Source organism: Acipenser ruthenus, chromosome 16, assembly GCF_902713425.1.
Source record: "Acipenser ruthenus chromosome 16, fAciRut3.2 maternal haplotype, whole genome shotgun sequence".
Lineage (NCBI taxonomy): Eukaryota > Metazoa > Chordata > Actinopteri > Acipenseriformes > Acipenseridae > Acipenser > Acipenser ruthenus.
Window position 1 is genome coordinate 17,086,413 of NC_081204.1, and position 72,089 is coordinate 17,158,501.

The 72,089-nt window shown below is 41.7% G+C and overlaps 1 protein-coding gene and 1 pseudogene across 2 annotated transcripts; one reads left to right on the forward strand and one right to left on the reverse strand.

The window, feature by feature from the left end:
• The first annotated feature begins 4,788 nt into the window (after positions 1 to 4,788).
• On the forward strand, positions 4,789 to 12,073 carry LOC117971579 (ectonucleoside triphosphate diphosphohydrolase 8-like). 2 transcript variants are annotated; one of them, XM_058988957.1, is made up of 6 exons: positions 4,789 to 5,553; positions 7,669 to 7,828; positions 7,976 to 8,101; positions 10,300 to 10,410; positions 10,669 to 10,806; positions 10,968 to 11,098. In XM_058988957.1, exons 2-6 carry the CDS (start codon positions 7,718 to 7,720, stop codon positions 11,031 to 11,033), a joined length of 552 nt encoding a protein of 183 aa, XP_058844940.1. In that variant the 5' UTR covers positions 4,789 to 5,553; positions 7,669 to 7,717; the 3' UTR covers positions 11,034 to 11,098. The 2 variants fall into 2 exon arrangements, with proteins under 2 accessions (XP_058844940.1, XP_058844939.1); XM_058988956.1 differs by having other exon boundaries at positions 4,805 to 5,553; positions 11,029 to 12,073.
• Positions 12,074 to 13,675: 1,602 nt separating this feature from the next.
• LOC131697753 (galactoside alpha-(1,2)-fucosyltransferase 2-like) lies at positions 13,676 to 15,641 on the reverse strand (annotated as a pseudogene).
• Positions 15,642 to 72,089: the final 56,448 nt, after the last annotated feature.

A 72,089-nucleotide genomic window follows, 5' to 3' on the forward strand; every position in this document is an offset into this window, starting at 1 on the left:
TTATTTATTTATTTATTTATTTATGTATTTATTTATTTGGTTGGGACAACGTACAATTAAAAACATTGTTGATTAAACAAGCGATGCATTGCACACCCGATTTAACCGAAGCTCATTTACATCGGTATTCCCAAAACTAAATAAAACAAACAAAACAACAACAATAAAATACAACAAAGAAATCAAACAGGGAGGGGAGCTAACAAAACGACAATAAAACACAACTAAGAATCCTAAAATAACAATAAAAAACAATTACAAACAATAAAAACAAATGGATTGGGACTAGACATGGTCACAAGCTGGTCCTGTTTTAACCATGTTTTCAGTTATGTTAAAAAGCTCTTGTATTCTGATATACTTTTCATGAAGTCCGGTAGCGTATTCCAGAACATGGCACCCTTAATTGAGAAAGCTGTTTGTGCAAATTTACAGCGACATCGAGACACTATACAGTCTCCTCTTATGGTTGAACGAGTGACTCTAACAGCTTTTACAGAGCAGGGCTGAACAAATTCCCTTAGGGGCTGAGGGGCCAGTTCATGTAGAGACTTAAAAATCAGACATGCATTGGAAAAATGTATAAAATTATCAAAACTTAACATGTTATATTTTTTAAGAATGTGACAGTGATGATATTTTACTGGCTTTTTATCTAGAACTTTCAAACTCTGTTTGTATAAAGAGTGAAGTGGTTTTAACATAGTTGACCCAGCCTGTGACCATACAGTTATGCAGTAGGACATATGGGATAAAATCATAGAGTGCAAACACATCTTAGCAGCAGTAGTAGATAAATAGTTTTGAACATAACCTTATTCTGAAGACTAACCCAGAGTCTTACTTGCAGTGGCAACACTAGGGTGCTGTAGTTTCTGCAATGGATCGCCTCAGGTGCATTGTCAAAATATTCTCCCACAATTGGCTCATTCCATCTCGTTACTTGATATCACAAGCCAAGGCATGCCTAGTCATTAACCGCTTACGTCGCCCTGTCCCGCGGGCAGAACATGGTACTGCAATTACACATCATATATCATAAATCATCTGTAATATAATTACAAAAGCAAAAGAGCAAGAAAAGCTAACTCAATATCAAAAACGTTGTTTTTCTACCGTCAAACAGCAAAGGAATTTTCTGAATTCACCATTTCAGCGCTGAGATATCCCCATCGCAATGTGTCGAGTACTTCACAGTTCAAAACAGCTCGGATCGAGTAGCTGTGCGTTTCGCTGCTCTGGCCTTACACCAATCTGTTTGATGGTGAAGTCTTCCTGATCACATTGTAGGGGAGGTCACAATCTTTCCATTCATACCTTCACTTTGCAGCCTGAGAATGAAGTTGTGCTGGCGGACCAACAGGGGCTGTGGCCCACAGATTGGGAACCTCTGGATTAGATGACAAACGTTACATTTTTAAACAACAAAAAAATACCGTCTGCAATATACTTCTAATTTTTGTAATTTGTTTATACAGGAGGAGCAGATTAAAAGCTACACGTATATAATATACACATAACAAAGTCCGCTGGCCTGACAAATAAGATGACATATGTCACATTTATAAACAAAAAATACTTTCTTAGTTTCTTAAAATCAAAATATTAACGCAATTCTAAAATCTTTTTCTAACGGAAATGAGAAAATAAAGCAATACATCCTGGGTTATTATTTGACACAAGTGTACATGGCTTGCACACTTACAGAAGAGGGTTTTTTTAGGGTGCATCGCAGTGCACTTCAGGTGCTCCCTAAGCATTGCGACACTAAACAAAATGGTTGACGGACAAAATAGTGCAGTACACTTTGTGATTTGGGACACAGCCTTAGTTTTGCGTATGATCAGCTGATGCTGCGCACTCAAGGCTGTCCACATACAAGGATAATAATGGGAGTTTGTTGTGTTCCTGCTGTATCATATTTCTGTTTTGTGTTCCCTGATTAGTTCTTTTGTAGAAATAACATTTGCTGTATTTAAGGGTTATAAAAGTGTAGTTTTTTTACAAAACGGTATAACTGTAGCTGCATGTTCTTATGTAGTTATGTATTTATCTTCAGAATTTCCTCTTAATAATTGCTATTCTATAATCTGAATAATTCCACGATCCGAACACCACCTGGTCCCAGTTAGTTTGGAAAATAGAGGTTTTACTGTAACTTGATACAGTACTTCTCCATAATTATTGCCGTCCTAAGTTAAGCTTACATTTTCAAAGTGGTAGTTTGTTTGAATCTAGGTGCAATATATTGATTTGATTATTTATACGGTACATCAAAAAACACAAATTCCCTTGTGAAAAAACATTTTTAAAAAGTGGTGTGCAAAACTAAAAAAGTAGTGTGCAACATTTACGAGAATAGTGGTGAAACTTAAAAACGAGTGTGCGAACACAATAAAATGTGTGCCGGAAATAGAAATGTGTGCCGGAAGTCATTATCGTTTTTATTTTCCGGCCCACATTTTTTTGCTCACCGTGTTTTTTTAAATGTTCACCCTGCCCTTCCGGGCCACCATAGATAAGTGTCTACTGCAGTGTTTACAATTAAGAATTTAAAGTTATATGGTGTTTTAGGGTTAGGCTGTTTTTTTTTCTATGAAACCTTTGTCACAACTATTTTGAAGTGTTGCATTTAGAGTTGCATGGTGCTGTATTGATGTTTGTATTGTTTCTGTGAAGATCGCTGCTTCCGGCTAATTTTGAAGTGTGTTATTTAGAAGTATATGAGGTTGTATTCATCTTTAAATGTTTCTTGTGGAAATCTCAATTTTCTTGAGCACTTAGAAGTGTTTGTATGAAAAGCGCCGTAATACTTTGAGCCTTAATGAATGTCTCTTGTGGATCATTGATACCTGCTGCTATATTTTAATGTTTAACTCTGTACCAATAAAATGTCTTGTTACTTTTTACCTTGGTGCCGCCCTCACTTTATACACTTGCCTTCCTTGATTTTTAGAATAACCTGTTATTTATTTGGAGTTATACTAGCTTTAAATTGGCGTAGTCGTTAAACCCACTGAATTGGTCATTTAAAATAATCAATTAAATTAATGTTGATAACCAGGGTCTGTCTCCTGGTCCCCTGGGGCCGCTACATGAACCCCCCTCCCCCCCATGCCAGAATTCCAGTCCCAGGGGAGACTGGGTCAGCTGGAGCTGCTATTCGTGCTGCTAACCCATTCCTCTCTGTCCCCGGCAGTACGGCATGGTGTTTGACGCGGGTTCGACTCACACCTCCCTCTTGGTGTACAAGGAGAACGACACGGGTCTGGTCACTCAGATCTTGCTCTGCGATGTTGAGGGTCACTATCTCAATGCTGTGGGCCTGTGTCGGCCCTGTGTTGCAGTTTCTATTCATTTCATTTGGAAGTTTTGTTTTAGCAGCGCAGTCTCCGTCCCTTAGTGCAGGGGTTCTCAAACTTTGTTTGTTGACGGACCCTTTTTTAAATGCAACATTAATCATGGATCCCTGTGACAGGCTGGCCCGCAGTGGTGACGTCACGGACCAGGAAGTAACTGAAACCAAAACAATGGATGGGCGGGTGAAGCTGAATGCTATGGCACTCAGCTGAATTTATTAATAAACAAAACAAAACAAAAGATTTAAACAAACAAAACAGAAACCAAAGGGCACGAGGGCCAAACGAATAGACAAAGACTGTTTAGCAGTCGTTTTTTTAAATGTTATTTTTCCTCGCTCTCGCTCTAACTCTCTCCCCGTACTCTCCTCTGTACACTCCACCCTGCAACATGGGCAGCTGAAGGTTCTTATACTCTGGCCGAGGGGTTAACTAGCTGTTAATTATCTTATTACCCCTCGGCCACAGTCTGCACGCGTTTGGTAAGGATGCATGACTGTCAGCTAGTTAAATAATCAGTAGCTGATCAGTCATGCATCCTTACGGGGTTTTTAAATATAAGTAATAAAAGACGCAGCGCTTTTATCCGCGCCGCAAACAAAAATACAAATAATAATACATAGGGGTGGGACACTCCACCACAATCCCCAACGGAGAAAAGTATATCAATGTACTTCTAAACACATACTGTGAATAATGCTGTAAGTAAAAGAGTACTTACAGATGTCAGTAAGGTGGGCCTGCTTATTTTTTTGTCAAACTTTCTGTTCTTCATTGCTTGGCATTGTCCCTGACGTCTGCAGAACTAACAGTAGTGTGAGGACGTTTTAATTATATTTTATTGATTCAAATTAATATTATTTACTTTGATTAAGTTTGCTCATGCATTAAAAATTCCACTTACACCTGCCAAGTAGCCTACACATAGGTGAAAGTGTCATTTTGACTGAAACCAACAGGGGTTTGGGAGCCGCCTAGGCTCCCCCCAAAAACTATGGGGTTCCACATGATCTCAGATGCATTCTGAGCATTCACTGGACCACCTTCAGAATCAAATTTGAACTTAACTTTGACTCCTGCACCCACAAGCCACAACTCCTTATGTGATGTAAATCATGTGATTTTTGAAAATGTTAACATGCTGCCCTGAAACCATGCATTTTAAATATATAGTGCGTCAAAAAGTTAAGATGTAATATATCTGTAAGGCTGTTTTTTTTCTAATTAAGGGTTTGTGTGCTTATGCCCGTGTGTTATCTGGAAAAGTAAAAAAGGTAAGGTGACCATATTTTGTAAACAAAATCCGGGGGCACTCAGTTTTGGGAGCACAGCAAAGTAGCCAAGACTGACATGTATGTTGCAGAGTGTATCATGAGCAGGTTCTATTTTAACAGTTGCACATATTCGTTACAAACAGAAAACAAATATGCAGACAATCTACTGAAACAGACACACACTGCGCAATAATTAAGCAGAATTTTTTTTAATTATCCCAAACTAAACAAAACAGGCAATATGCAAAAGTCTACTTCTTCTGTTGCTTTCAAGCCAAAACTAAGTAGACAGGGTTACACATGGACATACTGGGAACTTGATATAGCTAACCAGGACTAAAATCTAATTTTACTGACATACTACTGTACAGTATGCTGTTATGGGTTTTCATGTTATGTCAATTTAGATTATAGAAAAAAAAATCATTTTTTTTTTCTAAAGACAAATCATTGTATTTTGACACACTTACATACGCACCAAGCACACAAGAGCACGTATTAAAGCCCATAACCCAGGCGTTTATAAAAAAAAAATGAGACGAGCCAAAAATAGGATATTAAACCTAAATATTGTACTAATTACAATAAAGGTTATAATGTACTGTGACAAACAGCGAATGAATCTGAATCAACAATCTCCCTCTCTACCTGTGACAGCACTGTACAGCAAAAACTGCGTGCCCCGTACTGAATGTTTCGGCAGTTTATTCCGGGGGCAGTCGGAAGCCGGCCATTCAGGAATGGGATGGCGTCACGGTACCAGTTTCATTCAACAAAGTTTCATTCATGAATTGGAGGAGACGTGATTGAACTAGCTATCGGAGGGGGCGATGCTGAGGGTACTTTAGGGGGACGTGACGCCATAACCGGTTCCTTTGTTGTGGTTGATGGGAGGAAACGAGAACTGTTTGGAGCGAGAGGTAAGTGTTTTGTGTTTGTTTTGCAACCGTGTGTCTTTTGTCATTGCCAGAATAATTAAACACGGATCTGGGAGCTGCAGCCCGGGGCCAGCGATTCACCCGGACTTCACCGCACCTGCACTTAACCAAGTATCACTGTTTCTAGCACCGCACCTGCACTAAGAGCACGCACTGTCTGGAGAGGTGTTTGTGGGTTTTGTGATTATTATTTCGGGACTGCAACCCCTTGTTTTGACGCTGGCAATACCCATTGCTGGGTAGAGCCAGCTTTATTATTTAATATTTGGTCAAGAAATAAAAAGGAACTTGAACCGTGAACTTTGTGTTTGTCCTTGTCTGGAGCACCTGCATCACCCTTTCACTACACACTGCAGCCCACACGTTCACATGTACTTACTCCCTCTCCATTCTCGTATAATCCTCATGCAGCTGTTTTTTTTCTTGTCATGCGATGCAGTTATCTAAACAAGCACTTTTTTAAGGTGTTTAGTTTTTTTTCAGTCCAAAAATGTCCAATTCAGAACGCACAAACGATTGGACACAAGAACAACCTCTTAGGGGGGCGTTTGTAAACTCAGTCTGAGATTGTCAGAGTGCACTCTGGCCGTTCGTAAACTCTCGGAGTGCTCTTTGGTGTCGTTCGGAAAACTCCGAGGAGAATCCTGTCGGAGCGCTCCGAGCACACTAGCAGCTCCAGCTTTGGAGCTGGATTGTCAGAGCGTTCAATTTCAAATGCGTGAAGGGCTTGCTGTGATGGATGCGGGTATGAAGATGCCATGGATACGATTTTACAACACGCACCAACATGCACTGTAGTGCACATACAGGTTAAGAAACACATGTAAAATGCATACAGTGCGATAAATCAATACATTATTTTATAATAGTGATCAATTACTCCACTTTGATACATTATAACTGCAGATTGCAGGTCTTGTTAAATAAATTGATATAAAATAGACGCCGACTTCTCTGGGGCTGCTGGTATGAAACATCGTAAATAAATGCTATTGTTCTAGCCAGTGACCAATGGCCATACTAGTTTTATTTTTTTTTAAAGACAATCCCCAATTAATCCATCTATTTGTAACGTTATAGAACACAGTATTGAATAAAACAATGTATTAGCTAACGAATTAGGGTTTCTAACATGAAAAATAATAAATCAAAGTAGAAGCAATATATATAAATATATATAAAATATTTTAAAACTAGTCCTGCACAAGGCCCTTTCACGCAATGATTTGAACTATCGCATTTCATGTTTTACCACATCAAAAAACTGAAAAAAGGCATAGCAATTTTATGTATTTTAAAAATTTTAAAATAACCCTAAAGTTGCACAATATCACAGTAAGAATTATTCTATTAAGATCTATAATTTGCTCAAAACAACGTGGTGCAGCAGTTTGCTTGGTTTAGACTACAATATGCATGAGCAGCAGGCAATTTCAGGAAGGACTTGGGTGATATAAAGTAGCTGACAGGTCAGACAAATGCATTAATCTAATTAATAGTGATATGTACAGTAAGTGTCAAATAGGGGTGTCTCTAAGTTGAATCGTGTAAAAATATGAAGTCATTTTTTCGTAAGACTGCTCAGACTGAGGCCAGCAGCAAGCTTCTACGTTCTGTAGATAGGAAAAAACTGCTCCCCGGGACTCCTTATTTCCCATATCTTTTTGCGTGAGCGAGGATGGAAGAAGCTGCTGAGTTTACCATCTCACTCTTATAGTATCTCTGCTCTCTCTCACCCTGCGCTCTCCATCGCTGTTTGCATTGTCCCCCTTACAAGACAGTTCCAACCTGGCAGTTCTGGTAACTATCGACTAAATTCCATTTATTAAATTCTTTGTTTTTTATTTATATAGCTGTCCGATGGGCTCAGGAAAAAAAAAAAAAAAACTGCCGCTATCACACTCAGTTTCTATGGCCAGTAAAAATAAAGTGTTGACTGAACTCTTAGCCTTTGCAAAAAGTACAGGCAATTCCCCAAGCCTGGCTTGACAGGGGGGTTACACAGCTAAGAGAAGTCACTCCCCCTCGCTGACTTTGGGCAATACATTTCTCAACCCTGACTGACCTGTATCTGACTTCTGAAATGTTTCCCTGCAGGATTCAGAGCCCTGCGCAGAGGGAGCAGGTGCTGGTGGAGGTGGGGAAGATGATTGGCTCGTACCCTTTCAAATTCCAGGGCGCCCGCATCCTGTCTGGGGTGGAGGAAGGGGCATACGGCTGGATCACCATCAACTACCTGCTCAGCTCCTTCATCAAGGTAAGGCAGTGATCTGATTGCCTGGGTGGCACTGGGAGGGAGGCAGTGAGGTTCAGTGATTAAAGCTAAGGTTCGGGAGGGAGGCAGTAGCAGGAAGGCAGAGGTGCCTGTCCCCCAGCCCTGCAGTTTGTTTTCTCTGTGTTGCAGTACTCCTACGAAGGGAAGAGGCTGCACCCCAAGAATGGAAAGATCCTGGGTGCCCTGGACATGGGAGGTGCCTCCACACAGATCACCTTCACCCCTGAAGGACGGATTGCAGACAAACAGACCGAGGCCAGCTTCCGTCTCTATGGATACATAAGAACATAAGAAAGTTTACAAACGAGAGGAGGCCATTCGGCCCATCTTGCTCGTTTGGTTGTTAGTAGCTTATTGATCCCAGAATCTCATCAAGCAGCTTCTTGAAGGATCCCAGGGTGTCAGCTTCAACAACATTACTGGGGAGTTGGTTCCAGACCCTCACAATTCTCTGTGTAAAAAAAGTGCCTCCTATTTTCTGTTCTGAATGCACCTTTATCTAATCTCCATTTGTGACCCCTGGTCCTTGTTTATTTTTTCAAGTCAAAAAAGTACCTTGGGCCGACATTGTCTATAACTTTTTTAGGATTTTGAATGCTTGAATCAAATCACCACGTAGTCTTCTTTGTTCAAGACTGAACAGATTCAATTCTTTTAGCCTGTCTGCATACGACATGCCTTTTAAACCCGGGATAATTCTGGTTGCTCTTCTTTGCACTCTTTCCAGAGCAGCAATATCCTTTTTGTAACGAGGTGACCAGAACGGAACACAATATTCTAGGTGAGGTCTTACTAATGCATTGTTTTAACATTACTTTCCTTGATTCAACACTTCTCACAATATATCCGAGCATCTTGTTGGCCTTTTTTTATAGCTTCCCCACATTGTTTAGATGAAGACATTTCTGAGTCAACATAAACTCCTAGGTATTTCATAGATTCCTTCAATTTCAGTACCTCCCATATAATATTCATAATGCACATTTTTATTGCCTGCGTGCAATACTTTATACTTTTCTCTATTAAATGTCATTTGCCATGTGTCTGCCCAGTTCTGAATGCTGTCTAGATCATTTTGAATGACCTTTGCTGCTGCAACAGTGTTTGCCACTCCTCCTATTTGTGTCGTCTGCAAATTTAACAAGTTTGCTTACTATACCAGAATCTAAATCATTAATGTAGATTAGGAAAAGCAGAGGACCAAATACTGATCCCTGTGGTACACCACTGGTTACCTCGCTCCATTTTGAGGTTTCTCCTCTAATCAGTACTTTCTGTTTTCTACATGTTAACCAGTCCCTAATCCATGTGCATGCATGTCCTTGAAGCCCTACTGCGTTCCGTTTGAGAATTAATCTTTTACCCGGGACTTTGTCAAAATCTAAATAAACCATGTCACAATGCTTTGCAATTATCCATCGTCGATGTTGCATCCTCAAAAAAATCAAGCAGGTTAGTTAGACACAACCTCCCTTTCCTAAAACCATGCTTACTGTCTCCCAGGATATTGTAACCATATAGGTAATTTTCCATTTTGGATCTTATTATAGTTTCCATAAGTTTACATATAATAGAAGGCTTATTGGTCTGTAGTTACCTGGTTCAATTTTGTCTCCTTTTTTGTGGATCGGTATTACGTTTGCAATTTTCCAGTCTGTCGGTACAACCCCCGTGTCAAGAGACTGTTGCATGATCTTGGTTAGCGGTTTGTTATTAACTTCTTTCATTTCTTTGAGTACTATTGGGAGGATACGAACACACGGCGTACACACACAGCTTCCTGTCCTACGGGAAAATGCAGTTCAGGAACTCTGTCCTTGCCAAGCTTGTGAAGGTAACTCAGGTCAATCCAGCTAGTCCTGCTCTTCTTGGGAGAATCAGTTCCTCAAGGAGCTCCTCTTACAGTGTTTGTTGGACTTCTCTAAAGGAAGCTGCTTCCCAGCACAGTGTGAATGTAATCATAGAATTACGTTGGGCAGCGGAGTATTTTAATTCAGGGACATTAAAGTTTTTTCTTTCACCAGGAAAACAACATAGCCAAGCCAATGGTCCACCCCTACTTCCCCACTGGCTTAATACCACGCTGGGAGAGATCTTTCATTCCCCCTGCCCCACTAAGCCAGAGCCCTACCTCCCTGACAGTAGAGTGACGTTCACGGGCAATGGAAGCCCCGCGCAGTGCGAGTCGCTCATCAAAAACCCTCTTCAACTGTTCCGCCTGCGCCGGGAAGCCAGAGTGCTCATTCGATGGGGTCTGTCAACCTTCAGTGCGTGGCAACTTCTTTGTAATTCTCTGGCATCCCTGGGCTGCTGTTTTTACAGCTTTCATACCAGTTAGTCTCCTGACAATGACTTTGTTTGATGTGCAATTTAGATAGCAAAATAACAAGGTGGGGGCACGTCCCCAAGAGGTGACTCGGATATGAATTGTTGTTATTGTTGTTTCTCTTCAGGCCTTCTCTGCGTTTTTCTACACGTTTGACTTTCTTAAGCTGGCTCCACGGTCCTCTCTGGATGTTACGAAGAAAACCACTGAAGAATTCTGCAAGAGAGACTGGAGCAGCGTGCGTATCGGGGGTGGGGTGGGGTGGGGCGGGGCAGGGACTCACTGCAGAATCACACTTCAGAAATAATCCAAACCTCAGCATCAAGGCTATTGCATTGCTGAAGGATAGGGTTCTTATATACAGTTGGATATCTGTTCCATAAAACCTTTAGCTGATAAAACATTTGCAAGCTGTTCTTCTGGTTATCGTCCAGCTGAGTTGTTTGATCCATAACCACCCTGTGCTGAAAGTGCTGCATCTGTGTTTCTGCTGCAGCTGAAGACAGACTTTCCCACAGAGAAGGAGAATAATCTGAGAGAGTACTGCGCCACCAGCTATTACATCACCACTCTACTGGCTGATGCCTACAAGTTTGACAACCAATCATGGAACAAGATCGTCTTTGAGAAGAAGGTGAGGGTGAGGGAGTTTCAGTCCGTGCAGCGATCAAACCTCCGCCAACAAACTAATAAACTGCAAGCGAAACAGCAGCAGCTTTTCTTCTTCAGACTTGAACCAGCTGAAGATCGTTCTAATGTTATCTTACTCTTTTTTTGTTGCGTCTCCTTCCGCAGGGCTGCAAAATAACTGTTGCTACGTGTTCCCCTCGTTCACTCGAGCCCTCCTCTCTTTCAGGCTGATGACACCGATATCTGCTGGATGCTGGGCTACACGCTGAACTTGACCAACCTAATCCCCACTGAGACCCCTGCAAGGTGAAAGGGCATGGCTACAGCGTGCGGGCCGCCTCGGTCTTCTTCATCGTACTGGTCATTGCGCTGAGCCTGCTGGCCCTGGTAGTGCAGTGCTACACTCAGTGCCGCCGCAGCTTCAACTCACACCAGTCAGCAACTGAGTCACCAAAAAGGGGACAGTGAAGAAGAGGAGGAGGAGGGGGACGAGGTCTGGTTAATATAGAGGCCAAGTATGGATTTGTCCCCATCCTGGTTTTTGATGCTGAAATGACAGCAATGGTACGGGTACTTCAGCAAAAAAATGATTTTACTGTATTTTAGTGGAGCTCTGTGCATGGCACAACATTTTATAAACTATCCTGTATCATTCGGAACTTAAGGATCTGAAATCTAAATACTCCATTTCTGTCTTCAATTGTACAGTGTATGATTACATTTTTTTATATAAATATATATTGTAGTATATTTGGATTTCTTGGTTTTGGTATGTTTCTGTTATATAGTGTTATATTTATACCGGTTCAGAGGTCTCTATTGGTATTTCTGTTTATTGGATATATATAATACTGTAGAAGTGTTCTCTTAGGGGAAATAGATGCACAACTATATTACTCTAAAAATGAATAATATTGATTTCTAGTCTTTAACTGTGGTTTCGGTGTTTTCTCTTCAGATGTAAATGAGGAAAGGTTGACACTTTTGCAATAAAAGGCTTTCCTGTGATGCATGTGATGTGACATGTTTCTATCATGAAACCATCCCCCTGCAGAATAGCCCCTTTAGTTTGCATGGGTTTTTCTCTTAAGTAATAGCATGTCTGTCTGAGTGCTCATTTAACAATGCTCTGCTGTCACCTGCTGATCCTTGAAAGAAGCCTAAAACTCGTGGTGAAAACGAGGATGCTTTTCATATCCTGCCATGTTCACACTGTGCCTTTCCAATGATTCACCCTCTTTGATATCCTGCTTTACCATTCTTATCAGTGTGTTACCATGCTAACCAATTCCTTTCTCTGCCATGCACTGCACTACACATTGCACACTTTAACTCCAGGGTGTTATTATAATAATAATAATAATAATCTTTATTAATAAAGACAAATGATCACAAAGCGCTTAACAAAAGTATGGAAACAGATCAAATAGCATCTAATATACCCAAACTGTTAAAAGCTCTGGTATTTCATCTTTCAAGTTTATTCACAATTTTTTTTTTGAAGGTCAGTTTTGTGTCATTCTTCCTCACATTTGGAAACTCTGTAATAAAAATCTATCTATATAACAACAAACTATCCGAAACACAGTAGAATGACAGAAAATAAAATTATAAAAACAATAGAAAAGTTAAACAGTAGTTCCTCTACATGGATTCCCACCATACCTTCCTGAAATATAATGCAGTACTTAAACAAAAACAAACCAAAAATAAAAAACCCAAACAACCTGTTAAAAGTAATAACATATAAGAACATACATAAGAAGGTTTACAAACCGAACCAGGTAACTACAGACCAATAAGCCTGACTTCTATTATATGTAAACTTATGGAAACTATAATAAGATCCAAAATGGAAAATTTGACCTTGGCTGCTGCAACAGTGTTTGCCACTCCTCCTATTTTTGTGTTGTCTGCAAATTTAACAAGTTTGCTTACTATATCAGAATCTAAATCATTAATGTAGATTAGGAATAGCAGAGGACCTAGTACTGATCCCTGTGGTACACCACTGGTTACCTCGCTCCATTTTGAGGTTTCTCCTCTAATCAGTACTTTCTGTTTTCTACATGTTAACCAGTCCCTAATCCATGTGCATGCATTTCCTTGAATCCCTACTGCGTTCAGTTTGAGAATTAATCTTTTATGCAGTACTTTGTCAAAAGCTTTCTGGAAATCTAAATAAACCATGTCGTATGCTTTGCAATTATCCATTGTCGATGTTGCATCCACAAAATAATCAAGCAGGTTAGTTAGACACGATCTCCCTTTCCTAAAACCACGCTGACTGTCTCCCAGGATATTGTTACCATATAAGTAATTTTCCATTTTGGATCTTATTATAGTTTCCATAAGTTTACATACAATAGAGGTCAGGCTTATTGATCTGTAGTTACCTGGTTCGGTTTTGTCTCCCTTTTTGTGGATCGGTATTAAGTTTGCAATTTTCCAGTCTGTCGGTACAACCCTGTGTCAAGAGACTGTTGCATGATCTTGGTTAGCGGTTTTTAAATAACTTCTTTCATTTCTTTGAGTACTATTGGGAGGATCTCATCCGGCCCAGGGGATTTGTTTATTTTAAGAGCTGCTTAAAAGAAACACATTTTAAGCAGCTGTGTTATTATATGTTCTATAATATATGTTATATTATATGTTATATAATATAACATATATAACAAAAATAACTGGACTGCGGATAAACTCTGGTCAGGAGGGAGCTATACTTTGTGGTGGCAAAATAAGTTGAGGAGTTAAGGAAGTTAATAAATCCACCCCATATCTCTTCAAAGAGCCAGTTCCTTTTGCAAATCCTACAGTATTTTTTTTCACAAAGGACAGATGACAAAATATTCCCAAACCACATAGATATATTTGGGGAGTTATCATTTTTCCAACAAAGGGCAATATATTTATCAGCTGTTATTAGTGCCATCTTAATAAATCAAACATCCCCAATGCCCATATTTGTCACTAAAGACATATCGCCAAGACATATCAGGTGGTACAATGATGTTTGTTATCTGAGAAACTGTTTGAAATATTGTTCTGGATTGTAATATATCCTGCGGATCAGACTGAATTGCAATAATCAATGATGCCTTTCTTTCTTAACAATCTCTCACGACTGATGCAGCTGTCTTCCATTTCATTAATTCTGCTTTCAGCCTCTTCTACTATTTGAAGGCTGGTGTTCACATCTTTACAGAGTTTTCTGAATTCAGCCAAAACTGTCCCCATTTCACTCGCCTCCTTGTTTGGCATGGAATACCATTCTCTCTTGTTTTGTTCTCCAAGCTTTTTTGGTTTTAACTTTTTTATTTTTAAATTTGGAATTGGCAATTATTTTTACCTATTTTCTCCCAATTTGGAATATCCAATTGTTTTTAAGACCTTGTCTCAGTGCTGCAGCTCCCGTATTGACTTGGGAGAGATGAAGGCAAGCATGCGTGTCCTCTGAAGCGCGTGCTGTCAGCGAGTCCTCCTAATTTTTTGCCAAGTTGTTCATTGTTACAAGTGAAGTAGAGCAATTCATCGATCTATGGTTTGATTGAATTCAGAAGGGGTGAAAGGTCAGCTGGGATCCCATGCCATTCAGGAAGGAAGGCAGCTTCATACTTGAATAATTTCAGGAATGGTGATTCAGGGAGTGTGAAGTTGGAGAGATAAACCGTCTCCCCACCAACAAGGTACCCAGCCCAGTAGCCAAATGTCCCAATAGTCATGATGGTGTGATTGCAGTGAGCAAGAATAGCAAAGCCCTTTGCTGGGTTTGATTCATTTCCATCACCAGAGAAACACACATCTCCTTTAGAAGCATCAATGTTCTCTTTGCACCACTCCATGCCATTGCTGGTTACCACAAACACAGGTTCTTGATACTTGTTCCTGAAATAAGACATGGCTTTACAATGTAGGCCTTATCTGCTACCACTCCCTTCCATGCATCTCTCATAACATGCACATAGTCCCCCCTTCACACATGGACTCCAATGAAGGTGACATTTTCCCGACTCCCTTTAATACCTTCCAGGTACCGGTTGGCCTCGTCTTTGAGGAAATCATGGAAGGTGAATTCCCTAAGGATGTCTTCTTTAATATGATGGTAGAAGGTCCTGTTAGCTTCACATAATCCCCAGGAATGTTGTAATACTCATTGGACATCCAGTCATGGAGCCAGTAATGTTTCCATTGTATGTTTGTGTTAATTTTACTATGAAGCACAGGTAAAGTGATCTTGAAGATTGGTGCTAAGTACTCATGCATCTCTGGAAGTATGTATGCTTGGTGATTGTTTTGCTTAGCCAAGGCATACAGAGTTGCATACTCACCCATTTGATTGCCAAGACGGCCAAGTGAGTTTACAGTCCATATCCCTCGATCCTTTCTAATAGTGGTCATTGTTGATTTGGAACTTGATTTTAATTGATCCATCTTCAGGATTTGCTGTTTATTAAATATTTCAATGACTCCATATAAGAAGGACATTATGAAGATACATAGTAGAAACAGTAAGAAAATACATGGTTTCCAAGTCATTGGCTTTTCAAGTTTCATTTGTTTTCTTTGGTATCCTAAAAAGAGTAAAAGAAAATGTATGTAAGTGTTTTTGATAAAGAAAACCACCACCCACTTTCCTGTAAATATGCATGTGTGTGTGTTTAGCAGGGATGGGGTTAATCTCCAGCTCTATCCCTGATTGAATGCCCAGCTGCATCCTATTAAAGGGAGGTTTGTTTGGTGTGTAGTAGAGGGATACAGGAGTAGCAGGCTGTGGTGATGGTATGTTGTTTGCATTTGATTGTTTGAACCTTTTTGTTTTGTATTTTGTTTTGAAAGCTTAATTTTGTTAGTGAATACATATGTGTACGATGTTTCTTTGACAACAGTAGAGAAGCTGGAAGCTTTAATCAGTTCATACATCAGGAGATGGTTGGGAGTTCCACGCTGCCTCAGCAGAGTGGGACTTTATGGTAAAGGAATACTGCAACTAACAACTACTGCAACTAAAGGAATACTGCAACTAAATGACATTAGTAGAGTCACGTGACAAATGCGTAAGGGAGGCAGCACCTGTATTGAAAACTGGAAGAAAGTGGGCTGCAAAGAAAACTGTGGAGGATGCAAAGGCTGCCCTTCGAATTGGTGATATCATGGGGCAAGTTCAGCATGGAAGAGGGGGTCTTGGTCTCAGTTCAGCTCCTCCTACATGGCACAAGGCAGCCCCAGCTCAACGGAGGAAGCTGGTAGTCAACGAGATGTTAAAGCAGGAGGAGAGGATGAGGTGTATAAAGGCTATTTCCCAGGCCAAGCAGGGAGAATGGATGAGATGGGAGAGTGTGGAACAACGCAAGATTGGCTGGCAAGACCTATGGTCAATGGAACAGAGCAGGATCAGTTTCCTCATCAGGTCAACATATGATGTTCGCCCATCACCACAGAACCTAAACCTCTGGGTAGGAGAGGATCCCTCATGTCCTTTGTGTTCATCACCTGCAACATTAAGGCACATTTTGACAGGATGTAAGGTGGCTCTTAGCCAAGGACGGTTTATTTGGCGCCAGGACCAGGTGCTGCAATGTTTGGCCTTAGCATTGGAAGACACGCGTAACATGACCAATAAGTTGCCACCTGTTCCATCAAAACATTACACACAAAAGACAACATTCCTCCACCCAGGAGAGCAACCACCAAGAAAAAGTATTAAAACCAATCCTCGCCCAGGACAACTGGAAGCTGCTAGAGATTGGAAAATGCTGGCAGATGCTGGTCAATGGCTTATTTTTCTACCTGAGATTGCCACCACTAACCTTCGACCAGATATTGTCTTGTGGTCTGGATCAGCATGCCTTGTTCACCTGGTAGAGTAAACAGTGCCACGGGAGGATGCTGTAGATGAGGCGTATGAGAGGAAGAAACTGCGGTATGCTCAACTAGCCACTGAAGCGGAACAGCGAGGATGGAGAGACTGGGTTTACCCAGTGGAGGTGGGTTGTCGAGGATTTGTGGCACACTCTACAACCCGGTTTCTCAGAGACGTCGGATTCAGTGGCCAAGAGTTGTGTCGCACAGTGAAGAACTTATCTGAAGCAGCAGAGAGGAGCAGCAACTGGCTGTGGTTGAGACGCAAAGATTCTGGCTGGGGATCTCAAGCACAATAGAAAGAAACGCTGATGTACGGGTAAGTAAGCTGGGCTAAGTTGAGTGGGGGACGGACGGGGGTGATGCTGGGACACCACAATCACCGTCGAGCCCTCTTGAGATGTCGTGGGCTAGTCGACGAAACACCGAGGATGGAAGGTGCCCACTTGAAGACCCCAGAGATGTACCCGACTTAGCTCAATCCAGACGGTTGTCATGCTGATGCGCTGGGGAGACCGCACTGTGGTTTGATCCCCGGAACCAGCATTGCAGCCGTTGTGTGTGCTGATGCGCTAGGGAGGCAATAAGCCGATCCCTGGAGTCAGCATTACACTTCAGCCATCAACACCAGACAGAAGGATATCTACATCATCATATGGAAGGAAGCACAAATGGATGGAGACACATATGGATCACATTAGTTTACTGTAAAGCTATGTCTTAGTTGGTGCTTATCTTGGTGAGAGCTGAGTTCAAATCAGCATGAAGTTTAAACATCTACTTTTGTGTAATTGAAATCCTTGTGATGGGGGTTGGTGGGTGTAGCGCCTGTGGGACCTGACGTGATGACACAGACAGGCAGGACCTGTGCACCAGCAAGGCAGGGCTGGGCAGGGTTTTATTAATTCACAAATAAACTAACAAAAAGAATCCCTGGGAATATCAACTATGATAAGCCCGGGTTGAAAATAAAATAAATAAACAAAACACACTGACAAGCGCTGTTGTTGCTGCCTGTTCTCTCATGCTGCCAGTGGTCAGGAGGACGAATTACCGCTGCTATCAGCTGTCCTCCTGCCACAGTCCTACTGAACTTAATTGCAAGGTTCTGCCTCCGAGTTTCCATTCTGCCACTGCACCACCTGGCTGGGTTTGCAACCTTTTCACAGTTATCTTATTCTATGTTCGCATCCCTGAACAGATGCACATTGATCCTGAGCTCTGGTGCACAGAGTGGCTGGGTGTGGTACAGTTCTCACTTTAGTGGCTCAGGCGTTGTGTCTCCCTGTTGGTGGTGAAAAATAACAGGTGTTATATTTTATTTATTTTCCTTTTTTTACAGTACTTCCTGATAAATGCTCTGCAGCTATTGTGCAGTACTCTTCTTTTTGTAATAATAAATGATCTGGCTAGGAACAGCAAAGCTACATTGTCTTCAATTGAAAGGGACAATATATGGCAAATATTTGTGTCTTCCCCTACTTGTTACCTCTCTAAAGCTGAGGGGCTCTACAATAACACTCATCTATTCTCTTTATTCCATGTGGATTTTGCTTCCCTAGGAATAGTTGGTGGTTTAAATAAAAATTCTGAAAAGAATGCTATATGACGGCTTTGACGGCGTAGCCAAATGTTTTTTTTCGTTTCATTTCGTTTCTCTCTCTCGCTGCTCTCGCTCCTAACACCCAGTGCAGGCTTTTATGCAGGTGACCATCTCCTGATTAGCAACAAATTAATCACTTAATTTGGGAGATGGCCACCTTCTACACAAGGTTTTTAATTACCATGGATGGGCTTCCCATCCACACTACCAAACAAAAACAAACATTCGGCTACGCCGTCAAATTTATAAAACAATAAACCATAACAATAACAAACACGGCGCACGCCGTCATATTTTCACAATAACTAAATCATAATAATAATAAACCACAAATACAAAATAATAAACTGCACAGGGGCGGAGGGGAGACGCCGTTCTAAAAATAAACAAATAATAGGAGGCTGTGTGGTCCAGTGGTTAAAGAAAAGGGGCTTGTAATTAGGAGGTCTGCGGTTCAAAGCCCACCTCAGCCACTGACATTGTGTGACCCTGAGCAAGTCACTTAACCTCCGTCTTTCGGGCGAGACGTAGTTGTAAGTGACTCTGCTGCTGATGCATAGTTCACACACCCTAGTCTCTGTAAGTCGCCTTGGATAAAGGCGTCTGCTAAATAAACAAATAATAATAATAATACATTTCAACAGCAGGGCTTTCTACCGCCCTGCTACAGGTAGATAGGACTTTTTCTTGTTATTTGTAGTAATTACCCTGTAATGTACTCTGTTTAATTAGTTGTATTCATCAGTCTTTTGCAGGTAATGTATTGAACTGTGATTAGATCAGTCTGCAGCCATATGAATATTGTCTTATGATACGGCATGAGGACCGGGACATGTAATTCTTCCTTTAAGTTTTATTTGATAAGATTTGGCAGATCTAGGTTGTGTGAAGCTATCAGTTAAAGATATGGGCATAAGCACAGATACTTGAATGGTTTCCAAAAAAGGGCATAGCAGTCTTTCAAAAGTAAGTTCAAATCAAGAGCATTTATTTACAGTATTTTGCATAATCTTTTTTAAAATTGCATGACAAGAACCAAAACAATCACTGAAAAAGATGAGACATTGACATGATTTTAAACAATGGTCTACCAATTTTTTTATTTTTTTTTTTATCAGAAAATAAAGATATTGAAGACAGTTAACGGTTACCAAAGGTCAGCCAGAAACATTTATTTACTAATTAAATGAACTTAAACAAAGAATAGTGCATTTAAACTTATTTCAACTTTTTCTTAAAATTGACACCGGCGCAGGATTAGACTACACCAATGTAAATTCAGTGCATTTGAATTTTGGAAGCGATATCTATATATTTAAAAAAAAAAAAAAATTCAGCCTAGGTGAGATGACTATGATTTTTTAACATTTCAGTTTGCTCTTTTTGACAAGTTCCAAACTTTTTGAAACCAAGTGTATTTTTAATTAAAAGCAGCCAGTTAAGGCCCAGATTAGCTCAGAATCTGTCACTGCATTGCATAATTTCACTGTTCATAACTTAAAATATTATTATTTTATTTCTTAGCCGACTTACAATTGTTACAAGATATCACGTTATTTTTACATACAATTACCCATGTATACAGTTGGGTTTTTACTAGAGCAATCTAGGTAAAGTACCTTGCTCAAGGGTACAGCAGCAGTGTCCCCCACCTGGGATTGAACCCACGACCCTCCGGTCAAGAGTCCAGAGCCCTAACCACTACTCCACACTGCTGTTGTCATCATCAAAAGTTTGCATACCCCAATGTGTGGAAATTTGTACATTTATGCAATAAGTTATATGTATATACAGTAATTTGCCTAATCTTTTTTTAATTTATAGCATTCTTTTCAGAATTTTTATTTAAACAACCAACTATTCCTAGGGAAGCAAAATCCACATGGAATAAAGAGAATAAATTAGTGTTAGCTGCAATAACACTAATTTATTCTCTGTGTGGTCCAGTGGTTAAAGAAAAGAGCTTGTAACCAGGAGGTCCCCAGTTCAAATCCCACCTCGGCCACTGAGTCATTGTGTGACCCTGAGCAAGTCACTTAAAATTGATCACTTAATTGCACTTTGTTGGGTGAGCAGCAGCGTTGTCGTGTTAATTTTATATTGTCCATGGTACAGTATAGTGATGTTTCATGATCAAAAGAAAGTAATGTGCAGCTAAATATTTAAAATGCCTGGTGGTGGGGTTTGTAACTATTTCTAACTCACATGTGAGACTGCAATGTCTGGGGGCCACGAAGAAGTTGCTGTTGTCTGGAATTAATGTTTACCAAAGAATGAATAGTTGATACAGTCTCGAATGTTTAAAGAAAGACAAATGGATTTATGATGGATTTACAGACGTGCTCAAATTTGTTGGTACCCTTACAGCTCATTGAAATAATGCTTCATTCCTCCCGAAAAGTGATGAAATTAAAAGCTATTTTATCATGTATACTTGCATGCCTTTGGTATGTCATAGAATAAAACAAAGAAGCTGTGAAAAGTGATGAATTATTGCTTATTCTACAAAGATATTCTAAAATGGCCTGGACACATTTGTTGGTACCCCTTAGAAAAGATAATAAATAATTGGATTATAGTGATATTTCAAACTAATTCGTTTCTTTAATTAGTATCGCACATGTCTCCAATCTTGTAGTCAGTCATTCAGCCTATTTAAATGGAGAAAAGTAGTCACTGTGCTGTTTGGTATCATTGTGTGCACCACACTGAACATGGACCAGAGAAAGCAGAGAGTTGTCTGAGGAGATCAGAAAGAAAATAATAGACAAGCATGGTAAAGGTAAAGGCTACAAGACCATCTCCAAGCAGCTTGATGTTCCTGTGACAACAGTTGCAAATATTATTAAGAAGTTTAAGGTCCATGGAACTGTAGCCAACCTCCCTGGGCACGGCCGCAAGAGGGAAATCGACCCCAGATTGAACAGAAGGATAGTGCAAATGGTAGAAAAAGAACTAAGGATAACTGCCAAAGAGATACAAGCTGAACTCCAAGGTGAAGGTACGTCAGTTTCTGATTGCACCATCTGTCGCTTTTTGAGCGAAAGTAGGCTCCATGGAAGAAGACCCAGGAGGACTCCACTTTTGAAAGAAAAACATAAAAAAGCCAGACTGGAATTTGCTAAAATGCATATTGACAAGCCACAATCCTTCTGGGAGAATGTCCTTTGGACAGATGAGTCAAAAATGGAGCTTTTTGGCAAGTCACATCAGCGAAAAAATGAAGCTTTCAAAGAAAAGAACACCATACCTACAGTGAAACATGGAGGAGGCTCGGTTATGTTTTTGGACTGCTTTGCTGCGCCTGGCACAGGGTGTCTTGAATCTGTGCAGGGCACAATGAAATCTCAAGACTATCAAGGCATTCTGGAGCGAAACGTACTGCCCAGTGTTAGAAAGCTCTGTCTCAGTCGCAGGTCATGGGTCCTCCAACAGGATAATGACCCAAAACACACAGCTAAAAGCATCCAAGAATGGATAAGAACAAAACATTGGACTATTCTGAAGTGGCCTTCTATGAGTCCTAATCTGAATCCTATCGAACATCTATGGAAAGAGCTGAAACTTGCAGTCTGGAGAAGGCACCCATCAAACCTGAGACAGCTGGAGCAGTTTGCTCAGGAAGAGTGGGCCAAACTACCTGTTAACAGGTGCAGAAGTCTCATTGAGAGCTACAGAAAACGTTTGATTGCAGTGATTGCCTCTAAAGGTTGTGCAACAAAATATTAGGTTAGCGGTCCCATCATTTTTGTCCACGCCATTTTCATTTGTTTTATTATTTACAATATTATGTTGAATAAAAAATCAAAAGCAAAGTCTGATTCCTATTAAATATGGAATAAACAATGGTGGATGCCAATTACTTTTGTCAGTTTCAAGTTATTTCAGAGAAAATTGTGCATTCTTCGTTTTTTGTGGAGGGGTACCAACAAATTTGAGCACGTCTGTATGCATTTATAAGATGGGAGGGAGATGATAAATTATAAAGAACAGGTAAGAGTACCTGAGATGTACCTATTAGTGCACGTTCTCAAATATGATTATTCCACAGATAATCTGAGCAGTCTGTGCCTGTTTTGTGGAGAGCAGGACAATCTGGAGGATGCAGTGTTACAAGATGAATGGGTAATTTAGTAGTGAACACTTTAGTTTAATTTTTAAACTTTTTCAACTGCAACTCCAAACATCTTCTAATCAAAGTTAAAAAATAAATAAATAGATGTTTATTAAAAGTTTATGCAAATGAAATGTACATGGTTTCCATACTTTGTTATAATTTCCTAATTAAACTCTCTACACTACATTACTTTTTCTACACCCTCTACTTTCCTTTGTATTTTTCAGATTACGTGCGATGGCTGCAGCAGGTGGTTCCTCCACACATGTGTTGGACAGCCATCAACTAAGGTCAGCTTTTTTTATACAGCATGCACAATGTGAGGACACACAAATGCTTCATTTCCACTGCCGGCGCAACTGGGCGAGCCGCGCTAGAGCTGTGACCCTGCCAATAACATGATACTAGTTCAATGATTCTTCTTTCAAATCCTACTAAATAGTGGGACAAAATACATGCTTACGTTTCTAGATTTTTATGGAGGGGGGGGGGGGGGGGGGGTTGTAAATAAAAAGTGGGGAGTTTTTGTTGCAATCCTTTTTGTTCTGTTGTACTGTTTACTCCTCCAATAAAAACATTTGATCACAAAAAAGTTGTTGAGTATGCAGGTGAGAGAGAGACACACTAACAGTATAAGTTAGGTATTTTTTGGAAAGCTCCTGCTTGATTTACAGAGGGGAAACCAAATATTCCAGTGACTGTAAAAAAACAGTGCGCCTGGAAAAAATGGTGCCCCTTGTTTATTGAGAGCAAATGCACAGCAGAGTGACAAAAGTTGTTGAGTATGCATTCAGATGGCAAATAAAAAATTATGATCTCCTGTGACGGAAATATAATGAGTTCTGGTTGTAAATCTCCCTCTCGACCTGTGAGGATACGAAGTAGCGAAAGGGAAAGGCTTTGGACAGGTTGTCCTGACAGTTCATTCCCTGGGTCAGGAAGTCAATCAGCCTGGAAAAAGACGAGACTGCAGTGCGAGAATGTATTGACCTGGAAGGTAAACGAGGTAGCAGCTGCAGGCAATAGAGTCAGCTGTAATCGTTTACCAAGGGGTCATGCATAATCGCATAAAAGGGGCTGGAGAATTGTAAATCTTTTCCTTCGCTTGGGTTTTGCTACAAGGAAACTGGAAGGACCAGGAGATTGCCCAAAATAAATAAACGAAAGGAGTTTGTGAGTGTTTTGTTTGTTTGTCTGTTTAGTTATCACTAGACAGCTAAACACAAATCCGGAGCTGTCGCCAAGGGCCAGCACGAAACCGGATCATCACTGCACTACCGTCACAAATAAACATTGTTATCAGCACTTGTTTCACTAATAGCACGTATTATACTGTATTTCACCACAAGCATTGAGAGCACTCACTTTGGAACAGTGATTGTGTGTGTCTAATTGTGTGTGTTTTGTACCGTGTCTATTATTTGCGGGACTGCAACCCTTCGTTTTATTACTGTGCCATACACATTGTTGTGTATTGCCAGCTCTTTATTATTTACTGGCGGGTCATCAGACCATTGGATTATAAACCATTAAAACAATCATTTTCACCCGTACTTTGTTGTCTGAGCGTTCTTGGAATCACTGTATCCGCACTGCACCTGCTATACACCTGTTACCACTTACCACTTTGCCACATCTCCTTTCAAGTTGAACGTTTCTGTTATTGGTTTATCTGTGTGTGTGTGACAGTTGTGAAAAGCTGTCAGGAATGAAATTACTTACAAATAAATAAGTAAATAAACATTTAGAAGATTGTACTGCATTTAACTGAATTACAAAATAACTGGATTAATTTACACATGGTTGTGTAGTAATAATAATAATAAATAAATATAAACGAGAGTGTTTCAATTTGTTTATTGTGGTCTGTGAAACATACTGGTACAATTCGTCACAAGACTTCATTTAATTACCGTTGTGTTTTGTTGTTTTTGTTATTAATTTTCTTAGACGCCCTTACCCTTACAGTTGTCACAAAATATACATATTTCACAATACAGTAAGAGCAGGTAAAATGTACAATAACTTCAGTCCTGGCAAAAGCAACTTTAACTAAAATATATACACGTACAGTTCGATCATCACAATATAGTAAGAGTACATACAATACTTCTGTCCTAATAAGAGTAAGTAACTAGCTCATTTATACACATTTCAAGAAACACAATATATAGTTGTTGTTGTTGTTAGTGTATTTAAACAATCTATTCTGGATGTAGAATCACTGAAATCACAAGCTTACACAAACATCTTCCGTCCAGAAGCAATAAACTCGCTCCCGTTTGCAGCTGACCGCACGTTCACGTTGCAGCAGGCGCTGCTCTACAGTCTAGTCATGGATTACAATGACAGGTTACGCGCTTTGCGTCGTGAGCGAGGAATCACACGCTCCCGTTGGCAGATCGCAAGGTTTTTGCAAGCGCATGCGCACATCCACCGGGGACACATGAATCCTAGGGGGCACTGAATTCATGGTAACACCTTTACACGAAGCAGAGAAAAAAATTGGAACCTGATCTCTCTCTCTCTCTCTCTGTCCCTGTCTGTGCTGCACTGTGCTGATCTCTCTCTGTCCCTGTCTGTGCTGCACTGTGCTGATCTCTCTCTGTCCCTGTCTGTGCTGCACTGTGCTGATCTCTCTCTGACCCTGTGGGTGCTGCACTGTGCTGATCTCTCTCTGTCCCTGTCTGTACTGCACTGTCCTGATCTCTCTCTGTCCTGGTCGGTTATGCACTGTTCCGTTCTGTCTCTGGTGGTCCTGCGCTGTGCTGATCTCTCTCTGTCCCTGTCTGTGCTGCACTGTGCTGATCTCTCTCTGTCCCTGTCTGTGCTGCACTGTGCTGATCTCTCTGTCCCTGTTTGTGCTGCACTGTGCTGATCTCTCTCTGTCCCTGTCTGTGCTGCACTGTGCTGATCTCTATCTGTCTCTGTCTGTGCTGCACTGTGCTGATCTCTCTCTGTCCCTGTCGGTGCTGCACTGTGCTGATCTCTCTCTGTCCCTGTCTGTGCTGCACTGTGCTGATCTCTCTCTGTCCCTGTCTGTGCTGCACTGTGCTGATCTTTCTCTCTCTGTCCCTGTCTGTACTGCTCTGTGCTGATCTCTCTCTCTGTCCCTGTCTGTACTGCACTGTGCTGATCTCTCTCTGTCCCTGTCTGTGCTGATCTCTCTCTGTCCCTGTCTGTGCTGCACTGTCCTGATCTCTCTCTGTCCCTACCTGTGCTGCACTGTGCTGATCTCTCTCTGTCCCTGTCTGTGCTGCACTGTCCTGATCTCTCTCTGTCCCTACCTGTGCTGCACTGTGCTGATCTCTCTCTGTCCCTGTCTGTGCTGCACTGTCCTGATCTCTCTCTGTCCCTGTCTGTGCTGCAATGTGCTGATCTCTCTCTGTCCCTGTCTGTGCTGCACTGTAGCGAGTGCTCTGAGCTGCACCGCTGGGTCTCCAGCAACAAGCAGCACGTTTCTTATACAGATACAGCCCTGCGATTACAAGAACCAGGAGACCAACAACAGCAACAACAAGAGGAACCAGCTAGGAGGGTTTCAGCTGGGGTAGAACCGGGACTAGCTCAGTCAGACCAGACCCATGCCGTTCAGGAGAGTAAACCAGACACTCGTAAATCCCTGCGTCCCCCTCCGTCACTCTCCGCAGCAGCAGTGATGCGTTCCCGCGCGGGATCTTAGAAACGAACAGGCACGTCCGGCCCTTGTACTGACGGTGCTGATAGGACAGCGTGTCCTCGTTGTTGTAGTAACCATGAACATTCCTGAGTAAATCTTGTCTTGTCCAGCTTACAGCTGACCTCTCATCCCAGCCTCCTCCTCCTCCTCCTCCAGCTCTGTAGTTGAAGGTGCAGTTCAGGATGCAGTGACAGAAATGCTCTATCAACATTCTAGAAAGATATATAGAAGTGTGATAGAAATCACGTATTCTATAGAAATTCGATAGACATTCCATAGAGTTACATTATATATATATATATATATATATATATATATACACACAGTGCCTTGCAAAAGTATTCAGACCCCTGACCAATTCTCTCATATTACTGAATTACAAATGGTACACTGAAATTTCTTTCTGTTTGATATTTTATTTTAAAACACTGAAACTCAAAATCAATTATTGTAAGGTGAAATATTTTTAAGAAAAATAAAAAAACTGAAATATCTTGCTTGCATAAGTATTCAGCCCCCACACATTAATATTTGGTAGAGCCACCTTTCGCTGCAATAACAGCTTTAAGTCTTTTGGGGTAAGTATGTACCAGCTTTGCACAGTGTCGGAGTGATTCTGGCCCATTCTTCTTGGCAGATTTGATCCAGGTTGTTCAGGTTGGTTGGACGATGCTTGTGGACCGCAATTTTCAAATAGTGCCACAGATTCTCAATGGGATTGAGATCATAACTTTGACTGGGCCACTGTAGGACATTCACCTTTTTGTTCTTGAGCCACTCCAATGTTGCTTTGGCCTTGTGCTTGGGATCATTGTCCTGCTGAAAGGTGAATTTCCTCCCAAGCTTCAGATTTTTAGCGGACTGAAGCAGGTTCTCTTGCAGTATTTCCCTGTATTTCGCTCCATCCATTCTTCCTTCAATTTTAACAAGATGCCCAGTCCCTGCTGATGAGAAGCATCCCCACAGCATGATGCTGCCACCACCATACTTCACTGTACGGATGGTGTGTCTTGAGGCATGGGCAGTGTTAGGTTTGCACCACACATAGCGTTTTGAGTTTTGACCAAAAAGCTCTATGTTGGTCTCATCTGATCACAAAACCTTTTCCCACATCGCAGCTGGGTCACTCTCATGCTTTCTGGCAAACTCCAGATATACTTTTTGAGTAACAGCTTCTTTCTTGCCACCCTCCCATACAGGCCAGTGTTATGCAGAGCTCTTGATATGGTTGACTGGTGCACCTTCACTCCACTCCCAGCCACTGAACTCTGTAGCTCCTTCAAAGTGATTGTTGGCCTCTCTGTGGCTTCTCTCACAAGTCTCCTTCTTGTTTGAGCGCTGAGTTTTGAGGGACGGTCTTTTCTTGGCAGTGCCTGGGTGGTGTGATGCAGCTTCCACTTCCTGATTATTGATCCAACTGTGCTCACTGGGATATCCAAACACTTGGATATTATTTTGTACCCTTTCTCTAATCTATGCATTTGTATTACTTTATCTCTAACTTCTGTAGAATGCTCTTTGGTCTTCATTTTCCTTCAGATTCACAGCCTGACCAATGATTCTTCAACAGTGGGGTTTTTATGCAGAAAATGTGACAGCGACTTTAACGGTTCACAGGTGGAGGCCAATGGTAAGGTAATTGTGTCCTCGTTAGGGCAATTTCTTCATTGGTGTAAACTGGGAGCTTCCACAGCACAGGGGTTGAATACTTATGCAAACAAGATATTTCAGTTTTTTATTTTTCTTAAAAATATTTCCCAACATAAAACCAATGTCACCTTACAATAACTGATTTTGAGTTTCAGTGTTTTAAAATAAAATATCAAACAGAACGATATTTCAATGTACCATTTGTAATTCAGTAATATGAGAGAATTGGTCAGGGGTCTGAAAACTTCTGCTAGGCATTGTAATTTATATATACACACACACACACACACATATATATGTATATATATATATAGATAGATAGATAGATAGATAGATAGATAGATATGCCTATATACAGGTCATATATGTTTCTATAGAAAATGATTCTATAAACAGTGAATAGAAACTATAGAATCTACTAGTTTTACCATGTAAAAAAAAAATAAAAAATAGTGGGTCAAAATAGTACAAAAATAGTACGATATTAGTACAATATTAGTATGGTGTTAGTGTGCAATGTGCGAGATATACAATAAGAGTAACGCGCTTATGTACGAGTGTGGCATGATAGCAGCAGAGGGAAGACTCAGAGACAGAAAGTGCAGTGAAACCAAAATAGTTTAATTAACAAAACACAAATAAAAAGGCACGATGGCCAACCAAAAAGACAAACACAAAAACAGGCTTTAAACAAACCAAAAAGAACCACTCACACTCACACACACACACTCTCACTCTCTCTCTCTCTCTCTCTCTCTCTCTCTCTCTCTCTCACACACGTCGTCTCACAGTTACAAACACTCTCCTCCTAACAAACCCAACCACTCCCTTTTATACAGGTGCCTGGGCTAATTGGGCAATTCGCACCTCATTAGCCCAAGCACATTCCACACATTCCTCACACATAAATTCACTGAACCACACCCCAAACTCACTCACATCCACTCTAAACAATACAAAAAACACAGAACCACCACAAAATAGGCTGCACCCCATCACACACCTCCCCTCCTTGTGCGCAGCACAACATGGCCTAAATGGCCACCTCCCCCCTCAGTCTCAAAGTCCCGGAAGAGGGGGAAGCACAGTGTCCATGGGGGTGGCCATGGTGGGAGGTCCGGCACCCCCCAACTCTTCGTGGCCGGCAGCTCCCTCTTCCGGGGCTCCCGCCACACACTATCCTGCCGCAAACGTGCGGCTGGGGGAGCTGGTCTCCTGACCTCCCCCCCCTTCTTCATTGCCGGCATTTCCCCTCCGTGGGGCTCCGACCACACGATCTCCGGCAGCGAAACTGCTGCGAGGGGAACTGGTCTCCTGATCTCCCCCCCTTTCTTCATGGCCGGCAGCTCCCCTCCGTGGGGCTCCGGCCACAGTGTAGCGACCCCAGGCGAAGCAGGACCCTCAACGACCCCAGGCGAAGCAGGATCCCTGGCGACCCCAGGCGAAGCAGGATCCCTGGCGACCCCAGGCGAAGCAGGATCCCTGGCGACCCCAGGCGACGGCAGCAGCAGCGGACCCTCGGGAGGCGACGGCAGCAGCAGCGGACCCTCGGGAGGCGACGGCAGCAGCAGCGGACCCTCGGGAGGCGACGGCAGCAGCAGCGGACCCTCGGGAGGCGATGGCAGCAGCAGCGGACCCTCGGGAGGTGGTGGTGGAGGCAGAGGCAGCTCCTGCTCCTCTCCCTCGGGTGGTGGTGGTGGAGGCAGAGGCAGCTCCTGCTCCTCTCCCTCGGGTGGTGGTGGTGGAGGCAGAGGCAGCTCCTGCTCCTCTCCCTCGGGTGGTGGTGGTGGAGGCAGAGGCAGCTCCTGCTCCTCTCCCTCGGGTGGTGGTGGTGGAGGCAGAGGCAGCTCCTGCTCCTCTCCCTCGGGTGGTGGTGGTGGAGGCAGAGGCAGCTCCTGCTCCTCTCCCTCGGGTGGTGGCGGCGGGAACAGCAGCTCGTCTCCCTCCGGTGGCTCTGCTGGCTCCTCCGACAGCGGGGGTAGGGCTGGTGGCGCTGCCGGCTCCTCCGACAGCGGGGGTAGGGCTGGTGGCGCTGCCGGCTCCTCCGACAGCGGGGGTAGGGCTGGTGGCGCTGCCGGCTCCTCCGACAGCGGGGGTAGAGCTGGTGGCGGGCGTCTCCGCTGGGCTCCCTTCAGCAGCAAAAACAGCGGCTGCTGTGGAGCCTGAGCTTCACGCCCTCGTCCCTCCCAAAAAAAAATAGGGGTTTGGGCCTTCCGCTCCTCCCCTCCGGACACAGGACGCACTGGCTCCTCCCCTCCGGACCTAGGACGCACTGGCTCCTCCCCTCCGGGCCGTGGACGCACCGACTCCTCCCTCCGGGCCGTGGACGCACCGACTCCTCCCTCTCGGGCCGTGGACTCACCGACTCCTCCCTCTCGGGCCGTGGACGCACCGACTCCTCCCTCTCGGGCCGTGGACGCACCGACTCCTCCCACTCGGGCTGTGGACGTTCGGGCTCCTCCCACTCGGGCTGTGGACATTCGGGCTCCTCCCACTCGGGCTGTGGACGTTCGGGCTCCTCCCACTCGGGCTGTGGACGTTCGGGCGCCTCCCACTCGGGCTGTTGCAGCGGCAGCTCCTCCTCCTCATACTGGGTGGGGCAGATGGCCACTGTGTGTCCATATGCCCCACAGCCGGGGCACAACTCTGCCGCGAGCCCTTTTAAAAATAGCTCCCAGCTGTCATCTGCCTCCTCCTGGGCCAGCTGCATTTTCCTCCACCTCATCTTCTCTTCTCTTCCCTTTTTTTTTTTTTTTTTTTTTTTTTTAAACAAACCAAAAAAACTGCACTTCCGCTCTGAGTCTCCAGGGGGCGCTATCCCACTTCTGACACCAACCTGTGGCAGGATAGCGGCAGAGGGAAGACTCAGAGACAGAAAGTGCAGTGAAACCAAAATATTTTAATTAACAAAACACAAATAAAAAGGCACGATGGCCAACCAAAAAGACAAACACAAAAACAGGCTTTAAACAAACCAAAAAGAACCACTCACACACACACTCTGTATTTGCAGGATGTTTTTGCAGAACTCTGTGTGCAGGGCTTCTATTGGGTGTTTATCCCATTTAGTGTAATCCTGCTCTGTGAGCGGACCCCACACTTCACTGCCATAGAGGGCAATGGGTTTGATAACACTTTCAAAAATTTTGAGCCAAATTCTAATGGGGAGTTTTATATAAAGCTTTTTCTTTATGGAATAGAAAGCCCTGCGGGCCTTCTCTCTCAATGCATTCACTGCCGGGTTAAAGCTACCTGATGCGCTGATGTTTAGGCCCAGGTAGGTGTAGTGCATGCAGTGTTCTATTGTGGTGTTGTGTAGTGTGAAGATGTATCTACTTTCCTGATATCTGGGTTTTTTCAGAAATATCATGATTTTAGTTTTGTTCATGTTTACTGCCAGGGCCCAGGTCTGACAGTACTGCTCTAGCACTGACAGGCTCTGCTGCAGCCCCTGCTCTGTGGGCGACAGCAGGACCAGGTCATCTGCGTAGAGCAGGAATTTAATTTCAGTATCAAGCAGAGTGAGGCCAGGGGCTGCAGATTGCAGATTGCAACACTGTGGCCAATTCATTGATGTAGATGTTGAACAGTGTTGGACTCAAACTGCACCCCTGTCTCACTCCACGCCCCTGTGAGAAGAATTGTGTTCTTTTATTGCCAATCTTTACACCACATTTATTTTCCGTATACATTGATTTAATTGTGTCATAGGTTTTACCTCCTACACCACTTTGGAGGAGTTTATAAAATAATCCTTGGTGCCAGATTGAATCAAAAGCCTTTTTGAAATCTATAAAGCAAGCAAATAATTTATTTTTATTTTGGTTTACATGTTTGTCTATTAGGGTGTGTAGGGTGTAAATATGATCAGTAGTGCGGTGTTTTGGAAGGAAGCCAATCTGACTCTTACTCAAGACAGCAGTGTGGAGTAGTGGTTAGGGCTCTGGCCTCTTGACCAGAAGGTTGTGGGTTCAATCCCCAGTGGGGGACACTGCTGTTGTACCCTTGAGCAAGGTACTTTACCTAGAGTGCTCCAGTAAAAACCCAACTGTATAAATGGGTAATTGTATGTAAAAATAATGTGATATCTGTATAATGTGAAATAATGTGATAACTTGTAACAATTGTAAGTCGCCCTGGATAAGGGCGTCTGCTAAGAAATAAATAATAATAATAATAATAAAGACACTGTGTTCGGTAAGGAAGGCCAGTATACGAGTGTTAATGATACTGCAGAATACCTTCCCCAGATTACTGCTCACACAGATGCCCCGGTAGTTATTGGGGTCGAATTTGTCTCCACTCTTAAAGACAGGGGATATAACAGATGTCAGGGAAGTAGCCCACACTTAGGCTTATCAGGTTAAACAGTTTGCGCAGGGCCTCCTGCAGCTTAGGGCTGCTGTGCTTCAGCATCTCATTGGAGACGCTATCTACCCCGCTGGCTTTCCTATTCTGGAGGGTCTGCAGTTTCTCTTTAAGTTCCTGCGCAGTGATTGGAGAGTCCAGTGGATTCTGGTTGTCTTTTATTGACAATTCTAGTTTTTTCAGTTTTTCATAAATATTGTTTTGATCTAATGGTTGTTCATTGTGTGTTATGTTTTGATAGAGTTTTTCAAAATGGTTTTTCCATATATTTCCATTTAGTTTTTTTCCAATGTTCCCAGAATCGGTTTGAGTTAATGGACTCCTCGATTTCTGTCAGTTGCTTGTTGATGTGGTTATTTTTTTTCTGTTTTAGTGTGCGTTTATAGTAATTTAGAGTTTCACAGTAGCTGAGGCGTAAATCTTGGTTGTCTGGTTGTCTATGTTTTTGATTTGATAATTGCCTAAGTCTTTTCCTTATATTTTTACAATCTTCATCAAACCAATTTTCTTCTTTCAGTTTTTTCTTTTGAGTGTTCCGAATTATTTTTAGTTTGGATTTTAAAGCTGCCTGTCTAAATATTTCATTCAGGTTTTCTACAGCTAGATTTACTCCCTGTTTACTGTGAGTATGTGGTGTAACCAGAAAGGTGTTTAATAGTGATTGGATTTTTGGATGGCTGATTGCTTTCTGGTATTCTTCTGCACTGTTTGGAGCCCATCTGTAGGAATGATAGAGGTTATACAGCTTGCAGGGCTGTGTCTGTGTGTTGCTGGTCTGCTCTGTTCTTTTAAGGAACACAGTTATTTGACTGTGGTCTGACAGAGGAGATATTGGCCTGACAGTGAATGCACTAATAGAGGAAGGGTCGAGGTCAGTAATGGTGTAATCTACTACACTGTTGCCAAGAGCTGAGCTGTAGGTGTGTCTTCCTAAAGAGTCCCCTCGGATCCTACCGTTAATAATGTACAGGCCCAGGCCTTGACAGAGTTGCAGTAATTGTCTCCCACTTTGATTTATTTCTCTATCATAGCTGTTTCTCTGGGAGACAATAGGGCTGGAATATAGGGGTTTTTGCCTGAATATATGTTGGTCTCCCTGTGTGCTGGTGAAGTCAGGCTGCTTGCCTGTCCTGGCGTTCAGATCTCCACAGATCAGAACATTTCCCTGGGCCTGGAAGTGGCAGATCTCTGTGTGGAGACTGGTAAAGGTTTCCTCACTATAGTATGGGGATTCTGAGGGGGGGATATATATTGCACACAGGAAGATTTCATTTTCTGCAGAGACAATATTTCTGCTGATTTTAAGCCACAAATGTGACTCTCCCCGTTTAATTGGTTCTATTGAGTTGGTGAGCTCTGCTTTGTACCAAATGATTATTCCCCCAGAGTCTCTGCCTCGTCTGACTGTGGTCTTTTTCAGCGAGGGCACTATGATCTCCCTGTAGCCTGAGGGACAGTGAGTGGACACGTCTGCCCTGCACCATGTTTCCTGCAGGATGATGATATCCAGGCCTTTCACTCTCTCTATAAACTCTGGGGCTGTGCTCTTCAGCCCAAACACTGAGGAGCTCAGGCCCTGGATATTCCACATTGTGATGGACAAAGATTTAATCATATTTATATTTGTAATTATTTATCTATTTTTTGTCTTAGAATTAAACAAAACATTTTGAAGAAACAAAAATATATATATATATATACACATATTTGTTTTCTAATAATTCACTAAATATTAATTATATTTACGTTTTGCTGCTGAAATCTCTACGTACAATATATATACTTTTTTTTCCCCCTTTCTCTTTTCCTTTCCTCCCCCTTTTCTCTTTTACAATCTATTTATTTATTTATTTATTTTTAATAGTATTGACTTAGCTCATTAGTCTTGTGCAGATGAGGTTCAGGAGGTGGTGAATCTCCTCCAGCTCTGTGCTCCCAGTCCCTGCTGGTCTGCTGAGGGCCGCAGCATAGCTGTGAGCCTGCTGCTGGGATGGCTGGGCTGGGTGCTGGAATGGGCTGGCAGGACCGGAGGAAGAGGAGTCTGGAGCCAGAGAGGAGGATTCGGCCGAGGCGTTCGCGGGAGAAGACGAGGATGAGGAGGGAGAGCTCTCTGACACCTCGATGCTCTCCGACATCCAGGTCAGTCAGCCCAAAAAAAAGAAACTGTATTCGCTTGATCAGTTTATTAATTTTATGGATTGCACAAAGGGTAAAAGGAGAGTTGAAATTCCACTTTTCTTTCCTGATTTGAAATTGTTTTTAGCCTCTGCTAATGTACTGTTAAGAAAAGCGAGTTTAGAGGAATTTGACAGGAAAAAGAGGTTTCGTTTGAAAAAGTTTATAAGCACAGTTAGAAAAATGGTTGAGCAATCAAAAGGTTTTTAATGGATCAATTCAAGTTCAAAACTTTTACCCTTGTTTTCTGTATTTATTTTTTGCTATTTTATTTTTCTTCCTTTATGTATAAGTTTTTAGTGAGTTCTTTAAATATAAATGGTTGCCGTGATGATTTTAAGAGAGCCCAATTTTTTAATTTTATTGAGTTTAAAAAAGCCAATTTTATTCTATTGCAGGAGACACACTCTGACAGCAGCAATGAAGCGCACTGGCTGTCAGAGTGGAAGGGGAAGGCGATTTTAAGTCACGGCTCTAATGTTAGTGCGGGGCTGGCAGTTTTATTCTCTCCGGGGCTCGGAGTAGACATGGTGTCTGTAGAGGAAGTTGTACAAGGGAGGCTTTTAAAAATTGAATTAAGATTAAATGGTGTTTTTATTGATCTTTTTAATATCTATGCTCCTAATTTGTATAATGACAGGATTTTATTTTTTAAAAAGCTCAACCAGGTTTTAGAGAAGTGTGATCCAGAGCATTTTATTTTGGTGGGAGGGGATTTTAACTGTACGCTGGATTTTAATTATGACAGAAATCATGATGAACACAATCCCCAATCTGCGAGAGAGCTGGCTGGCGTACTGACAAAATTTGATTTAGTTGACATCTGGAGAAATTTACATAATCAATCTAAACAATATACTTGGATTAAATTAAATAATGGTCAACTGTCTGGAGCACGGTTAGATAGATTTTACACCCAAAAGCACCACCTTAATAGAATTATTGGCAGCAGTATTCATCCCACGTCCCTATCTGATCATCACCTCATCACAGCTGTTTTGTGTTTACCCACAAGAACAGCACTCCAAATCCTATTGGCACTTTAATATTAAATTATTACAAGACACACAGTTTAAGGAAACATTCAAACTATTTTGGAATAATTGGAGAAAAGAAAAGAGATGTTTTTCTAATTTGAGACAGTGGTGGGATGTGGGGAAAATCCAAATTAAAATATTCTGTCAGCAACTCACCCAGAACGTCACTAGTGAGTTGAATGCAGTGGCCAGCCAGCTAGAGAATGAGATTTTAGAGATTGAGAGAGAGCTGGGCGGTCAGAGCACGGAAGGGGCTTATCGCAGTTTGAAAGAGAGGAAACAGCGCCTGGACAGCCTGCTGGAGGAGAAGGTCAAGGGGTCCCTGATAACAGCAAGATTTGTGGAATTAAGAGACATGGACTCCCCCACGACCTTCTTCTTCAGCTTGGAGAAGGAGGAAGCTGAAAGAAAACAAATGCTTACATTGAAGCTGCCCGGGGGGAAAGAGGTCTCCAGCAATGCGGAGCTTCGTCAGGCCGCGGTGACATTTTATTCAGAACTGTACCAGGCTGAGGGCTGCGACCAGCAGGAGACGGAGCAGCTGTTGGAAGGTCTTCCTCACCTGGGTGAGGAGGAAAGCCGCGGCCTGGACACCGTCATCACACTGGAGGAGCTCACAACCGCCGTCACACAGCTCTCCAATGGAACAGCAGTGTGGAGTAGTGGTTAGGGCTCTGGACTCTTGACTGGAGGGTTGTGGGTTCAATCCCCAGTGGGGGACACTGCTGTTGTACCCTTGAGCAAGGTACTTTACCTAGATTGCTTCAGTAAAAACCCAACTGTATAAATGGGTAATTGTATGTAAAAAATAATGTGATATCTGTACAATGTGAAATAATGTATAATGTGATATCTTGTAACAATTGTAAGTCGCCCTGGATAAGGGCGTCTGCTAAGAAATAAATAATAATAATAATAATAATAATAATAATAATAATAATAATAATAATAATAATAATAACAGCACCTGGGCTGGATGGGCTGCCTGCTGAATTCTATAAACATTTCTGGAGTTGCATTGGAATTGATCTATACCAGGTGCTGAATAAATGTGTGGCGGAGGGAGAGCTGCCTCTGAGCTGCCTCTGAGCTGCCGCAGGGCAGTACTGACTTTACTGCCCAAAAAAGGAGACCTCTGTGAGCTGAAGAACTGGCGTCCTGTGTCGTTGCTGTGCTGCGATTATAAGGTCTTTTCCAAAGCTCTGGCCGGCCGTCTTAGGGAGTGTATGGGTACTGTGGTGCACAGTGACCAGACATACTGTGTACCAAAACGCTCAATTTTTGATAATTTGTTTTTAATCAGAGATCTTTTTAATGTATCTAAGCTTTTTAACTTAGATTTTGGGCTGGTGTCGCTTGACCAGGAGAAGGCTTTTGACAGGGTAGACCATGGCTTTTTATTTTGCACCCTAGAGGCATTTGGTTTTGGTCCTGTTTTTATTTCTTATATTAAAATTTTATATTCTAATATTTTTAGCCTTGTCAAGATTAATAATTGTCTAAGCCAGCCCTTCCCAGTGCAGAGAGGGATTAGACAGGGCTGCTCTCTGTCGGGGATGCTCTACGCCATCTCCATTGAACCGCTGCTGCACCAGCTGAGGGAGCGTCTCGCTGGCCTGGCCATACCTGCCCTCCCCTCCGCCCAGCCCGTCCGTCTCTCAGCGTACGCTGATGACCTGAATGTGTTTGTAACCAGCAATAAAGACGTGGCGGTGCTGTAGTCATGCATGAGGAGCTTTGAAAGAGCCTCCTCAGCACGGGTGAATTGGGCCAAAAGTGGAGCATTCCTTGCAGGGAGCTGGCTGAGAAAGCCTTCTCCGTCCCTGCCACAGAAGCTGGAGTGGAACAGAACTGGATTAAAAGTGTTGGGGGTGTACTTAGGAACTGAGGCATTCATGCAGCGGAACTGGGAGGGTGTGCTGGAGAAGGTAGCAGGAAGGCTACAGAGCTGGCAGTGACTGCTGAACCGCCTCTCCTTCAGGGGGAGGGTCCTTGTGATTAACAGCTTGGTAGCGTCCATGCTGTGGCACAGATTAATTTGTCTAGACCCTCCCCCAGGGCTGCTGGAGCAGGTCCAGAAAAAATTAGTTAATTTTTTTTTGGGATGGAAACCACTGGCTGAAACCAGCAGTACTGTACCTGCCCCGAGACAAAGGAGGGCAGGGACTGATTGACATCCCCTCCCGGGTCGCTGCATTCAGATTGCAGGCAGCCTAGAGACTGCTGTACACCCCTGAGCTGAGCTGGAGAGGCATGGCTTTGTCCCTCCTCAAGAGGGTTGGGGGGCTTGGCTTAGACAGACAGCTGTTTTTAATGACCCCCAGTAAAGTTATTAGAACTGAGCTGGAAAGCTTTTACAGTAACATGTTAAATGCCTGGGGGTTAATTAAGATTTTAAGGACAGATGAAAGCCTCTGTACATGTTTTATTTTTGAGGAGCCTTTGTTTTTTAATAGAATTTTTAACATTGATGCTTTTAATTCAAAACAGCTTTTTTTTTGTGTTTTTACAGGCCGGAGTCACCACCCTTGGTCACCTGGTAGACTGGACTGAGTGGCGATGGAAGACTGGGGCCGAGCTGACTGCAGTGTTGGGTCTGCGCTCGGTGCGCTTCATAGGGAGGGTGCTGAGAGACATCCGAGCCTCCCTGAGCCCAGCAGTGTTGGAGTTCATGGCGCAGTGCTTCTCAGAGAGGCAGGCCCCGGAGCGTGAGCCTGATTTCCCCTCAGTGCTGCTCTCCCCTGCACTGCCGGAGGAGGAGGAGGAGGGGGGGGAGCGACCCGGGATGCTGTTATCCCTGGATGAAGAGACCAATTTACAGTTCCACTCTGCAGAGAAGAGGCAGCTGTACGGCACTGTGGTTAAGACCCGGCATTATCACAGACTTAAAGACCTGACTGATACCAAGTGGAGGGCTCACCTGGCGATGGAGGAGTCTGTGCGGCCGTCCTGGAGGGTGCTGTACAAACTGCCTCTGCCCAAGCGCTCCGGGGACCTGCAGTGGCGAGTGTTGCATGGCATTGTCGTCACGAACCGCTGGCTGAGCCGAGTTGACCCAGGTGTGGGGGGAGCAGTGCCCCTTCTGTCTCGCTGTGGAAACTGTGTTTCACCTTTTTACAGACTGCCCACGACTCCGGCCTTTTTTTATTTTTCTAGAAGGCCTGCTGATGAACCTCGGGGTGCGTTTTACTAAAGAGTTATTAATTTTAAGTATTAAGTATTCTTTTAAATATCGTCATCGGTGTGCCCTGATTAATTTTCTCCTGGGTCAAGCGAAGCTGGCGATTTTAAAATCCCGTAAGAACAGATTATCTAGCACTGGTATAGATGATGCCCTGTGTGTTTTTAGAGTTCTGGTTGTAACCAGGGTAAAAGCTGATTTTTCTTATTACAGCATGATGAATGATATGGATAATTTTATGATGAGGTGGTGTATTGAGGATGGGGTGTGTGCAGTGGGTGAAGATGGCATGCTAATTTTTAAAATTGTTGGTGTGTTTTTAGTTTTTTTTGCTGTTTTTAGAATATTTCAGTTATTTATCTGTGTTTTATTCTTGTTCTATTATGACCAGTGCTGGAATTTACTAGTTTTATTTATGTTAATTTAATGTTTTGTTGCTTTTCTTTTGTGTTGTTCAATAAAGGGATTTAAAATCTCTCTCTCTCTCTCTCTCTCTCTCTCTCTCTCTCTCTCTCTCTCTCTCTCTCTCCTCTCTCTCTCTCTCTCTCTCTCTCTCTCTCTCCTCTCTCTCTCTCTCTCCTCTCTCTCTCTCTCTCTCTCTCTCTCTCTCTCTCTCTCTCGTTGCATGCTGGGAGTCTGTGGTGAGCGAGTGAGTGGTGGTGGGAGTGTCTGAGTTTGTGTACGGTTTTGCTGTGCATGAAATTTATATTTTTTCTTTTTCCTTTGTTGTGTTTGTTTATTGTTAAAGTATTTGATTTTTATTTAGTTGTTTTGTTTTCTGGCCATTATGGCCTCGCTTAGGAGGCAGATCACCTCCCAGCTTTTCATATGATTCTTTGACCAGGAGAAATGGGTTTAAGATTGTGTCGCAGGAGCAGGTGTCGGTAGAGGACTGTGCTTTGGCCGTAGGAAAGGAGGTAGGTTTCGAGAATATCATCTGTGCCTCAAGAATGAACAAGAGTATTGTGATGTTTTTTAAAGACTGAAGCTCTTGTTAATGATATTGTGGAGACAGGGGTTACTGTGAAAGGCAGTTTTCTGCCTGTGCTTCCCCTTGCCTCTCCGGTTGTTAAAGTAACCATTTCAAATGTGCCGCCTTTTTTAAAAAATGAACTACTGATTAATGAACTAAGCCGGCATGGTAAAATCATTTCGGCAGTACGTAGGGTCCCGCTCGGCTCCAGCGCTCCGGAGTTAAAGCACGTCATGTTTTTCCGTAGACAGGTTTTTATGATTCTAAATGATTTAGAAAATGATTTAAACCTTGCAATTGAAGGCATAGACTATATGGTTTTTGCTTCTTCGGATTATATGCGCTGCTTTAACTGCGGAGCGCAGGGACATATAAGGAGGAACTGCAAGAAAGGGGAGGCTGGAGCCCGCAGCAGAGAGGAGGGTGGGGCGGACAGGCAGGAGACAGGGTCGGAGAACACAGAAGATGTTCACCGTGAGGGAGGTGAAGGAAAGGTGGTGATTAATGTTGACCCGGGTGAGGGAACATCTGGGTTGCAAGGTGCTCCTACTGGTAACAGCGGGGCGACCCTGGCGGAAAAGTTAGTTATTAGTGAGACAGCGGGGGAAACTGCAGTGAATTCCCCAGCTGAAAGTGTTGACTTACAACCCGCTCCTGTTGAGAGCAGCGGGGCGACTGTGGCGGAAAAGTTAGTTGTTAGTAAGACAGTGGGGGAGACTGCAGTGAATTCCCCAGCTGAAAGTGTTGACTTACAGCCCGCTCCTGTTGAGAGCAGCGGGGCGACTGTGGCGGAAAAGTTAGTTGTTAGTGAGACAGCGGGGGAGACTGCAGTGAAAACCCCCGCTGTAAATGTGATGAATATAGATGAAGATCAGGAGGGGTTTAAGATGTCAAAAACTGGGAAAAAGAAAAGAACGTTAAATTCATCTGAAAATTTGACAGTGCAAAAAAAAAAGCGCTGGTCGGCATAGATAAGCAAAGAGCTGAGACGAATGGGGCCGCAGTGGATCTCGGCGCTCTGTTGTCCCAGGCGGAGGAGTCTGCCTGCATTGAAGCACAGTCTCCTCGGCCGGCGAGCATGCAAGTCTCTCGCAAGGACTCTCTGTTGAGTTCCGCAGCTGGTGAGACAGACTCTGACAGTGCAGGGGAAGGGGATTTTACTGATGATTCGCAAGTTGATGATAGCAGATTATATACCGCTCAAAGCATAAAAGCTTTTCTAACTGACACTAAAGGAAAAAGAAAAATTGTCATTGAGGATTTTTTTCCTGATTTGAAGCAGTTTGAATCGATGGGCAGGCTGATATTGCAGAATGCCGGGTTAGCTGAGTTTAGTGAAGCTGAATGTTACAGACTAAAGAAATGGTTAAGTACTGTCCGTAGTGTTTTAAAATAAGTACCATGTTTAGTTTTTTGAAACTCCCCTTTTTCTCTGTTGTATTGTTGTTATCTACTGTGTGTTTTGTTCTTGTTTCTCTCTCCCCTTTTGCTTTCATGAACTCTTTAAAAATAGGTAGTCTCAATGTAAATGGTGTTCGTGGTTTAAATAAAAGAGAGGCAGTCTTTAAGTTTCTTGAACATAAAAAACTAACTGTTAGTTTCTTACAAGAGACGCATTCTGATATTTCTAATGAAATTGAATGGAGGAAATAATGGAAGTGAGAAATTTGTTTTAGCCATGGGTCTAATTTAAGTGCAGGGGTAGCGATTTTATTTTCAAAATTTTTTAAACCTGAAAGTAATTGATGTTTTTAGAGGCACAATTTTAATGGTGGAGGCCAATTTAAAAAATAATTTTTATTAATATATATGCTCCTAATAATGCTCAGGACAGGAGTGATATGTTTACTGTTCTTGATAAAATGCTGGCAGGCTGTGGGGCACAAGAGATTGTGATTATTGGGGGTGATTGGAATTGCACTGTGGATTATAAAGTAGATAGGAACAATTTGGAGCCCAGTCCACAATCAGCAAAACAGCTTCTTCACATCATTGAATCATACAATTTGGTAGATGTCTGGAGGAATGCAAATAGTACTGCTAGACAGTATACTTGGTTTAAACCTGGCCATAATCTAATTTCAATGGCCAGGCTGGATAGATTTTATACTTCCAGATATCATTTAAATTTGATTAAAGGCTGTTTTATCTCCCCCAGTGGCCTGTCCGACCATTGCCTCATTACATTGTCCAGGGCAGCAGTGTGGAGTAGTGGTTAGGGCTCTGGACTTCTGACCGGAGGGTCGTGGGTTCAATCCCTTGTGGGGGACACTGCTGCTGTACCCTTGAGCAAGGTACTTTACCTAGATTGCTCCAGTAAAAACCCAACTGTATAAATGGGTAATTATATGTAAAAAATAATGTGATATCTTGTAACAATTGTAAGTCGGCCTGGATAAGGGCGTCTGCTAGGAAATAAATAATAATAATAATAATAATAATAATAATAATAATAATAATAATAATAATAATAATATTTCTTCCTTCTGTAAAAATGCATAGTGCCTATTGGCACTTTAATAATAGATTATTACAGGATGGGTATTTTAAAGATTGTTTTAAATATTTCTGGACTGAGTGGAAAAAAAGAAAATCTTGTTTTAAATCCCTGAGGCAGTGGTGGGACATAGGCAAGATCCAAATAAAGATCTTTTGTCAGCAGTACACTGAGAATGCTACAGGCAGCTTGAATGACTCTATGGAAAAGCTGGAGGTGGAGATTCTGGGGCTTTATAAAGATCTGGAATCTCAACCAAATAGCAGGCTGTTAGAAGACCTGAAATATAAAAAACAGTCATTCGTTGACCTACTATACATGAAGGTACAAGGAGCACTGGTCCGCGCACGGTTCCAGGGTTTGACAGAGGTGGACAAGCCAACAAAGTTCTTCTTTGGTTTGGAGAAGAAAGCAGCAAAGAGCAGGGTGATTCACTGTTTGAAAACCCCTGCAGGTCAGGTGATGGAGGACCCAGTGGAGATCTGTAGGTTTGCTACAGTTTTTTATAAAAACTTATTCACAGCAGAAGCTGAGAGAAACGCACAAGAGATCAAACTGTTCCTGCATGATCTCCCACAGATTCCACAGGAGGAGGCAGCAGACCTGCAACCCCTGCTTACATATAATGAGCTCACTGATGCAATGCAGCAAATAAAAAACGATAGAGCGCCGGGACTAGATGGGATCACCGTGGAATTTTACAAAGAATTCTGGGCCTTGCTGGGGTGGGAGCTGTACATGGTGCTGCTGGAGAGCATCAAGGAGGGGTTGCTGCCTCTGAGCTGTCGGCGGGCGGTGATCACCCTGCTCCCCAAGAAAGGAGATCTGAGTTACTTGAAGAACTGGAGACCAGTGTCCATCTTCTGTCTCGATTATAAGATCCTGTCGAAAGCCCTGGGGAACCGTTTGAAGAAAATCATGGAGTCAGCGGTCCAGTCAGATCAAACTTATTGTGTTCCTGGCAGGTCAATTTTTGACAATATTTACTTAATTCGAGACCTTTTGACAGCCTCCAAGCTTTTCGGCTTTAAATCCGGTCTGATTTCCTTGGACCAGGAGAAAGCTTTTGACCGGGTCGATCACCAGTATTTGTTTAAGGTGTTAGAGGCCTTAGGGGTCGGTCCGCGCTTCATAGAGTTTGTTCAGTTGTTGTACTGTCGTGTTTTCAGTGTACTGAAGATTAATGGTGGCCTGAGTGAACCCATTCCTGTACAGAGAGATATCAGGCAGGACTGCCCCCTGTCTGGTATGCTCTACTCCCTTTCAATTGAACCCCTCCTACATAGAATTAGGCAGTTGTTGTCTGGCATCCCGATCCCCGCCAATCCTTCCCAGGCTGTCAAGGTCTCTGCCTATGCAGATGACCTGACAGTGTTTGTGTCCAGTAGGCAGGATGTGGAGATTCTGTGTGACTGTCAACGTCAGTTTGAGAAAGTCTCCTCTGCTAAGATTAACTGGAATAAAAGTAGTGCCCATTTGGTGGGGTCATGGGGTGATGCTTGTCCCCCTGACCTCCCGGTAGGGCTACAGTGGAGCCACTGGAGTCCTAAGATCCTGGGGGTCTTCCTGGGCGAGGAGAGGGATCTCCAAAGAAATTGGGAGGGACTGATAGAGAAGTTGAGGGGTCGGTTACAAGCCTGGCACTGGCTCCTGCCACAGCTGTCATTCAGAGGAAAGGTTCTAGTAATTAATAACCTGGTAGCCTCCATGCTGTGGCACAAATTAGCGTGTCTCGATCCCCCGCCCGTGCTTATTAAAGAAATACAGAAAATGCTGCTGCAGTTCTTTTGGCATGGGATGCACTGGGTAAGGAAGGGGATTCTGTACCTGCCCGTACAGGAAGGGGGGCAGGGTCTCATTGACATTAGCAGCAGGATCGCAACGTTTCGTCTGCAGGTCGCCCAGATGTTCCTGTACCCCCCTGACCCCCCCTTGCCCTGGATGCTGCTGCAGTGCGTGGGGATGGGGAGACTTGGGTACGATAGACACTTGTTTGTTTTGCATACACCAAGTTTGGATCTGACTCTGCTCCCTCGGTTTTATAGGAATGTTTTCAGTGCTTGGCAGCTTTTAAAGATTTCTAGGAATTTTAATGAATTTAATGCAATAAACCTGGCTAGATTTAACAAGCTCACTGAACTATTACTGTATTGTCAATTGTGAGAATTTAAGCTAAACCTAACTTATTAACGGCAGCTTCATGAACCAGGCCCCAAATTGATCTGTGCAGTAAAAAGAGCTTAGAATATTACAAATACATCATCAGTGCCATCAGTATTAACTTTCTCATACTGTACTATTACCCTATATACCTGATTCCTTTAGAAGGGTGATCGCCGTTTCCTTTCGGATAATGGCAATGGACTCCCTTCAGGGGGAAAAGTTGCTCTGTCTGTCTTCAAGAACATCCTCTGCAAACTGAGAAAATAGAGGGGTTTTGATGGGGTTTTGATGAACTTTATACCTACCATAACCTACACACAAACCCACCATTTCTACCCTAACATGCCATAACTACCACCCATAACACACCCTGCAATGAGATCTAGAAGTTATTTTTTTATTATTTTCTAGCATTTTCTAGCATTTTTATATATATATATATATATATATATATATATATATATATATATATATATATATATACACACACACACACACACACACACAGTATACGTGTGTGTTTTTCAGTGTTGGGGGACTAGCTCGCCAATAGTATCTCGCAACTGTTTAGCAGCTTTGCAGAAGCCAGATGCTTTTAGCTCGTGTTAGCTTTTACAACTAGCGAGATGTTATTGTTATTTATTTTCTTAGCAGACGCCTCCCTTATCGGGCGACTTACAATATAGCCTATCACATTATTTTCTACATACAATTACCCATTTTTACAGGTTTTAAAAAAAAAAAACACACACACACACACACACACACACTGCCCCGCTGGTCCAAACACTGAGTTTCTCTCAATTACTTCATTGAACCCTTAACTGAACTGATAATAATAATAATAATAATAATAATAATAATAATAATAATAATAATAATAATAATAATAATAAATTTGCTTAATTTGACTTTTGAAATGGTTTAGCTTCAAAAATAAAGTTATAGAATTTAAGTTCCTTATATAATTGTATATTGAACTTGAAATCTCCAGCTGTTTAAAATCATTCAAAAATTCTGATTAGGGGCAAGTGATTATTGTTTGTTAAATTGAGGGTTCAGTGAAGTAATTGAGAGCAGCTCAGTGGTTGGAACAAAACCCAGCAGGGCAGGCAGGGGGGTCCCCAGGACCAGGGTGGAGAACCGCTGCTGTATTTTGTACGCTTTTGTAACCATGGCAAGATGGCTAACGGCGTCTGCTAAGAAACAAATAAAATATTGTTATTGTTGATGTTTGTTGTCCTTGTCTACCAATTACCACACAACGTTCACTAAAACGTTGTTACAGACTTAAAGGCTTTGTTAAAAGTAAAATAAATATACAAATATATTTTTTAAAGTGTCTCTCTTTTTTAAAGGATGGAGTTCAGTGGGAGACGATGCTTCTCTGTTGCCATGGTTACCGGGGTGCTGTCCTCGTGCTGGTGTAACGTGGGGTTACCAATCACGAGACCTGATCACAAACCCCCACGTCAGTGATAACACTATGTAACACAATTTTTGTTCCTGGGTAGTAAGTGTTATTTCCTAATTGCTTATGCCTCAAAAGTATAGAAAATGGCTATTGTTCCCCACAAACTTTGCTTTTGTGACCAGGACAGTGATATTTTGAAATGTACCTATTTCCAATGAGAAAACGGGCGAATTTGTGTCTTTTCGTTCACATAAAGTCAGAAAAAAACAAAATATGAATCCAAATTAACATGTATTTATACTAAAGTAATACAAAAATGACTACAAAAGATTTAGAAGTGAGTAGTTTTTCGAGATTTACGATTATACTGTAAATCACTTTCACGAATCAGCCCCCAAATGTAGTCTCCCATCATGTTCTCGTTATACTGTCCATGGTAGCGGCGTTCAAAGTCCAGTATATCCTGGTGGAAGCACTCGCCTTGCTCCTCCGAGTACGCTCCCATGTTCTCCTTGAATTTATCAAGATGAGCATCAAGGATATGGACTTTGAGGGACATCCTACAGCCCATTGTGCCGTAGTTCTTCACCAGAGTCTCAACCAGCTCCACATAGCTTTCGGCCTTGTGATTGCCCAGGAAGCCCCGAACCACTGTGACAAAGCTGTTCCAAGCCGCTTTCTCCTTACTAGTGAGCTTCTTGGGGAATTCATTGCACTCCAGGATCTTCTTTATCTGTGGTCCGATGAAGACACCGGCTTTGACCTTTGCCTCAAACAGCTTAGGGAAGAAGTCTTGAAGGTACTTGAAGGCTGCTGACTCCTTATCTAGAGCTGACAAATTGTTTCATAAGGCCCAATTTGATGTGCAGTGGTGGCATCAGCACCTTCCGGGGGTCCACCAGTGGCTCCCACTTGACGTTGTTCCTCCCCACAGAGAACTCGGTCCGCTGTGGCCAGTCCCGTCTGTGGTAGTGCGCCTTGGTGTCCCTGCTGTCCCAAAGGCAAAGATAGCAGGGAAACTTGGTAAAACCGCCTTGGAGACCCATCAGGAATGCCACCATTGCAGCCTCTTGATGCCATCTCAGAAAAATGTATCCACTTAGGCAGCTGGAACTAAACTGAACTGGTGGGCTTAAGGCCCCTGTATTTATACTACTATTTATATTACTGGAAAGTTCTAGAAAGTTCTAGAAGTTACTCCAAGTTTACTCAGCACTGAATCTATCTGGAATGTTCTGGAAAATAGGTAAATTTCAAAATATCACTGTCCTGGTCACAAAAGCAAAGTTTGTGGGGAATAATAGCCATTTTCTATACTTTTGAGGCATAAGCAATTAGGAAATAACACTTACTACCCAGGAACAAAAAAAATAAAAAAATTGTTACACGGTGTAATAAAACTCACCTTCAACAATAAGTGTACTGAAACCTTACATCCAACTCAAAAGTTGTAAACCAAAATTCTTTATTGCACCTTAATTTTCTTGGTGCGGTTTTAAAAAAAAAAAAACATATGAATTATTTTGTTTGGGGAGAAAAGCTGAAGAATTCTACAAGTTTGCTTAAACCCTAAATTTAGTCCCTTTCTGTCAGGTGACAGCTACCCACTTTACCACATTTCAGCAATCAGATTTACCCAAACAACACACTACTCTCAGTGTATAAACCCTTAATCATGAAAAATAATCTCAACACTCAAACTGTTTTTTTTTTCCTTGGTAGAATTTACACGGTATTTCTTTCTTTTAATATTTCAGTCTTTAAACCTTTGTTATTTAAGTTAAAAAAAAAACACATTTTAAATGCGAACCAATGTCAGTTTATTAATAATAATAATAATAATAATAATAATAATAATAATAATAATAATAATAATAATAATAATAATTAGTTAAATGGCAACATTTGCTTTTAACACAGTTTGTTTTCAAATAAAACAATTTCAACTGCAGTCCTGTTGCAGCACAATAAATAAAACAAATCATTTGTAAAAAACGTATACTCTTCAAGAAAGATTCAATACTTCAAAATGCAAAAAAATGTAAACAGTAACGTTCCCCAAAAAACAAAACCGTTCAAGGCAGTATAGGTACACAGACCCTGGTTTGCTTGCACAAAATATTAGCTTTCTAGCTGGAATAACTAATAAGGGATTTAAAAAATCGTTTTTTTTTATTTCCTGGAATCTTCTTTTAATAGACGGTATAACTCTAAATAATTCACTTTTAACACTCCACATTTAACACGGTAAACCTTTCTTCCAAGTCAAAAAAATTATTATTATTATTATTATTATTTATTTCTTAGCAGACGCCCTTATCCAGGGCGACTTACAATCGTAAGCAAATACATTTCAAGTGTTACAATACAAGTAATACAATAAGAGCAAGAAATACAATAACTTTTGTTCAAGTGCGTGCCAGAGTGGACATGTGCTGGGAATAAGAGAGGCAGGGGTCCAGGGTGACTCCAAGGTTCTTAGCGGAGGAAGAGGGAGAGAGTGTGGTAGATTCCAGAGGAACATAGATAGAGAGATCAGAGGAGGGGGAGGAGGAGGGAAAGAAAAGGAGGTCAGATTTAGAGAGGTTGAGTTTGAGGTGATGCGAATGCATCCAGGAGGAAAAAGCAGAAAATGTATCTACTACAAAAAAAATTCCAATGCCTCGTTTCAGATCTAAAAATCCCTGTTTCCGTTTAAAATAGCTAATGATGCTGCTTTGAATGAAGAAATAGATCTGATAGTCGGTATAATAAAGCTCAGTGCTTTAGCAAGATAATTGTATACATGCAGCAAAAGTCTAGAGACGCCATTACACGAGCATCACTATAGTAACACAAGCTGTACTTGTGTTTCTCAAATCAACTAAAACGAGGCGCCTACTTCTGAAAACTGGAGTTTTCAGAACGGGTTCCCTTTGTCTTAGTTTCAGAATCAGTGTACAGACGGCGCTGTGTTCATTTATAGCACACACACACCCTCTTGTGGACAGTGTTGGGAAAACAGTGGGACGACTATCCAGTCTATTGAATACCGACGAGCGGTAAGGCAACGAGTTCAAGTTTTAACCGCTTTCAATTGAACAGTTTTGAATGTTGTTTAGCAACACGGGTTTCTTGTGTAATGCTACACTTTAGTGTTAAAGGGACTAGGAGCTCTTAAAATAAACAAATCCCCTGGGCCAGATGAGATCCTCCCAATAGTACTCAAAGAAATGAAAGAAGTTATTTACAAACCGCTAACCAAGATCATGCAACAGTCTCTTGACACAGGGGTTGTACCAACAGACTGGAAAATAGCAAACGTAATACCAATCCACAAAAAGGGAGACAAAACCGAACCAGGTAACTACAGACCAATATGCCTGACATCTATTATATGTAAACTTATTGAAACTATAATAAGATCCAAAATGGAAAATGACCTATATGGTAACAATATCCTGGGAGACAGCCAGCATGGTTTTTAGGAAAGGGAGATCATGTCTAACTAACCTACTTGACTTTTCTGAGGATGCAACATTGAAAATGGATAACTGCAATGCATACGATATGGTTTATTTAGATTTCCAGAAAGCTTTTGACAAAGTCCTGCATAAAAGATTAATTCTGAAACTGAACACAGTAGGGATTCAAGGAAATGCATGCACATGGATTAGGGAGTGGTTAACATGTAGAAAACAGAAAGTACTGATTAGAGGAGAAACCTCAAAATGGAGCGAGGTAACCAGTGGTGTACCACAGGGATCAGTATTAGGTCCTCTGCTATTCCTAATCTACATTAATGATTTAGACTCTGATATAGTAAGCAAACTCGTTAAATTTGCAGACGACACAAAAATAGGAGGAGTGGCAAACGCTGTTGCAGCAGGAAAGGTCATTCAAAATGATCGACAGCATTCAGAACTGGGCAGACACATGGCAAATTAAATTTAATAGAGAAAAGTGTAAAGTATTGCATGCGGGCAATAAAAATGTGCATTATAAATATCATATGGGAGATAGTGAAATTGAAGAAGGGAACTATGAAAAAGACCTAGGAGTTTATGTTGACTCAGAAATGTCTTCATCTAGACAATATGGGGAAGCTATAAAAAAGGCTAACAAGATGCTTGGATATATTGTGAGAAGTGTTGAATTTAAATCAAGGGAAGTAATGTTAAAACTGTACAATGCATTAGTAAGACCTCACCTAGAATATTGTGTTCAGTTCTGGTCACCTCGTTACAAAAAGGATATTGTTGCTCTAGAAAGAGTGCAAAGAAGAGCAACCAGAATTATCCCGGGTTTAAAAGGCATGTCGTATGCAGACAGGCTAAAAGAATTGAATCTATTCAGTCTTGAACAAAGAAGACTACGCGGCGATCTGATTCAAACATTCAAAATCCTAAAAGGTATAGACAATGTCAACCCGGGGGACTTCTTTGACTTGAAAAAAGAAAAAAGGACCAGGGGTCATAAATGGAGATTAGATAAAGGGGCATTCAGAACAGAAAATAGGAGGCACTTTTTTACACAGAGAATTGTGAGGGTCTGGAACCAACTCCCCAGTAATGTTGTTGAAGCTGACACCCTGGGATCCTTCAAGAAGCTGCTTGATGAGATTCTGGGATCAATAAGCTACTAACAACCAAACGAGCAAGATGGGCTGAATGGCCTCCTCTCGTTTGTAAACTTTCTTATGTTCTTATGTTCTTAATCCAGGGACGACATTACTATCAATTCATCAGAGCCCTTTCCATTATTTGGGGAGAGATTTCGAGATTTCGTTATGTATGAAATTGGAATTACCCTGACGAAGGGGTTAGCCGAAACGCGTCGATGAAATTAATCAAGTTTTTCCGCTTTTTAAAAGTTTTTTCCAAAGTGCTGCTGTGCCTTCTTACCTAACGATATTCATTTTGCTTCAAGCACCTTACGAGTTTGCAAAGTTGCGGCAGTTCCTTGCTCTTGTTTTACAGAAATGTTTATGAAATATCATTGCATATCATCGATCGGTATTTATAAAATAAAAATTGTGGCTTTATTATAAAAACTGTGAACAATCATCATGTATGCAGCGACTGTGACTTTTAAAACGCTGTGAATGTAGAAGCCGTTAGGCAACTTTCACTTGATTTGATTGGCTCTTTATTTGCATATCTCCCTACAACCCATTTGTTTTTTAATTTATTGCTTTATATATATATATATATACACACACACCACGGTAAAAATGTATTTATTTCGTCTGGTCTTTATATTTACATATCCACAGAGGGAGGAAGAGGGAGAAGATATACAATAATTATACATCTGAAACCGAGCAGGAATGTTGATTTGGGTACTATACTGTAGGCAGCGGTTCTCCACCCTGATCCTGGAGTTTTATTTATTTATTTATTTATTAGCAGAGGCTCTTTCGCTCTTAATTCACTGACCCAGCAACGGAATCAAACTTGTATTAAGAAGAGACCACCTGTCTAACGTGACCAGTGTGACCACAATTCTCTGACCCCAACAACGGACTCAAACCTGTATTATTAAGCAAACCATTTCAGTCTGGCTTTTAACAGTTCCGTGAAGCTAACAACAATAAGCAACAATAAGATGATTACTTCCGGTTTTCAAAACGGCTCAGCTCAGGCAAAGTATCAAAATAAAAGTCCCGTATCCAGCACAAAAATATAGTTTATATTCATATAGAAAGTGGGGTGAAATGTAATGTAGACACACTGGGGGTACAGAAAATAAAGTTACTTACTTAAGATTTACGTCACTGTAATAGCAACACTACTTTTTATGTCAGGTGTCTAGTTAAAACAGCCGTTTTCCCTTCATTTTTGGGTGCTGGGCGCGACTTTGGTTGGACATTGCCAACAGTTTAATTCTCTTAGGGATTTATTACCTGGGTTATTCTATACTTGTTAGGCAATTTAAGAATAAAAACGCTTCCATCTTGTACTCATGGTGGTATTAAATCAATATGATGTGAAATTTGTCTTACATCTCTAAATCTTTAAGCTATTTTCTCTCTTTCAGACTCCTATGCTAAACCACCTCTCTCTCACTAGACGGGTTAATTAAATCACGGAGACGGGTTTGATTAGCCTTTTGTTTCCTGAGTGCCTGGTGCATTCAAGGTGTTAGGTTGATCGTTATCTCTAGGCAAAGCTAGACAAATTAGATTAAAGTTCATTCAATGTAGATTCCTGATACAATATCATAAGAACATAACATAAGAAAGTCCATGACATTTGCAATATATTTGAGATGACAATGTCTCTAGAACCTACAACTCCCCCCTTTCTGAAGAAGAATAGCATTAAAAACAGCTCTTGTACTTCAAAACCTAGTTACTGCCTTTATTTGGCAAGGAAGGTGGTGGTGCAGTTCAAGCAAATGTCCAATTTCCTAAAACATTGGCTACAACTAGCAAAATAAGAAAAAAAGAAAATACAATTCTAAAATAATGACAACACACAATACAAAATCTTGATACAGGTCCATACTAGCAACAGTAGTATACTAATTATAAATGTCGAGGGAAGCCTCTTCTGCATGGTTCATCATGAGCACATTAACAATTGTAAGTCACCCTGGATAAGGGCGTCTGCTAAGAAATAAATAATAATAATAATAATGTTGCAACATTGTTTTTCGGTAACTCCGAGAGACTATCCATCTGGGTAGATTATCGTTTTCATGGGTGAACACAAGTAGTCCTGTTTTAAGGGAGATCTTTCGCTTCTGACTTGCCGGGATTTTCAGTTCGGGATCATCGAGCAGGCTAGCTGGGGTGAGTGGGTTTGCTTCAGCATCTTGGACATGGTTGCGCATCTTGCAGATTGTAGCATCGCCTTCTTGCATTTCTACCAAATCTGTGGGTAGCTCTTCGTTGTACAAGGTGGCCGTCACCTGTGGTGATAGGGCTATATCTTGTCCTTGTTTGGCTTGTCTGCAGGTGATGGCATGGACCATTACTTGGAGTTCTGGGCTGAGTTCCCAGTTTTCTCCATTCGAAGCGCCCTCTTTTGCCAGCCTGTCTGCTTGGTCGTTCCCTTGTTTTTCGGGTCCCTCAACAAGCGAGTGCCCCACTACCTTCTTCCAGTAGATCTTGAGGGCATGTTCAGAGACAAGTTGATCGATAGCCAGTATCAGCTCTAGGTTTGCAACTGGTTTACCGTCAGGTTTCCTCATGCCCTTTCATTTCCAGTCAGGCAGGTAGTTAATAAAACTGTCCTTTGTGTATGCAGAGTCTGTACATATTACAAATTCTGTAATGTCCTGCTGGATAACGGTTTGGACAGCCAGCAAAGCTCCTACCAACTCGGCATATTGGCTGGTTTTTGATTGCAGGTGGTAACTCTTTTGGAACGAATTATGTTCCCAAATAAGTCCTACTCCTGCCTTCAGTGTTCCTCCCTTCCTGGTTGCACTGCCGTCTATGTTGACGTTCGGCAGTCCCCGGCACACATCCTCATTGTAGTTCAAATGGGGATTAGGTTCTGGGGGATCTTCTGGAAGGTTTTCTGCTTCTGCACTGGGCACGCCTTTCCTAATAAGGGTGCCCAGATAGATTCGCTTTTGAGCTGTGACGGCTAGTTTCGTCAAACTAGACACTTCTGCTTCAACCTGGGTTGTGGATGCTTTTTCTTCTTGGAGAGAGTGTGCTTCGTCTTCCAGTGTTGGGGTTTCTGCGAGTGGTTGGAGCTCCTCCTCCACACCTTGCAAGTGTATTGCCTTTACTTTACTGGGTGTAGAGGGATCTTGGCTTAGTCAGCTGTCAGGTGCGTGTTTAGAGGTGTTGGTCTGGCAATTCCTAGATCCACTAGGGGTCAATCTCAGTAGCATGTGGTGCAGTAGGAGGAGGAGTCGACATCAAGTTTTGCATGTGTTGTCGTACACAACGTTGCACTTCCTGCTCAAGTTCCTGTTGTCGCTTTTCCTTCCAATCATCTACTCTCCTGTTGCCTTGGTGGTATCCCTCATGGTTAGGTGGTTTGTAGTTCTTGTGTTGATTGTAGTTCTTGTGTTGATTGTAGTTCTTGTGGGGCCCATCAGAGTATTCTCGTCGCCGCGGGTGGTTTCTCTCTGTGGATTTCTGGCTGCTGTTAGATGGCAGTGTTTTCTTCCAATTAGGATTATTTGGAGGCAGTTCACCCCCCTCAGGTTCAAGGAAGTCTGATGTGGTTGTAACTGCTACTACTTGGGGAGTTTCTTGTACTTTTCTTGCAGGCATTTTGGAAACCTGTGCATTTTGCCATACTGTCGTAGCAGCTTTCAGGATGTCGTGCATGGGCGTGTCCGCATTTACCACCGCACTTATGGCAACTCTTACTTCTTGGGGCAAGCTGCGAATGTACAGTTGTTTGAAGCGTTTGTCCACATTTTCTCCAGGGTTAGGCTCACCAGCATGGTAAAGGCGTTTAAGTTCCTCGTAGAAGTCTCGAGGGTCCTCATCCTTCTTGCACTGTCTGAGACAGGCTGTGTGCAGGGCCGTGCAGGAGTTGCCATACCTGGAGTATCTCTGTGTTAGTGCTTCACACAGTTTCTCTAAGTTTTTTCTAGTTTCAGTCGATAATGTAGAAGTCCATTCTTGAACTGTGTCAACAAGTGTCAACAAGGGACAGCAGCTTGGCTTTAAGCAGGTCCTTTGTCAGTCTCCAATCTTCTACATTGTCTCTTATGCGACTGATATGTCCCTCAATGGTGATGTCTCTTTTAGCTGGGTCAAACTTGTTGAGGGTTGACGCTAGCTTGTGGACTTGGTAGATTTCTTTTTCTCCAAGACAGGTGGAAGGCAGCAAGCGGTGAGGTGCTCTGTCCACTTGGTACAAACCATTAGTTCTCAGTTCATGTTGCCCTGTTTCACCATTGTGTGTTGCAGAGGTATAGGCTGGGCTCTGCATTCTGTCAGGGACTTGCCTTCTGGGAAGCGGAGTGTACTCAGGTAGCGAGGTCACACTCTCGGCAGCGTTTCGGTGGAGACTGTTATAACTGAACGCGTAGCGTTGCACACCGGGTGGCGCACTTGAGGCAGCTTCTTGCAGTCGTTGGTCTCTGTTTCGGAGCCGTGCCACTTCTCTGGAGAGCTGGTTCACTATTTCTTGTAGGCTTCCTGCTTCAGTATTGTTTGTGGTTAGGGAGGTCATTCCAGCTCTGGATCTTTGGTCTGAGCGCTGATCTGACCTTCTTAGATAATCTAGTTCTCTGGGAGGTAGCTCTGGATTATTAGTAGGCGCAGAGGTTGATTCAACTCTAGTGGACAGTCTTTGAGTTGACACCTGCAGCCTTATCTTTTGGAGGTTGCGAATCTCTGTATTTGCTTTTACAAGATCCTCCTTTCTTTCTTCTAGCTCTTCGTGGAGCCTATTGATTTCCTCATCTTGTTGTTGCAGCAGCGAGCTCAGGCAGTTGTACTGCTCTCTTTGGTCTTCCATCTGTCGCTGGAAGTCTCCTATCTGCTGCTGGAGGTCTCTTATCTGCTGCTCTCTGTCTTGTAGATCCTCAGCTGCGGCCTCTTGTTCAAGTTCCTTGACTCTGTTCTCCAGTCTGTCTATGTCAGTAGTGAGGGTGGCAATCAGGTTTGTTTGTGTTTTAATCTCAGAGTTTTTGTCTCTGACTGTGTCCTTTTGGAGTTCAATGTCATTGAGGACCTGTTGCCATCCACAGTGGGCCGCAAAACCAACAACAGCGTAGCGTGTTGCTCTGTACGCCGATCTCATTTTGGGGTTTTCCTCACATTGCCAGGTGTGTTCTTGCTGGTAGCTTTCCAGCTCAGCCACAGTGCAGCTTTTCCATTCGATGATCTCAGGTGCATGGTTGGGTTCTTGGATTGCAGCATTGTAGAGGAATGCGGAGATGTCCAGCAGTTCGGTTGCCATTTCTGATCCCTACACTACTCTAACTAGGGGCTCTATTGGTTGGGAGTTAGAAGTTAGCACTCAGTATTCAAGTGAATCCTGACTTAACTTAATCTGTAGTGCGCGCGTGTGTGTGTGTGTGTGTGGGTGTGTGTGGGTGTGTGTGTGTGTGTATGTGTAACTAGGGGCACTCACGCTTCTATGAGGGGTGTCCAGCCGGGTGAATTAGCAGAAGCCTCCGTATGAGAGTAGCTCTTAGGATAATAGTGATTCTCTGCTAGGTCTCCTGACGGCTGGCTCTCCTACGCTATGTGCTTGGGGAAGAAAATAGAGAGAGAGAGTTATTTTCAAGGAACTAACAGCAATCTTTAGTGGCTCAAGAGAGAGAGATAGAGAGAGCAAAAGAAACAGGGAATTTCTCTTCCTGTATAGTAAACTTCTATGGGAAATCTAGTAGCAAAATGTATCCTATTTTAGTCAGGCAATGCAGACTACAAGATTTGAAAATAGGAAGGGCAAAATAAATAAATACTACTCCACCACTAGATGGCAGAGTGGGGAACAATGGGTTCCCTATAAATTATTCCTTTTTAAATAGATATATCTGGGATATAGCTTAGGGAATTAAGGTTATCACAGGAATAACATCTGTGTAATCTACTGTATATTCGTTGACTGAATATTACCTACTCAATGGCACTAATCTAGTGTTTTAGGACAAATTTATCTTGTCCCTAAAGAGTAATTGGATTATTCCTAATCTTTATCTTGAACTTATTTAATTTCACAGAGTCAAGGAATTTACTTCCTAAATTTAGGATTCACAAACTCAGAAAAATGATTGGTTTGCTGAGTGTTCAAATTGTGTACTCTGTGGTACAACAACATCAACAAAAAAAAAATCTAAATAAATCTTTAAAAAAAAAAAAAGGAAATGAAATGAGAGTAAACAAGAGAAACAAAATAGTACCGTAACAAAATAGAATGAAAAGAAACAGATTAGAAGCAGGAATAAAGTACAAAATAATAAAACAAAATAATAAGGTACTGACAAACAATTGATAGAAGCAAATTAGAGAGAGAATGAACAGGGGTGAGATAGCAAGGGGATAACAAACAATACACAAAGGGAAAAATAAAGAGCATAACAATACAATCTCATAAGAGGTTAACAGTTAATTTGGGAATTTAAGTTAACTCAGGTGATATGGAGAATTATGCATTCCACTACCTTGAATAAATTAACAATGCATCCAAATTATTTCTACACTGTTTGCAGTTAAATTTCTGTTAATGGTTAATTTGGGAATTAAAGAGTTAATAATCAGGTCATGTGGAGAATTATGCATTCCACTGCCTTGAAAAATTAACAGCACATCCAAATTATACCTATACTGCTTGCAGGATACAAAAACAAAAATAAGAGCACAGGAACAATACAAGGTTAATACTTCGTACAGCCTCTGATTTGGGAATTTAAGAGTTAATAGTCAGGTTACATGGAGAATTACACATTCCACTGCCTTGGACAATTAACAGCACATCCAAAACTATTCCTATGCTGCTTGAGGAATACAACACATTTCAGTTAATCTTTACCAGGTTTCATTGTTTGTAAGGGTTGATTAAAAAGGTGAGTACCTATTGTGTTAATACGATTGATTGAAGGAGAGTTGGTTGCTTAACTGATCAAATCGGCTACGTGACAATTGGCTTACTTTTAACATTCAAATTGAGAATCAATGTGGCTTTACAATATTCAGCTTAGTCATGCGATTACCCCCTGGTATGGCTGATAATTCTTCAAACATCAATCACGTAGCTAATTATTTTGATCTGTCTTAGGCTCCCCTGCTCCACTTATCTGGAATGCGGGTCTTATGGCTGCAGATACACACAATAAAGTTATCCAGCCTCTCTCTGGGTTTAGTAACGCGTATATTTGCTGATCTTTGTTTTAGCCATGAAATCAATATCTCAACATTTGTCAATCATTTAACCAATCGTTTGAGGCCGTATTGTAATCAGTAAGTGAGCTGGCGTTTCCAACTTCACACTCAACACTCCAGTTATTCAATCGTCACACTGCAATAAGGTCCTTGAATTCAAAATCACCTTACAATCATTTATGCCTAAGCTTACCAACTGAATTGGCATGAAAGTAGAAACAAAACCAATGTGTGCAATGCTAACAGAGGCTGTGTGGTCCAGTGGTTAAAGAAATGGGCTTGTAACCAGGAGGTCCCCGGTTCAAATCCCACCTCAGCCACTGACTCATTGTGTGACCCTGAGCAAGTCACTTAACCTCCTTGTGCTCCGTCTTTCGGGTGAGACGTAGTTGTAAGTGACTCTGCAGCTGATGCATAGTTCACACACCCTAGTCTCTGTAAGTCGCCTTGGATAAAGGCGTCTGCTAAATAAACAAATAATAACAATCAAACAATCAAGCTACACCCGTGAAAGTGGTATGCTTGAATCATACCCGGTTAAATGTTTGTATTTATTAGTTAATACAGAATAGAACATAAGCGGTCCACCACAGAAATACCCGCTTGGAATGGAAACGGTGAACTCACGTTCGGAGACCACCCCACAAACCTCCTCAACTTGCAGCCCAGGTTAGCATCCAGCCTTGCTGTTACCAGTGAATTAGAAATGTCCGCTTTGCGTACATTAAAAACCCATATTGCTGATAGCACAAGTACTGAAACATCGAACGGCTAGCAAATTATGATTTTTAGATGGGGGCAGACACGCTAGAGTTTAAAACTCAAAGCTTTTCTCCTATAGTGGAACACTGTAACTCAGACTCAAGACAAGCTCCCAGCAATGTGCCACAATTGCCACAATGTATTCACTAATTAAGGAATTTGTGTAGTTAGATTTACTACAATTATGGGGTAGCAGCTCAATCATCTGAATTTTCAACAATAATCACAGCATTAGCATGTTTAAGCATCAAACAGATTCATCAATATTAAATACATTCACTACTCAACAATTCGAAATATCTCGGTGGGACCTCCAATTTAAGCTGTGGGTACTATTGTAGGCAGTTAATATATTCTTAAGAGCAATAAATTAAAGGACCTCCAAAAACTGTAGGGGATAAAGATACCTTCGATAGTCAAGATCTCGGTGGGACCTCTACAATAAACAGTGTCCTATAATAATGTACACACCCGTTTTTAATATCGCTCTCTGAAAACGATGGCGGATTTACACATTACAACAAGCCAAAAATAGATCACATTCCAGACTGTTCAAAGTTCATAAATCGTGTTTGTTCCACATGAGCGAATGACTCAATACTGGGAATCTCTTCTTAGAAAGATGGTATTTATTAAGCATGCAACAATATAAAAGTTTGAAAATCACACAAAACAGTTACACAATTAATGTCACATTAAAAGCATTACAATGAGAACTAAGGTTTAAAACAACCAAAGAAATACTAGTACATACTGACACAACAAGGGGTCACACAATACCTGAATAGATATTTAAGAGTATTGTAACCTAGCCTGAAAAGCAGTCACTTTCAGCGTTCTGTTACCTTGTGTTTCTCCGAGTGTCAGGGCCCCCACCCTTGATGGATAAATACTGAGAGCTGAGGGCTCCAGGTGCAGTTTTGTAGTTTCTTAGAATCTGAGCGAGCAGGGATCCGTGGTCAGGGGATAGCGCAGAGGGATAATGCAGGTCTGGGGCAAGCGTAGCGGGGTAGAGCTGGGGTCTCAGATTAGAGGGCTAGAGCTGGGGACAAGGAGCTGGGCTAAAGCAGGGGGGTTTATACTTTTCAAACAAAGAGATTATTTGAATTTCCCGCTGCATGCTCCAATTGGCTATTTTGTAGCGAATGGGCTTGCAATCTTGATTGATTTCTCCCCCCTTCCTCTGTCTGATTAGTTCCTTATCATAATCTGGAAAGGGGAAACTTTTAAAACGTGCATAACTTTTGCTAAATAATTCAGATTTTATTCTGAATTCTCGTTATTTTTACCATAAGAAATTACATTTCTTTAGACACCAAACACGTCTGGTTGCGGTTGCGACTTTGGTTGGACATTGCCAACAGTTTAATTCTCTTAGGGATTTATTACCTGGGTTATTCTATACTTGTTAGGCAATTTAAGAATAAAAACGCTTCCATCTTGTACTCATGGTGGTATTAAATCAATATGATGTGAAATTTGTCTTACATCTCTAAATCTTTAAGCTATTTTCTTTCTTTCAGACTCCTATGCTAAACCACCTCTCTCTCACTAGACGGGTTAATTAAATCACGGAGACGGGTTTGATTAGCCTTTTGTTTCCTGAGTGCCTGGTGCATTCAAGGTGTTAGGTTGATCGTTATCTCTAGGCAAAGCTAGACAAATTAGATTGAAGTTCATTCAATGTAGATTCCTGATACAATATCATAAGAACATAACATAAGAAAGTCCATGACATTTGCAATATATTTGAGATGACAATGTCTATAGAACCTACACATGCCTTGATTTAGTCTTTTCAAATAACAAAGACAGAATAACTAAAACAGAGGTCAGAGAGCCATTGGCAAACTCAGACCACAACATGGTCTAATTTGAAGTGATTTTTAAAACCCCAAAAGAAATGACTAAAGCTAAGGTTTACAATTTTAGAAAAGCAAACTATGAAGGTATGTAACAGAGACTAACAGAAGTAGATTGGCGTAAAATAGAGAAAACATCCACAGAAAAAGGATGGCTGTTTTTTAAAAATGTAGTACTAGAGGCGCAAAACAATTACATCCCAAAAGTAGACAAATCTAAATCTAAAACAAAATGGCCAAAATGGTTTAATAGATCAATTAAAAAGAATATTCAGCAAAACAAGGCACTTTACAGAGCGTTTAAAAGGGACCAAAAACAAAGTACACAGAAAGAGTACTTGGAACTGCAAACACAAGTCAAAAAGGAAGTTAGAAAGGCCAAGAGAGAGATAGAAATCAATATTGCTAAGGGGGCTAAAACCAATTCCAAAATATTTTTCCAATATTATAACAGCAAGAGAACATTCAAAGAGGAGGTTAAATGTCTAAGAGATACAAATGGCAAAATCATAGATGACGAAAATAAAAATAGCAAATATATTAAGTGATTACTTTTCACAGGTTTTTACAGAGGAGGACACAGACAACATGTCCCACATGTCGACCTGTTCCTATCCAGTTTTAAATAACTTTAGCATAACAGAGGCAGAAGTGTTGAAGGGACTAGGAGCTCTTAAAATAAACAAATCCCCTGGGCCGGATGAGATCCTCCCAATAGTACTCAAAAAAATGAAAGATGTTATTTACAAACCGCTAACCAAGATCTTGCAACAGTCTCTTGACACAGGGGTTGTACTGACAGACTGGAAAATTGCAAACGTAATACCGATCCACAAAAAGGGAGACAAAACCGAACCAGGTAACTGGAGACCAATAAGATTGACTTCTATTATATGTAGACTTTTGGAAAGTATAATAAGATCCAAAATGGAAAATTACCTATATGGTAACAATATCCTGGGAGACAGTCAGCATGGTTTTAGGAAAGGGAGATCGTGTCTAACTAACCTGCTTGATTTTTTTGAGGATGCAACATCGACAATGGATAATTGCAAAGCATACAACATGGTTTATTTAGATTTCCAGAAAGCTTTTGACAATGTCCCGCATAAAAAATTAATTCTCAAACTGAACGCAGTAGGGATTCAAGGAAATGCATGCACATGGATTAGGGACTGGTTAACATGTAGAAAACAGAAAGTACTGATTAGAGGAGAAACCTCCAAATGGAGCGAGGTAACCAGTGGTGTACCACAGGGATCAGTATTTGGTCCTCTGCTATTCCTAATCTACGTTAATGATTTAGATTCCGGTACAGCAAGCAAACTTGTTAAATTTGCAGACGAAACAAAAATAGGAGGAGTGGCAAACGCTGTTGCAGCAGGAAAGGTCATTCAAAATGATCGACAGCATTCAGAACTGGGCAGACACATGGCAAATTAAATTTAATAGAGAAAAGTGTAAAGTATTGCATGCGGGCAATAAAAATGTGCATTATAAATATCATATGGGAGGTACTGAAATTGAAGAAGGGAACTATGAAAAAGACCTAGGAGTTTATGTTGACTCAGAAATGTCTTCATCTAGAGAATATGGGGAAGCTATAAAAAAGGCTAACAAGATGCTTGGATATATTGTGAGAAGTGTTGAATTTAAATCAAGGGAAGTAATGTTAAAACTGTACAATGCATTAGTAAGACCTCACCTAGAATATTGTGTTCAGTTCTGGTCACCTCGTTACAAAAAGGATATTGTTGCTCTAGAAAGAGTGCAAAGAAGAGCAACCAGAATTATCCCGGGTTTAAAAGGCATGTCGTATGCAGACAGGCTAAAAGAATTGAATCTATTCAGTCTTGAACAAATAAGACTACGCGGCGATCTGATTCAAACATTCAAAATCCTAAAAGGTATAGACAATGTCAACCCGGGGGACTTCTTTGACTTGAAAAAAGAAAAAAGGACCAGGGGTCATAAATGGAGATTAGATAAAGGGGCATTCAGAACAGAAAATAGGAGGCACTTTTTTACACAGAGAATTGTGAGGGTCTGGAACCAACTCCCCAGTAATGTTGTTGAAGCTGACACCCTGGGATCCTTCAAGAAGCTGCTTGATGAGATTCTGGGATCAATAAGCTACTAACAACCAAACGAGCAAGATGGGCTGAATGGCCTCCGTTCGTTTGTAAACTTTCTTATGTTCTTATGTTCTTAATCCAGGGACGACATTACTATCAATTCATCAGAGCCCTTTCCATTATTTGGGGAGAGATTTCGAGATTTCGTTATGTATGAAATTGGAATTACCCTGACGAAGGGGTTAGCCGAAACGCGTCGATGAAATTAATCAAGTTTTTCCGCTTTTTAAAAGTTTTTTCCAAAGTGCTGCTGTGCCTTCTTACCTAACGATATTCATTTTGCTTCAAGCACCTTACGAGTTTGCAAAGTTGCGGCAGTTCCTTGCTCTTGTTTCACAGAAATGTTTATGAAATATCATTGCATATCATCGATCGGTATTTATAAAATAAAAATTGTGGCTTTATTATAAAAACTGTGAACAATCATCATGTATGCAGCGACTGTGACTTTTAAAACGCTGTGAATGTAGAAGCCGTTAGGCAACTTTCATGCGATTTGATTGGCTCTTGTAATGCTTTATTTGCATATCTCCCTACAACCCATTTGTTTTTTAATTTATTGCTTTATATATATATATATATATACACACACACCACGGTAAAAATGTATTTATTTCGTCTGGTCTTTATATTTACATATCCACAGAGGGAGGAAGAGGGAGAAGATATACAATAATTATACATCTGAAACCGAGCAGGAATGTTGATTTGGGTACTATACTGTAGGCAGCGGTTCTCCACCCTGATCCTGGAGTTTTATTTATTTATTTATTAGCAGAGGCTCTTTCGCTCTTAATTCACTGACCCAGCAACGGAATCAAACTTGTATTAAGAAGAGACCACCTGTCTAACGTGATTAGTGTGACCACAATTCTCTGACCCCAACAACGGACTCAAACCTGTATTATTAAGCAAACCATTTCAGTCTGGCTTTTAACAGTTCCGTGAAGCTAACAACAATAAGCAACAATAAGATGATTACTTCCGGTTTTCAAAACGGCTCAGCTCAGGCAAAGTATCAAAATAAAAGTCCCGTATCCAGCACAAAAATATAGTTTATATTCATATAGAAAGTGGGGTGAAATGTAATGTAGACACACTGGGGGTACAGAAAATAAAGTTACTTACTTAAGATTTACGTCACTGTAATAGCAACACTACTTTTTATGTCAGGTGTCTAGTTAAAACAGCCGTTTTCCCTTCATTTTTGGGAGCTGGGCGCGACTTTGGTTGGACATTGCCAACAGTTTAATTCTCTTAGGGCTTTATTACCTGGGTTATTCTATACTTGTTAGGCAATTTAAGAATAAAAACGCTTCCATCTTGTACTCATGGTGGTATTAAATCAATATGATGTGAAATTTGTCTTACATCTCTAAATCTTTAAGCTATTTTCTCTCTTTCAGACTCCTATGCTAAACCACCTCTCTCTCACTAGACGGGTTAATTAAATCACGGAGACGGGTTTGATTAGCCTTTTGTTTCCTGAGTGCCTGGTGCATTCAAGGTGTTAGGTTGATCGTTATCTCTAGGCAAAGCTAGACAAATTAGATTAAAGTTCATTCAATGTAGATTCCTGATACAATATCATAAGAACATAACATAAGAAAGTCCATGACATTTGCAATATATTTGAGATGACAATGTCTCTAGAACCTACAACTCCCCCCTTTCTGAAGAAGAATAGCATTAAAAACAGCTCTTGTACTTCAAAACCTAGTTACTGCCTTTGTTTGGCAAGGAAGGTGGTGGTGCAGTTCAAGCAAATGTCCAATTTCCTAAAATATTGGCTACAACTAGCAAAATAAGAAAAAAAGAAAATACAATTCTAAAATAATGACAACACACAATACAAAATCTTGATACAGGTCCATACTAGCAACAGTAGTATACTAATTATAAATGTCGAGGGAAGCCTCTTCTGCATGGTTCATCATGAGCACATTAACAATTGTAAGTCACCCTGGATAAGGGCGTCTGCTAAGAAATAAATAATAATAATAATAATGTTGCAACATTGTTTTCCGGTAACTCCGAGAGACTATCCATCTGGGTAGATTATCGTTTTCATGGGTGAACACAAGTAGTCCTGTTTTAAGGGAGATCTTTCGCTTCTGACTTGCCAGGATTTTCAGTTCGGGATCATCGAGCAGGCTAGCTGGGGTGAATGGGTTTGCTTCAGCATCTTGGACATGGTTGCGCATCTTGTAGATTGTAGCATCCCCTTCTTGCATTTCTACCAAATCTGTGGGTAGCTCTTCGTTGTACAAGGTGGCCGTCACCTGTGGTGATAGGGCTATATCTTGTCCTTGTTTGGCTTGTCTGCAGGTGATGGCATGGACCATTACTTGGAGTTCTGGGCTGAGTTCCCAGTTTTCTCCATTCGAAGCGCCCTCTTTTGCCAGCCTGGCTGCTTGGTCGTTCCCTTGTTTTTCGGGTCCCTCAACAAGCGAGTGCCCCACTACCTTCTTCCAGTAGATCTTGAGGGCATGTTCAGAGACAAGTTGATCGATAGCCAGTATCAGCTCTGGGTTTGCAACTGGTTTACCGTCGGGTTTCCTCATGCCCTTTCATTTCCAGCCAGGCAGGTAGTTAATAAAACTGTCCTTTGTGTATGCAGAGTCTGTACATATTACAAATTCTGTAATGTCCTGCTGGATAGCGGTTTGGACAGCCAGCAAAGCTCCTACCAACTCGGCATATTGGCTGGTTTTTGATTGCAGGTGGTAACTCTTTTGGAACGAATTATGTTCCCAAATAAGTCCTACTCCTGCCTTCAGTGTTCCTCCCTTCCTGATTGCACTGCCGTCTATGTAGATGTTCGGCAGTCCCCGGCACACATCCTCATTGTAGTTCAAATGGGGATTAGGTTCTGGGGGATCTTCTGGAAGGTTTTCTGCTTCTGCACTGGGCACGCCTTTCCTAATAAGGGTGCCCAGATAGATTCGCTTTTGAGCTGTGATGGCTAGTTTCGTCAAACTAGACACTTCTGCTTCGACCTGGTTTGTGGATGCTTTTTCTTCTTGGAGAGAGTGTGCGTCGTCTTCCAGTGTTGGGGTTTCTGCGAGTGGTTGGAGCTCCTCCTCCACACCTTGCAAGTGTATTGCCTTTACTTTACTGGGTGTAGAGGGATCTTGGCTTAGTCAGCTGTCAGGTGCGTGTTTAGAGGTGTTGGTCTGGCAATTCCTAGATCCACTAGGGGGCAATCTCAGTAGCATGTGGTGCAGTAGGAGGAGGAGTCGACATCAAGTTTTGCATGTGTTGTCGTACACAACGTTGCACTTCCTGCTCAAGTTCCTGTTGTCGCTTTTCCTTCCAATCATCTACTCTCCTGTTGCCTTGGTGGTATCCCTCATGGTTAGGTGGTTTGTAGTTCTTGTGTTGATTGTAGTTCTTGTGTTGATTGTAGTTCTTGTGGGGCCCATCAGAGTATTCTCGTCGCCGCGGGTGGTTTCTCTCTGTGGATTTCTGGCTGCTGTTAGATGGCAGTGTTTTCTTCCAAGTAGGATTATTTGGAGGCAGTTCACCCCCCTCAGGTTCAAGGAAGTCTGATGTGGTTGTAACTGCTACTACTTGGGGAGTTTCTTGTACTTTTCTTGCAGGCATTTTGGAAACCTGTGCATTTTGCCATACTGTCGTAGCAGCTTTCAGGATGTCGTGCATGGGCGTGTCCGCATTTACCACCACACTTATGGCAACTCTTACTTCTTGGGGCAAGCTGCGAATGTACAGTTGTTTGAAGCGTTTGTCCACATTTTCTCCAGGGTTAGGCTCACCAGCATGGTAAAGGCGTTTAAGTTCCTCGTAGAAGTCTCGAGGGTCCTCATCCTTCTTGCACTGTCTGAGACAGGCTGTGTGCAGGGCCGTGCAGGAGTTGCCATACCTGGAGTATCTCTGTGTTAGTGCTTCACACAGTTTCTCTAAGTTTTTTCTAGTTTCAGTCGATAATGTAGAAGTCCATTCTTGAACTGTGTCAACAAGTGTTAGGGACAGTAGCTTGGCTTTAAGCAGGTCCTTTGTCAGTCTCCAATCTTCTACATTGTCTCTTATGCGACTGATATGTCCCTCAATGGTGATGTCTCTTTTAGCTGGGTCAAACTTGTTGAGGGTTGACGCTAGCTTGTGGACTTGGTAGATTTCTTTTTCTCCAAGACAGGTGGAAGGCAGCAAGTGGTGAGGTGCTCTGTCCACTTGGTACAAACCATTAGTTCTCAGTTCAGGTTGCCCTGTTTCACCATTGTGTGTTGCAGAGGTATAGGTTGGGCTCTGCATTCTGTCAGGGACTTGCCTTCTGGGAAGCGGAGTGTACTCAGGTAGCGAGGTCACACTCTCGGCAGCGTTTCGGTGGAGACTGTTATAACTGAACGCGTAGCGTTGCACACCGGGTGGCGCACTTGAGGCAGCTTCTTGCAGTCGTTGGTCTCTGTTTCGGAGCCATGCCACTTCTTAGATAATCCAGTTCTCTGGGAGGTAGCTCTGGATTATTAGTAGGCGCAGAGGTTGATTCAACTCTAGTGGACAGTCTTTGAGTTGACACCTGCAGCCTTATCTTTTGGAGGTTGCGAATCTCTGTATTTGCTTTTACAAGATCCTCCTTTCTTTCTTCTAGCTCTTCGTGGAGCCTATTGATTTCCTCATCTTGTTGTTGCAGCAGCGAGCTCAGGCAGTTGTACTGCTCTCTTTGGTCTTCCATCTGTCGCTGGAAGTCTCCTATCTGCTGCTGGAGGTCTCTTATCTGCTGCTCTCTGTCTTGTAGATCCTCAGCTGCGGCCTCTTGTTCAAGTTCCTTGACTCTGTTCTCCAGTCTGTCTATGTCAGTATTGAGGGTGGAAATCAGGTTTGTTTGTGTTTTAATCTCAGAGTTTTTGTCTCTGACTGTGTCCTTTTGGAGTTCAATGTCATTGAGGACCTGTTGCCATCCACAGTGGGCCGCAAAACCAACAACAGCGTAGCGTGTTGCTCTGTACGCCGATCTCATTTTGGGGTTTTCCTCACATTGCCAGGCGTGTTCTTGCTGGTAGCTTTCCAGCTCAGCCACAGTGCAGCTTTTCCATTCGATGATCTCAGGTGCATGGTTGGGTTCTTGGATTGCAGCATTGTAGAGGAATGCGGAGATGTCCAGCAGTTCGGTTGCCATTTCTGATCCCTACACTACTCTAACTAGGGGCTCTATTGGTTGGGAGTCAGAAGTTAGCACTCAGTATTCAAGTGAATCCTGATTTAACTTAATCTGTAGTGCGCGCGTGTGTGTGTGTGTGTGTGGGTGTGTGTGGGTGTGTGTGTGTGTGTATGTGTAACTAGGGGCACTCACGCTTCTATGAGGGGTGTCCAGCCGGGTGAATTAGCAGAAGCCTCCGTATGAGAGTAGCTCTTAGGATAATAGTGATTCTCTGCTAGGTCTCCTGACGGCTGGCTCTCCTACGCTATGTGCTTGGGGAAGAAAATAGAGAGAGAGAGTTATTTTCAAGGAACTAACAGCAATCTTTAGTGGCTCAAGAGAGAGAGATAGAGAGAGCAAAAGAAACAGGGAATTTCTCTTCCTGTATAGTAAGCTTCTATGGGAAATCTAGTAGCAAAATGTATCCTATTTTAGTCAGGCAATGCAGACTACAAGATTTGAAAATAGGAAGGGCAAAATAAATAAATACTACTCCACCACTAGATGGCAGAGTGGGGAACAATGGGTTCCCTATAAATTATTCCTTTTTAAATAGATATATCTGGGATATAGCTTAGGGAATTAAGGTTATCACAGGAATAACATCTGTGTAATCTACTGTATATTCGTTGACTGAATATTACCTACTCAATGGCACTAAACTAGTGTTTTAGGACAAATTTATCTTGTCCCTAAAGAGTAATTGGATTATTCCTAATCTTTATCTTGAATTTATTTAATTTCACAGAGTCAAGGAATTTACTTCCTAAATTTAGGATTCACAAACTCAGAAAAATGATTGGTTTGCTGAGTGTTCAAATTGTGTACTCTGTGGTACAACAACATCAACAAAAAAAAAAAAAAAAAAAAAAAAATCTAAATAAATCTTTAAAAAAAAAAAAAGGAAATGAAATGAGAGTAAACAAGAGAAACAAAATAGTACCGTAACAAAAAAGAATGAAAAGAAACAGATTAGAAGCAGGAATAAAGTACAAAATAATAAAACAAAATAATAAGGTACTGACAAACAATTGATAGAAGCAAATTAGAGAGAGAATGAACAGGGGTGTGTGGCAATGTGGCCTGTCCCTGTGTGCATTTGTGTGTTGCGTGTGTAAATGTTGGTGTATAGTCATTGGTACACAGGATATAAACGGGTCTGTGTTTCACGTGTATTTAAAAAGTGTAGATTTGTATTTAGGCACGAGGAGAGCACAAATCACTTCACGTGCTGGTTAAATGTAATATGTGACCACGGGGTTGCACATAATTAATTCACGTGCTGGGATTCAAGTGAATAATTAATTAGTAATTGAATCCCAGCACAACAGTATATATAGATGCACGTTTCATTCAGTCAGGGTTGGGTGTTCGAGAGTGGAGAACGGGAATGGAGGTATTTGTGTAAAGAATAATAGTTAAAATCTGCTCACCGTGTTTTGTTCGTCTGTCTGTGCACTGTCTAGTCCGTTTTGTTCGTCTATTTATTTTGGCCTCAAGTGCCGTGTGCTGTGTTTTGTTGTTTCAAACCTTTTATTTTCTGTTCTGTTTATTAAATGCTGAGCAAAAGCATTCGCTCAGCTTCACCAAACCACACATCTCTGTCTGTTTATTTCCTGCTTCTGGTCTGACGCCACCCACTCCGGCCGTCTTTGTGACAGGGTGAGATAGCAAGGGGATAACAAACAATCCACAAAGGGAAAAATAAAGAGCATAACAATACAATCTCATAAGAGGTTAACAGTTAATTTGGGAATTTAAGTTAACTCAGGTGATATGGAGAATTATGCATTCCACTACCTTGAATAAATTAACAATGCATCCAAATTATTTCTACACTGTTTGCAGTTAAATTTCTGTTAATGGTTAATTTGGGAATTAAAGAGTTAATAATCAGGTCATGTGGAGAATTATGCATTCCACTGCCTTGAAAAATTAACAGCACATCCAAATTATACCTATACTGCTTGCAGGATACAAAAACAAAAATAAGAGCACAGGAACAATACAAGGTTAATACTTCGTACAGCCTCTGATTTGGGAATTCAAGAGTTAATAGTCAGGTTACATGGAGAATTACACATTCCACTGCCTTGGACAATTAACAGCACATCCAAAACTATTCCTATGCTGCTTGAGGAATACAACACATTTCAGTTAATCTTTACCAGGTTTCATTGTTTGTAAGGGTTGATTAAAAAGGTGAGTACCTATTGTGTTAATACGATTGATTGAAGGAGAGTTGTTTGCTTAACTGATCAAATCGGCTACGTGACAATTGGCTTACTTTTAACATTCAAATTGAGAATCAATGTGGCTTTACAATATTCAGCTTAGTCATGCGATTACCCCCTGGTATGGCTGATAATTCTTCAAACATCAATCACGTAGCTAATTATTTTGATCTGTCTTAGGCTCCCCTGCTCCACTTATCTGGAATGCGGGTCTTATGGCTGCAGATACACACAATAAAGTTATCCAGCCTCTCTCTGGGTTTAGTAACGCGTATATTTGCTGATCTTTGTTTTAGCCATGAAATCAATATCTCAACATTTGTCAATAATTTAACCAATCGTTTGAGGCCGTATTGTAATCAGTAAGTGAGCTGGCGTTTCCAACTTCACACTCAACACTCCAGTTATTCAATCGTCACACTGCAATAAGGTCCTTGAATTCAAAATCACCTTACAATCATTTATGCCTAAGCTTACCAACTGAATTGGCATGAAAGTAGAAACAAAACCAATGTGTGCAATGCTAACAGAGGCTGTGTGGTCCAGTGGTTAAAGAAATGGGCTTGTAACCAGGAGGTCCCCGGTTCAAATCCCACCTCAGCCACTGACTCATTGTGTGACCCTGAGCAAGTCACTTAACCTCCTTGTGCTCCGTCTTTCGGGTGAGACGTAGTTGTAAGTGACTCTGCAGCTGATGCATAGTTCACACACCCTAGTCTCTGTAAGTCGCCTTGGATAAAGGCGTCTGCTAAATAAACAAATAATAACAATCAAACAATCAAGCTACACCCGTGAAAGTGGTATGCTTGAATCATACCCGGTTAAATGTTTGTATTTATTAGTTAATACAGAATAGAACATAAGCGGTCCACCACAGAAATACCCGCTTGGAATGGAAACGGTGAACTCACGTTCGGAGACCACCCCACAAACCTCCTCAACTTGCAGCCCAGGTTAGCATCCAGCCTTGCTGTTACCAGTGAATTAGAAATGTCCGCTTTGCGTACATTAAAAACCCATATTGCTGATAGCACAAGTACTGAAATATCGAACGGCTAGCAAATTATGGTTTTTAGATGGGGGCAGACACGCTAGAGTTTAAAACTCAAAGCTTTTCTCCTATAGTGGAACACCGTAACTCAGACTCAAGACAAGCTCCCAGCAATGTGCCACAATTGCCACAATGTATTCGCTAATTAAGGAATTTGTGTAGTTAGATTTACTACAATTATGGGGTAGCAGCTCAATCGTCTGAATTTTCAACAATAATCACAGCATTAGCATGTTTAAGCATCAAACAGATTCATCAATATTAAATACATTCACTACTCAACAATTCGAAATATCTCGGTGGGACCTCCAATTTAAGCTGTGGGTACTATTGTAGGCAGTTAATATATTCTTAAGAGCAATAAATTAAAGGACCTCCAAAAACTGTAGGGGATAAAGATACCTTCGATAGTCAAGATCTCGGTGGGACCTCTACAATAAACAGTGTCCTATAATAATGTACACACCCGTTTTTAATATCGCTCTCTGAAAACGATGGCGGATTTACACATTACAACAAGCCAAAAATAGACCACGTTCCAGACTGTTCAAAGTTCATAAATCGTGTTTGTTCCACATGAGCGAATGACTCAATACTGGGAATCTCTTCTTAGAAAGATGGTATTTATTAAGCATGCAACAATATAAAAGTTTGAAAATCACACAAAACAGTTACACAATTAATGTCACATTAAAAGCATTACAATGAGAACTAAGGTTTAAAACAACCAAAGAAATACTAGTACATACTGACACAACAAGGGGTCACACAATACCTGAATAGATATTTAAGAGTATTGTTACCTAGCCTGAAAAGCAGTCACTTTCAGCGTTCTGTTACCTTGTGTTTCTCCGAGTGTCAGGGCCCCCACCCTTGATGGATAAATACTGAGAGCTGAGGGCTCCAGGTGCAGTCTTGTAGTTTCTTAGAATCTGAGCGAGCAGGGATCCGCGGTCAGGGGATAGCGCAGAGGGATAATGCAGGTCTGGGGCAAGCGTAGTGGGGTAGAGCTGGGGTCTCAGATTAGAGGGCTAGAGCTGGGGACAAGGAGCTGGGCTAAAGCAGGGGGGTTTATACTTTTCAAACAAAGAGATTATTTGAATTTCCCGCTGCATGCTCCAATTGGCTATTTTGTAGCGAATGGGCTTGCAATCTTGATTGATTGCTCCCCCCTTCCTCTGTCTGATTAGTTCCTTATCATAATCTGGAAAGGGGAAACTTTTAAAACGTGCATAACTTTTGCTAAATAATTCAGATTTTATTCTGAATTCCCGTTATTTTTACCATAAGAAATTACATTTCTTTAGACACCAAACACGTCTGGTTGCGACTTTGGTTGGACATTGCCAACAGTTTAATTCTCTTAGGGATTTATTACCTGGGTTATTCTATACTTGTTAGGCAATTTAAGAATAAAAACGCTTCCATCTTGTACTCATGGTGGTATTAAATCAATATGATGTGAAATTTGTCTTACATCTCTAAATCTTTAAGCTATTTTCTCTCTTTCAGACTCCTATGCTAAACCACCTCTCTCTCACTAGACGGGTTAATTAAATCACGGAGACGGGTTTGATT

Bases quoted from the DNA above. Each gene is read 5' to 3' on its own strand.
- LOC117971579 (XM_058988956.1), top strand. From the start codon at position 7,718: ATGATTGGCTCGTACCCTTTCAAATTCCAGGGCGCCCGCATCCTGTCT. The intron at 7,829-7,975 runs GTAAGGCAGTGA...TCTGTGTTGCAG, and splicing joins TGCTCAGCTCCTTCATCAAG to TACTCCTACGAAGGGAAGAG. The intron at 8,102-10,299 runs GCCAGCTTCCGT...GTTTCTCTTCAG, and splicing joins TTGCAGACAAACAGACCGAG to GCCTTCTCTGCGTTTTTCTA.